We start from the raw sequence: 72089 nt of genomic DNA on the forward strand, positions 1-72089 counted from the left end.
AAATATAGAGTATTTCCATCACTTCAAAAAATTCTCTTGGGCCCTTTTATAAACAAAGTGCTTTGCCTAACCCCAACCCATGGTGACCACTGAACTTATTTCTAGCTCTGTAGATTTGCCTTTTTTAGAATGGCATATAAATGGAATCATGCAATATGTAGCTTTTTAATCCAGTTTCTTCACTTAGCATAATGTTTTTAAGAGCCATTTATGTTGCTGAATATATCAATAGTGCATTTCTTTTTGTTGCCATTGCATGAATACATCACAATGTATTTATCCATTCATCAGTTTAACACACTAAGCTTTTTAATTTTAAGAAAGAAAATAAGAAAACAAAACAGGGTCTGCAACATGGTGCTGATATAAATATATATGATATAGTATGTAGTCCTGATTTTCAGTTATTTTTTTTCTTCCCTGATATTTTTCTATACTTTCCAATTTCTATTCATTAAGATATTGCATTTTTAAAAATCAGGTCCTTGCTTTTTTTTTTTTTTTTTTTTAAGGAAAAGGACATATTTTTAAAATACAAAGAGAAAATTTTAAGGAAAAAAATTTCATAAGACTCCAACACAAATTCATGGAATAAAACCAATAATTCTAAAAGTTTGAAAAGCAGAAACCACTTTTTCAGAAAAAAATAGAGAAAAAATTGTTAAGAAAGGACTTTAATGGTGGCACTAAATCTTTTATTTTTGAGATTTGGATCTCTGGTGTAATTCAAATTAATAAGTGTAATTTAGCTTGGGAATTTTCGAAAGCTTTCTTTGGCTCTGCTTGCTGTACATTTACTCTGCATACCAGTTTCAATGTTTCTATTTACTTCAGCTCAGTGCAGGCCTTGTGACTTGGGAGAGGTTTTGCATCTGTGGGATCCACTCTCTTGGCTCCAACTTAAATCTACATAACACATGGGTTGCACAAGCAGCTATACAGCACCTCCCCCAACCCCAACTACAGGAAAACATAAAACTTGAGACCAAACAAAGACTGGACACAGTAGTTTACAGTATTTTCCAACAGAGTCTGCCCGGCTGACCCTCCTCTTACTTACATAGAAATAAATTTTGTGTATTTCTATCTGATGCATGAATTATTTCATGGCCCGTAAGCGAGCAAACACAACAAAATTTTGTAAACTGTAAAATAATTCAAATAATAATAATAGCAGAATAAAAATATGTCAAATCATAATTTAATTTAAATTATTTTTAAAGAACTGAGAGCTAATTTCATATGCAAAGCCTTACAATGTACATAGTTTCATAAACTATTTTGTTTCATCAGAATGACAGATGTCAATACAGTGCTTTAGCTATAAGAAAATTTTTACCTTATAATTTATCAATCATGATAGTAATAAAAACAGAGCTCTGATTTTTACCACCACTGTCTAGAAAGCTAAAATGTAACCTTCTGTAGCAGAAAGAAAAATATGACATCTGAAAGCAATTCAAGGATAATAACAACAAATGGGATGGATTTGCTAACAATTTATAAATAAGAGAACTGAAGAATCATTTATCACATTCCACTAAAATATATAAGGAAGGAAAGTAGCTTTTACTTAGACTTCATAAAATATCTTGATATATTATTATATGAAACTTCATTTGTAATAAACTTTTGTGTGTAAGACAAGATGAAAAGAAAATAATAAACAGCAATTATTCCAGCAGGACTGTATGCCAGACTAGCAATGTTTCATCCAGAGCTCTTGAAATTCTGGGAAGCAATTTCTGGGAAAGATAGATGAAAAATAATTTGGTCCAATACAAAGATGAAATAAACAGCTTGCTAATTGCTTATGAAATCAAAGCAGATCTGTGGGAAACAAAGAAGAATTTTTTAATAGCAATTATTTTTTGTTTCAGATTTTGTCCTGAGGTCATGCTATTTCCAATAATGTATTATGCTATTTACTAATGAGTGTATATTCCACTTGGTCAGGAAATTCATCCAGCCAGTTTTCAGGTGCAATTCACCTCAATGCACACAGTGTCTCTGTCAGATCCTCAGAGACAGCTTTTATTTCATTGCGTCAACATAGATAAGAAAATAGTACTTGGGAAGTTGAGCCAGACGTAATAAAGATAGTTTGCCCAGAACAAGAGATGTCTGTATATTTACAGACAATACAGAAAAGCTGTATGTGCAGCAATAATGTCAAAGAAATTTAAAATGAGAGAAAGAAATACGAAAGTTTGTTGGCATAAAGTAAGAAATGTTAGAGGACAAGTTTTGTTCTATTTACTCATTGCCCTACCCAAACATAAAGGAGAAAACATAATTTCAAGCACATGGAGACATGATACTAAGATGCAATCATGAATTTAGTCAAAATTCTGAGTGGAAAAAGAGATGCTAATTATTTATAAATCATAGTAGAAAAGAGAATGAGGGAATATATAAAAGGGAACTTCATGTCTTCTCCTAATATCTTGTTTTAAGTGCAAATTATGATAAGTGATTGGAAAGAGTGGCAGCTATTGTGGTTGTGTTGTTCAGTAGTTTCCAGTGTAATTGTAATGAAATCAAAATGTCAGCTCCTCCCCTGTAGGACGTTTATGTTTCCAAAAGAAATACTCTTTCTGTGATCAAGAGCTGAAACTTTTGACCATAATTGCCCATAAAAGTATTCTTTTGATGGTGTACATGGGCTAATTATCAACAATACCAGCAGAAAATTACACAATATTAAGGTCACAGGAGATTAAACATTGTTTTAAGCAACAAGATGAATAAGGCAGACAGGATTTTGCTAAAAATCCACTTGCAGGGCAAAAGCAAATACATCTCATTTTCATCAATGGGTAGAATCCATTGTCCACGTGTTCAAAGTGGTCTCAGAATCTGGGTACCCAAGGTTTATACAGAAAAAAAAATCTTCAGAGGAATTCGTGGGAGTCTGTTGAAGCACTTGCTCTGACACCCCATTGGGCTTCTGTTGCCTTGTAAACAAGGGCAACCTGGGTGTATTCATTCATCTAAAATATTCACATGATGCAGAGTGCTAGAAGGAGGGGATTTAACAGTAAAGAAGACAAACAAGTTTAGTCTGTCTTGGAACTCACAAAAAAATGTTAGAATTAATAAGTGCTATGAAGAATATAAAAGTCATAATGAGTGTCTTGTGCTCAGGTGGGAAGTGGAATTACTTAAATAAAATAGTCAAAGAAAATGTGACATTGAACTGCAACCTGAACGATGAATTAAAAGGTGTCACCCTTGATAACTGAGGACATGCCAAAGAAAGGAAAGCAAGTGCAGCCGTGGCATGTTACTTAACCTCTCAGGACATCATTTCTTAGTCTCTGAAGAAGGAACACAATGCCTGTCTTGTAGGGTTATTAGAGGCTTAGGGAAAACAATCCTGGCACACACTGCAGAGAGGGTGCTGTATGTACCACCTCATCATTCCTACCATCGGAGTTGTCATCTCTTTCCCTCTGATGGGAAAACCCCTCCCTGACACTCCCTCGGAGTCAATGTTACATATAACATATGGATGGGTGATATCAATATTGTTTGAGGACAAGTACAATTTTAATAGAAAAAATATCAAGAAAATAATGGACGCATTATAGATAATTGATAAAGAAGCTGTTTTATGTTTTAAAATAAAACAATGGAGACTACAAAGTTGAGTAAGAGTCCTAAGCAAGCCTGCTCTCAAGGTGCACATGAGCAAAGCAGCCTCACCAAGAGGATATGGGCTTCCCTCCAGACTGTCACCTACCTGAAGCCAATCCCAATTCTCTTCCAGGTCAGTTTTTCCCAAAATGATCACTACACAACTTCATCAGGTAAAAAAATTACTTTTACTATTATGCTTTTTTTCTTTCCTCCCAGAAAAACTAGTATCTTTTTTTTTCCTACCTGGGATCTCCTCACGCCCTTTTTTGAAATGACATGCTACAAAGATAGACAAGACAGGGTAGAAGGAACGTGAACAACATAGGTCTACAGAATCAATCTGAGGAACCGAGAAGGTCTTTTTCACACTTTCTTACTCCCCCATTCTCCCCTTGCCCCGCCACAGACAGTTTGGAAGAGACTAAAACTACTGAGATCCAACTTGGCGATTTATTTTTTTTTTAAATTAAAGTTTATTGGGGTGACAATGTTAGTAAAATTACATAGATTTCAGGTGTACAATTCTGTAATACATCATCTATACATCACATTGTGTGTTCACCACCTAGAGTCAGTCTCCTTCCATAACCATATATTTGACCCCATTTACCCTCATCTACCACCCCTTTTCCCCTCTTACCCTCTGGTAACCACTAAACTATTGTCTGTGTCTATGAGTTTTTGTTTCTTTGTTTGTCTTGTTCCTTCATTGCTTTCAGTTTTATACCATATAGCGAAACAAAGTAGAGGAGCTGATTTACTCACCCAGTAGGCAGTAAGATAAAAGGTAGGAAAAAGGAAGAGGAGTCACATTATCTTTTATAAAGAACTTGAACAATCTAGTAGGAGCCAGTGAACAGTGTGGTCTAATTATCAAGCAAATTGCCAAGAGATACATATTCCTGTAGAAGGAAATATGCTTCAAACATGATTCTTTAGGCTTTGTAATAGGAACTAAAACTAAGTACCTGAAAGTAAGTAACAGTGAAAGAAATACAGTTTTGAGAAGTACTACATGAAAAACTTATCATTTCCCTTTAACTGAACCTATATTTTAAAAATAGTATATTAAAGTAGAGATGATGAGAGTCTGAGTTTTTTCAGTAAAATGAGATTTTTACAAACACTTTAAAAATACAGATACATGATTTTCTTATAAAACATTAGCTAATCACTGTTGGTCTGAAAGCTATCCTTATTAAATTCCATTTGGACTCATTCTGGTTTACTTGCTTGACTTCCAGGAAAAGACAACTTGTGACATTAACAAGAAGCAGGCCTCTGTTTCCCAAGAACTGTTGGGAATGACTCATTTATGTGAGTAAACAAAAGAATTAAGAAAAGCTATTTCACAACTATAAATATATACTAAAGTTGCAGAACTCTTTCCATTGAAACCTATAAAGAAATTGGAAAAACATAAAATAAAAACAATATTTTCAGAAAATAAGCATAGAAGAAAACAGTAAAAGAAAGCTGAATAACTTTAATATAGATTGAAAACATTTTGCTTCCAAAGTCAGGAGTATACTGGGAATTTGTGCTTCCGTTTTGTTTTTTCACTTTCTCCCTTTATCCATTTGGTCTCTTTGTACTCAGTGTTAGAAAATAGCCATTAGCATCACCTACCATATTGATTTAACCAAAGACCTGAGACATTCAATTCTTAGCAAAAACATGGAGATATATATATATATATATATATATATATATATATATATATATATATATCATTAAGTTTACCTCTTCCTTGATAATGATATACATAACTATAATCTTTAAGTACAATGTACTATATTTTAATTAAGCAGCTCAGGAGTAAGGATTCTTCTGGCACAAGGACAATTCTTAGGCAAAAAACAAAAACTCTTATTTCGAAATGTTGCCTTTTTAATTTGGAAATAATGACAAACACACAGAATTGCAAGTATAGTAAAAATAACTTTGACATCCTCTTGACCTAATTCCCCAATGGTTAAGGTTTTACCACATTTGCTTCATTACCTTTTCATTCTCTCTCTGTATATATAGTCTTTTTTTTTTTTTTTTTGACAGGGTGCCCTACCACCCCTAAATACTCCAGTGCATACTCCAAAGACAAGAACACCCCTATACATTATCACCACACACCCTTCCCAATCAGTAAACTAGCATTAATAACAACACTGCTATCCAACACAAAGACCCCATTCAATGTTTAGCTCTTCAACCATTCTGGTCCAGCAACCACCCAAGAACTTGTACGGCATTTAACTGCCATGTCTCATCAGACTTCTTCAATCTCATCAGCCATTCCTCTTTTCTCATGTCCTTAACAGTATCAAAGAGTACAGCCCTTTCATACTTTGGGATGACCCTCAACATGTGTCTGTCTGGCATTCTATCATGACCAGCCTCAGGCCACGCATTCTTGGCATCACATCAAGAGGCACACGATGGCAATGTCCCACCACTGATGATGTTGAAATTGTCACCTAGTATCTCCCAGGTTTTTGCATTGTAAAACTATTTTTGGATGGGTGGCTGGACCAGAAAGGACAAAGAGATTTTGTTAGGGGATTTGATGCAATTGAATGAAGTCTGAGAGTTGTATGGTGGTGCTATTCTCAATGTTACTCACTGTAAAGCTTTCTCCCCTGGTTTTGATTACTATCTAATGGGGAAATATTCTGATTACATCAATAGTCTGTCCCTTATCAAATCCCCACCCACCTGCCTTTACATCAATTGATGATTGTCAGCTGTGTTGGCAACAATTATTGATGGCTGCCAAATGATGTTCATCTATCCCACCATTTCCTCTATATGTATTAGTCGGTGTTGTATCCTAAGGAAATGTTTTTCTCTTCTACCTTCTTTATTTATGTAAGTGTGGAGTGGTGGATTTCTATTTTACTCATTGAGTTGCAATCTAATTCTCTCACTATTTATTTTGATGCTCAAAATGTCATAGATTTGGTGAGTGGGAGCCACTTCAAATTTGGATCTACGTGATTTTGGCCATCATCCTTTAAGCATTTATTCATTTTCTGGCATAAGAATAAGTTACATATTAATCTTAATGCTCATATTATATGCTCACTTGCCCTAACTCTATAATCCAAGGAGCCTCATTTCTTTTTAGTGAAAGTTTGTTTCTGGAAATTAAATCTGAGTGCTCGGTGTGCATATTACTACTGGAATGTCATTGCTCATAGTCCTTCTCAGCAAAGAGAGAGCTAGGAAATATATGTAATCTATTTATAAAGATATATAGATGTAAGAACTATATTTATATATATGAATGCATTTATATAAATACACCCAATCACACACATGTATCTATAATCCTCAGTATCTATCTATGGATGCTTAGTTCTGATGATCTGAGCTTTTTAAGTTTAGAAATCCTGGTTCTTAAAAGGTTCACTGAGGATACAGCAAGAGGCCCACTGAACTTTAAGTTACATCTGCTTCCCTCGCATTTTGGGCTCTTTGTGCCAAGGGATTAGTGGGCACGTGATGTCACACTGGCAAGGGTATCTGACTCTGATCATCAGATGAGCTTCTGTCACCCAAATAGGGCAGGGAATACATTTTTGGTAACAGTGTGAACCATTTAAGAAACCCTTGGCACTCACTCCTTTGCTCAATTTTGAAGTGAGATGCGAAAGTTAAGGAGCCTGAGAAGGACAGGACTCAGAGCCCTCAGTGGAGAGGGTTGAGGTCACATCACCAAGTAAGCCACTTAGAACAGCCAAGTTCTGAAAGTGAAGACAGCCTAGAATAAATGGTAGCGGGAGATGATAAGTATCGGTCACAGGCCTAAGATCTATCCGCCTCAGTTGTAGGGATTATATTTTGTACCGCTAACCTCTCTCTTAGACATTTCCCCCGGGTAAGGAGGCCCACCGGAATCCTGGAGTAGCTGCTTAGGGAACTTATGTGAAGCGGTAGATGAACTATAAATTGACACTATGTTCTGCCATTCAGATCCCCTAGACAGGACCTAAGGGCCTAGTCCTACTTCTGTGAGCGCTATCTCCTGGCAGGACTTAGCTCTCGTTCCTGCCCAGGAATTGTCCTCAGCTGAAAAGAGCTACTTTGCCAAAGGTCATGGTGTCCCAGTGATCAATGAGGGAATATAAGGATCTGCTCCCTGCTCCCAAACTAAGGACAACTCTGCAGGAACACTCAAGTTTCAGACTTCTCTGGACAGTTCTCTGGGTCCTTAATTGTAATTTTCCCATTTCTCCCTTCATCTGATCTTGCTTCCTTCCTTTTCCCACAGGTGATAACCATGACAGCATTCCCTAACAAATACCTGCACACGTCAGAATCTACTTCCTAGGAATCTGACATGCAACAATTATCAATTTATAGTGTTCACAAAGTACTCCCCCCAAGGGAGCCAGCCCTTAAGTTTATCTTGTCCCAGGAAGGATTTTATTGCTGAGATAAAAACAGGAAATTAATTGCAGTTACTTCTCTCCCTGGTTTTGTTTTTCTATGGTCTAATTTCTCGGAGGAGCTTATACTACTTGGAAAAAAGACAGGCAGAAGCAAAGAGAGAAAAAAGACTAAGCCTGGCACTCGGAGAGAAGTTGGTAGTTCCTCAGAGCAATGGAGACCCTCTGTTCCCTCCCAAGTGGTACCCTAAGGAGGTAGAAGGCAGGGGCCATGCTGATGCACAACTCTGAAGTTGTTAGATGTGACGGCTCTCACATCTAGCAGCAGTTTCTGAAGAGAACAGGGGATTGTATGCTAAGCAACTGAATTCCCAGGCATCATATGTTCCAGTGCCCTAAATATATGAAAGAAAAAATAAAGCTGTGTGACATCAAGTGCTCCTTTACCCTTGATCACGGAGTGTCCAGCTGGTTACTAGTTGAGACAGAGAGCAGACAAGGGGGCTAACCTGATGTTTTAAAGCCATATAAGGAGGTCCTAATAATGACTGAACTTTAATTTTTTACCAATCAGACGGGATGGATGTTAGTCGTGTGTGATTTAAAAGAAAGAAATAATATATTTTTCCCACCATCCTCCACTTTCAACCAGTCACATAAAGATATCAGAAAGGCAAGCTACAATGGTAGTCTAATTAATAATTTTCATTGATAACTGATAGCAATATCAAGAAAATTACACACACACACATATATTTCTTTAAATTTTTTTGGCACTCATGTGTAATATATTAATGCACATAACCACTGTTTTTATGTCTTTTGATTAATATTCCAGAGTATGATAGACATGCCATAGGAATCAGGAACAGAAACAAAATATACATAAAAATCAATAACATATAGTTTTATTAGGAGATGTAACATACTGTCAAAAACTCAGGTTATGGTATAATGCGTACATTTGCATGCATGTTATTGGGAATAGTTATGCTTGACAAAGTGTTCAAAAAGTTGTCCTCCAAAGTTCTGGTTATTTTAAGCTTCTCTCTCTCTCTCTCTCTCTCTCTCTCTCTCTCTCTCTCTCTTTTTCTCTCTCTCGTTTTCCTAGTTTGAAATTTATTTCATGGAAAAGAGACCAATGTCTGAAAAATATATTAATGCATCTGACAAATACACAGAGGTAACAGCCCAATGTAAATGTGTAAGTATACGACTAGCACAGTGAGAGGGGCTTTACCCACTAATTTTTTTCAGGTGGAAACGGTTATTAGGATCCAGCTACAATTTAACTGCAACATTGTCATGTGGCATTGCACTCATTATCACTCAGAATTCCACTCACCCCTTGTAGCAGACACGGTGTACCACCCACCTACTCTTGGACCTTACCATTCCATGCTGGCCTGACTTCTAAGTACCAGCAACCGCCATTTCCGAGGACACACAACTATGGTCTTTCTTCTATATAAGGGGTACATGGGAAATCTTTGGATATAGTATCTGGTTTGGATTTACCCAGATAGCCATACTGGCACCCCGATCTTAGACTCCCAGGTTCCAGAATATTAAGAAATAGATTTCTGCTGTTTATAAGATACCCAGTCAATGGTAATTTGTTACAGCAGCCTGATTTTCTGTTACAGTTGTTAATGCCTCTGCTATCCAGAGGAAAACAGAGGAAAATGAGTATCCTGTTTGGTGCAGTCAAGTGGACTGCTAGGAAATAGAAGTCAATAATCAAAATATGGTAATCTTTTAATTAGTCAACGTGTTTTTATTTCTGAATTTCTCATGAAATTTAGTTCCCACAAGTTATACATAGGTTAGAATGTGAGATCACCTCATGCTGAGGCAAAAGATATTCACTAAAGAAATAGTCCCAAGTTTCTGTGCCATCAGGCCTGTTTTAACAGGATCAAAGGATATATTAAGGTAAACAGATTTTAATAGTTTATTCTTTATGACAATTTTATAGGAAAAAGCCCTAAGATTTAAAATACCACATGCTTATCGCATATTTTATGGTCTTCACTTAAAAAAAACACACATAGTCATATAACAAAACCATAATAAAGATATAAAACCATTATATCACCCTCAAAAACCTTTCAATTATTTAAAGATAATTTTTGAATTAATTTTATTTGAATTATTCAAATTCATATTGAATATACCCTTACTCCAGGCCCCTTCTCTCTCCACAAGGCACCACTATTCTCAGTTCAGGATTATGCTTCAAGATCTTATTCTATACATGTGCAGTTATTCTATTATCAGTGACCAACGTAAATTTATAAATACCAAAAGGGATTAGATATGAATCCATGAATACGAGGTATGATGATAAAGTTCACAAACTCATCCGAGATAAAGTGCTACATACCTATTGCTGAATATTACTATAGTCACCTTCAAAGCACTCCCCTTGGTAAGCTTTGCACTGATATCAACACCTACTCCTCCCTTCAAAGCAATTTTGAAACTCTTTCTGGAATGGCCCTCAGTGCTGTCGTCCTATTACCCTTGATGCCCTAAATGTCTTCCTTTAGATATTTCCTTTATCTTCAGGTAAAGAAAGAAGTTATTAGGGGCCAGATCAGATGAGTGGGGAGGGTGTTCCAGTACAGTTATTTGTTTACTGCCTGAAAATTCCCACACAGACAGTGCTGTGTGAGCTGGTGCATTGTTGTGATATAAGAGCCATGAATCATTGGCAAAAGTTCAGGTCATCTAGCTTTTTCACGTAAATTTTCAGCACTTCCAAATAGTAAACTTGGTTAACTGTTTGTCCAGTTCGTACAAATTCGTAATGAATAATCCCTCTGATATCAAAAAAGTTTAGCAACATCATGTTTACTCTTGATTTGGACTGATGAAACATTTTTGGTCGTAGAGAATTGGCTGACTTTCATTGTGTACTTTGACGCTTTATTTCAGGGTCATTATTGGTACACCCATGTTTCATCACCAGTAATAACACAGCCCAAAACATTGTTTTGCCTCTCCAGAAAGTCTTGGCAAACTTGGATTCTCCTTTGCTTTTGTTCATCGGGGAGCTCCTTCGGGACCATTTTTGCACATACCTTTCTCATGCTAAGATCTTCAGTTAAGATTTTCCTAACTGTTTCTATATCAATGTTTACTTGGTCTGCTATGCTTCCCACACTCAGCTGAAGATTTTGATGCACAATTTGATGAATTTTTGCAATGTTTTTGTCAGTTCTGCTCATTACTGGTTGCCCTGACCTCTCTTCATCAGTGATACCTTCTCTCCCCTCAGAAAAACGTTTAATCCATTTGTACTCTGCCCTTTTTTTTCATGGCATTATCTTCATAAACTTTGACTAGCATGTCGCTGATTTGACTTCTAATCTTGCCAAGTTTAACAAGAAATTTAATGTTTGTTCATTGGTCTAATTCAAGCTCAGACATTCTTGCGACGGCACACAAAACACACAAGAACAATAATGAACACCACTCAGCAAGGTATTGCCACACATCAACGTGGACACAGCTGTGAGTCACTGGTATACCAAAATTATGAAACCTTACTGAGCTGTGTGTACAGTGCATGGTGGCAAGTTTGCGAACTTAAATGTCAGACCTCATAAATGCACTATTATTCCAAAAGTTGATATTAAAAATGGTTAAACATTTTTACATATTTGATAGAAAAAAAAACTTGTTTTAATTCACATGTTAAAAGTTTATCTATTTTAACAAGATGAGTTTTAGTCATTACATTTAATCTGCAAACTTGGTCCTTTATTTGCTCTCCATTTTTCTCATAAGCTGTTGTTTTTCTTGTATATTTTGTTCACCTTTTTTTATATAGTGCAAGTGTTAAAACTTTTTCCGTTCAAATGGGTTCTAAAAACCTTTTTCTGTTCAAATGGGTTGTAAATGTTTCTTCCAGTTCTCTCTGCTCACTTTGTTAATAGTGTCTTTAACCATTCAATTTTTTTGTTGCTGTTTGTTTTTTAGTGCTTAGGTAATTAAATCTGTCTATCATACCCCTTATGTGGTTTCTGTGATTTATATCATGGCTAACAAACTTGCCCTACTGCAATATTTATAGTTTCTGTTTTGTGTCTGCTTTTCAGAATTTGTTTATTTTGGGTAATGTGAAATAGGGACAAGTTTATCTTCTTCCAAATGGATGGATACTGCTACCAATACAATTAACTGAAAAATGATTTCTCCCAATGATGTCAAATACTTATTTACCATACTCCTCCATATCTCATTCTTTATATACAAAACAGTAAGATAATGCCTCTGGAATTAAAAATGGTATGATGCTTAAAGCAAAAAAAGTTTAGACTAGAAACAATTTCATCACATTAGGTGTGTCACTTTAAGCAAGTAACTTGATGTAAATCTCAGTTTCCACATCCTTAAAATGAGTATAATGCCTTCCTCCCAGAGTTGTCTTGAAGAATTAATGACAAAATAAAATTAAAATTTTTGATGTATCCTAGGAATTAATATGGATCTCCTTTCCCCATCTTCTTCTAACCAACCTCAGAAACAGCTTTTATTAGGTTAGCCCAGGTAATGTATAATATTTCATATTGACTCATTCTAGTTTGCGAACTTAAATGTCAGACCTCATAAATGCACTATGGAAAAAAATGAGCTGAAAATAAGAGTTACAGAAGTTTGGAAATTCTGGGATTTAATACAGAGCCCCCCAAATTAATTTTCCTTTGTAGTTGCCTCTCTGAGATATTTATAGCATCTTATCTCTGGGGTTGTCAGAGAAGCACATAGTAATCAAATGAGAGAGTGGATGACTATTAATTCAGCTAGTCTGCCTTTTCATTTTGAAGTATAGTAGGCTTCCTTCCAAAACTTGAGGTATAATGACATAGCATTTCTGCTAAAGAAGTAAGTTTCCTTCAAACTATTCTTTCAAAGTAGAAAGAGATACAGAATTCAATGTTCAGGAAGGTGAAATAGAGTGGAAGGAAGTTGTCAGCGGAGTAAACAGTGGCAAATAGATGGCATTTCAATAAAACTAATGGTGTTCATGGTGGTATGAGTGTTTAAGGTAACTGGAAAATAGTTAATGTTATTACTTGTACTTTCAATAATGGAGGTAAGGTGGCTTGTAGTATTAAAATATATATATAAAACATGGTGTTACATATTAAACAGGGCAATTAACACAGAAGGAAAACCAATAGTAGACATATTTGTTTCATGTTTTAAAGGAAAGAAATTAAAGTCAACATAAATTTCATGAGTTACCTGATATTGCCAGAAACTGGGGCAGACACTAAAAGTTACGGTCTTACAAAATATACTTTCAACAGATTTTTCCATAAATACCAGAAATCATAAAAAATAACTTCATGTTAATTTTCAAGGCTTAGGAAGGCTTCCATGCAAGTCAAAATATATGCGATGTAAACAACTGGATATTTAATAACATTAAAAAACTTTTTCATTGTGATGATATTATAGTTATGTATATTTTAGAGATAATATTTTGGATCTCTTTAAAATAATCTATTTTTGAGAGTAATGGGTGAGAGCATAGTTCAAATAAGATTGAGCCTGTGTGGACTCTACTTTTATATGTATTTGAAAATTGCTGTAATAAAAAGTTTTTAAATGACATGAGACTTTAAATAAATCCACAAATATTGATGGATGGAGCTCCTATTATATATCCCATGTAAGAGTAAATACCTTTGTCTCGTTATATGAATTCATGTTAATTCAAATGCTTTGGGCTCAAATCTCAACTCTGTCTCTTACTAGCTGTATTATATTAGCCAAGTCAATTAACCACTTTGTGCCTCAGTGTTTTTACCTGTAAAATTGTTGTAAGGTTATTGTAAACATTAAATCACTTCACCCCATTTAAATGCAATATTTGTTTGCTATTTTGTGTGTGTGTGTGTAGTGGGAATAGTTATCTTTGGTCCCCAGGTGCATTATTCAGATAAGAAATGTCTTCAGATTACTCCCTGAATTTTAGGCTCCCATCTTTCCAGTCATAGTGAAGCACTTGCATTGCAATTTTCCTAATGTCTCAAGCTACTTAATACCCTGGTGCCTTGTACATTGTTCTTTTTCTCTCACCTACTTGGTCACTACCTACCTGTATTGAAGATCCAATGCAAGTGTCACATTACCTAAACCTTGTGTCTTGGTTGATATAGGAGTCCCTCATAAATGTTCTCATCATTCCCTATTTATAACTACTCCATGGCATTTATTATATTGTTCTGTCATTATTCCCTGGAGACTTCCAAGGAACAAGAACAAATCTTTCTGCTCATAGCTTCTGTGCACAATAGTGAGCACACAGCATGTACTCAATACGAGTATTTTTCTTGAATGGATGAATGAATTCATTAACAACCCAGAAAATGAAGCTAGTCTGCTCTATTCTGCATGCTTTTCTCTTTTGTTGAACTATGCTAAACACGTGGTATGGTTATAATTTTTACTTAAGCACATAGATTCCAGCTCCTAACCTAAGCAAGTATAAACCTACAAAGGAAGGAATTAATGATTCTACCTCATTGGAAATAAGACCACTAGTGACAAATTGAAAAATGATTGCCTGGATTTACAGTATATCAAATATAGAGAAAAAGGTTTGTATAAGGATTTTTACATGAAAACAATATTCTGGTTTAGATGTCTTCTAATTCAAAGAAAAGAAATCCTCTACAATAAAATCCACGAATTAATTTTTTTCATTGCAAAAAGCAATGACATATTGTCATTTCATGGGTGTCTTATTGCATTTTTATTTTCCCACAGTAAGCCCTGAACTTTGGTATTTCCAAGGAATTTCTTTCCCAAGGTTATTTTATATGCACCTTTCCATTATTATATTAAAAACCCAAATAGTTTTTTTTTTCAATTCCTCAGAAGATACAAAAATATGTGTTGAATTAAGTCACTCACTGTCATTTCAAGTTGAATTCAGAAGACTCTCAAGCTTATTTGGAATCAAAAAGGATGCAGAGTTGTCTATGCTTATGGATGTCAGCGTCCTCAGGGTCATCTCTATTTAGCTCACCTTTGTGTCACCTTGGAAACCAACTTTTTTTCTCCATTTCTAGAAAATGAATCATGGGGAACACTTATTGTTCTCCCTTGGAGATCTGGAGGCTCATATTAATCTCCTCCTTTGACTAATATCCAAATATGTTATTTCCCCCCTCTTAAATGGTAAATGAGTGCCCATGAATTTTGCAGACATTAAAAAATCACTGGGAACTTAAAAATGAAAAATAATGAACAGATAAATCAATTAAAGATGGGATTATATACTAGAAAATGTTCATGCTCAATGCAATTTTTTAAACAAATAAAAGTCACAGAGTATACTTAAAAATGATCTGGTTTAAAAAAAAAAATAGCACCCAGAATATCAAGTTGATATTGATAGGCTAGAAGGTAATAGAGTAGTTGTTAACATGTAAACTGGAATAAAGAAGCTTTAACCAGAATTTTCTTGAACAATTTGAAAGTGATAGTTTATTCCACATGAGATTAGTTCCACAAAAGAAATATTCCTTTAGGGAATAAGAGATCAAAGGGTTACTTTCTGGAAAGCACAAACTTTTTTTTTTGTTCTCTGACATGTTTAATATTCTAACACTCATCTTCAAAACCCTAAATGAGAGAGACATTGCATAATTACAAGTTACTTGTTTAAATGTCTCTTAATTAACATCTATATCTATCTATCTATCTGTACATATATTAAGCACAAACAATTTCAGGTAACAACAACAATATTTGGGTGTTAGAAAAAATAGATTCAGTAACTCATTTTATTATATATTGTAATTGATATGTGTTGATTGTCAACCACACATCTCCAACTTTTATTGATGGTACTCTAATTTTTAATTAAGGACCACCTCATTCCTATCTTCTGTTTCTGTAGTCAAGTGGAGGTGGCCCAACCCCAACATGAGTGGGCTTATGACTCAGTCATAGACAGTTAGAGTACTGCCTATGAATGTATATGTTAGTCTGTTCTAACATGATAACATTATCCAGGTAATAAAAATGAGAATCAGGCTCAAATGCTTTATGACAAATATTGGAAAAAGGTAACTGTGGAGGTAATCTATAAGGTTTGACTGTATTATTGGCATATTAGTGTTCATAGGGAAAATTAGAATGAAGGCAATGAATTCCTTCCTGTGTTCATTACATGTGTATTCCAAAAGTCACAGCTCAAGTCCTGATATTTTTTGATTGGACAAGCTCAGGCCATAATTTGGAGCTGTAGTGGAATTAACTTCTCTAGAATCACAGGGGCACCTGGTGTAAACAGGAACAATTGGAAAGCGGGAAATAAGCAGTGGATAATGAGGAAAAACCAGCACGTGTTATCTACACTCCCAGACTTACGCATTCTTTCCTGGTTCTGAAAGCACCCTGTGCTGATGTCCACAGTTGCAGAAACATTGTATTAAGATGCGCTGTTTCCTCCAGTAAATGAACCTCCTGCTGGGAGTGATTTTATCTTCCTACTCATATCTGTAACAACTAGCACAGTGGCAGACACAGAGCAGAAGGGGCATAAATATTTATTGCGATTGAATCATACATTATTAGAATAGGAAATGTCCTTGAAATTTATTTAGCTCCTTATTTTTATAGGTGTGGATATGGAGACATGAAAGATGAAATCTTAAATGTGAAGTCACAATTAGTCGCAGAGGGACATTTAGTAGCAAGTCATAGTATCCCTAATTCTGTACTCGTCAATCATTACTCCTTAAATGCCTCCTAATATTTCTCAATTTCCCAAATGAATGAATCATACAAAGGTTCACCACTAGGATTCACATACATTCCAGCATAATGGTGGGCTGGTGGATTAGGCAACTGAAAAATATGCTTCCATGCAGAGTCTTCTGCATAAGAACGCATCCTAAAGAATGAGTATTGTTGGCAAACTGAACCCAGTAATGAAACTGAATTACTTACTGAGGTGTCAATTAGATTTGTTAATGCCCTGGTCCCTCACGTCCTATTTTTAGATGAAACATTGAGAAAACTTTAAAAAACTGTTGCTTTTTTTTCAGTTTCTGGAAATTAACACATAATAAATTGCACACATGTATACTGTACACCACATACATTTTAACATGTAGACAACTGTGAAACCGTTGCTACTATCAAGATAATAAACATATCCCTCAGTACCCAAAGTTTCCTCATGTCGCATAATAATCATCCCTAGTGACTCTCTCCCATCTGCCCCAGGGAAACAGTGACGAGCATAAAATCACTATAAAATAGTTGGCATTTTTTTTGAAATTTTATTGTTTGCTGCTTTAGAATTTCATATAAACTGAAGCAGACAGCTTTTACTCTTTTATTTTCTGGCTTTTTTCACTCAACTAAATTATTTTTAGTTACCAGGTTGTTTTTTGTATCGATAGTTCATTTATTCCGCTGTAGTATTCCACCCAATTTTTTAAAAACCCATTCAGATGTCGATGAACATTTAAGTTGTTTCCAAGTTTTGACAATGAAAATAAAACCTCTATGAACATTTGTGTACAAATCTTGGTATAGACATATGTTTTCCATTCTCTTAGTTGAACACCTAAAGGTCAAATGGTTGCATCATATTAAAAATGTATGTTTAAAATTTTAAGAAACTACAAAACTCTTTTCCAAAGTGATTTATTATTTTATATTCCCAATATCAAGGTAAAAGTTATAATTCCTCCACATTCTTTTTTTAATATTAATTTTTTAATTTTCAATTACAATTGACATTCAATATTATTTATATTAGTTTTAGATGTACATCAGAGTGGTTAGACATTTACATAATTTACGAAGTAATCCCCCATCAGTCTAGTACCCACCTGACACTGTACATAGTTATCACAATATAATTGACTACATTCCCTATGCTTTACTTTACATCCCCATGAATATTTTGTATCTACCAATTTGCACTTCTTAATCCCTTTACCTTTTTCACTCATCCTTGCTGAATGCCCCTCCCATTCAGCAAACAACAGTCTGTTCTCTGTATCTATGAGTCTGTTTCTGTTTTGTTTGTTCGTTTATTTTGTTCTTTAGATTCCACATATAAGTGAGATCATGTGGTATTTGTCCTTTTCTATATGATTTATTTCACTTAGGATTAATAGCCTTCAGGGCCATCCATGTTATTACAAATGGTAAGATTTCATTCTTTTTATCCAAGTAATATTCCATTGTATATATGTACCACATCTTTTTTAACTATTTGTCTACTGATGGACACTTGGGTTGCTTCCATATCTTGGCTACTGTAAATAATGCTGCAGCGAACATACAGGTACATATATCTTTTTGAATTAGTGTTTTGGAGTTCTTTGGATACATACCCAGAAGTGATATTGCTGTGTCATAAGGTAGTTCTATTTTTAATATTTAGAGGAATCTCCATAATGTTTTTCACTGTGCCTGCACCAATTTGCAATCCCACCAACAGTGCATGAGGGTTTCCTTTTTTCAATAGCTCTTCAACATTTGTTATTTGTTGATTTATTGATGATGGCCATTCTGACAACTGTGAAGTGATATCTCACTGTGGTTTTAATTCGCATTTCTGTGATGACTAGTGACATTGAGCATCTTTTCATATATGTAATGGCCATGTGTATATCCACTTTGGAAAAATATCTGTTAAGGTCCTCTGCCTATTTTATAATTGGAGTGCTAGTTTTTTTGGTATTGAGCTATATGAGTTCTTTATAAATTTTGGATATTAACCCATTAGGAAATGTATCATTGGAGAATATTTCTTCCATTCTTTAGGTTATCTTTTCATTTCTTTGATGTTTTCCTTCACTGTGCAAAAAGTTTTTAGTTTGATGTAGTCCCATTTGTTTATTTTTGTTTCCCTTGCATGAGGAGATATATCCAAAAAACAAAATTACTAAGAGCAATGTCAGCTTATGGCTATGTTTTCTTCTCGGAGTTTGGTGGTTTCAGGTCTCACATTTAAGTCTCTAATCCATTTATGAGTTTATTCTTGTATATGGTGTAAGAAGGTGGTCTAGGTGTTTTTCTGTGTGTGTTTTTTTTTGGCATGTATCTGTCCAGTTTTCCCAACACCATTTATTGATTAGACTGCCTTTGCCCCATTGTATATTCTTTACTCCTTTGTTATAGACTAATTTACCATATAGTCATGGGTTCCATTGATCTATATGTTGTTATGCAAGTACCGTGCTGTTTTGATTGCTATAGCATCATAGTATAATTTGATATCAAGTATTATGATACCATACATCCAACTTTGTTCTTCTTTCTTGCAGTGGCTATTTAGTCTTTTCTGGTATTATAACAATTTTAGAATTATTTGTTCTACATATGTGAAAAATGCCATTGGTATTTTTATAGGGATCACATTGCATCTACAGATTGCTTCAGTTTATATGGACATTTTAATTACGTTAATTCTTCCTATCCATGAGCACGGTATATGCTTCCATTTATTTGTATCTTCTTCCATTTCTTTCTTCAATGTTTTACAATTTTCCAAGTAGAGGTCTTTTATCTCCTTGGTTAAATTTCTTCCTAGGCATTTTATCTTTTTGATGCAATTGTAATTGGGAATTTTTTTTCTTAATTTCTCTTTCTAATAATTTATTATTGGTGTATAAAAATGCAACCAATTTCTGAATATTAGTTTTGCATCTTGCTCTTTTACTGAATTAACTTATTAGGTCTAATAGCTTTTTTGGTGAAATCTTAAGGAAAATGCTGTTAGCTTTTCACTTTTGAGTATGATGTTAGCTGTGAGTTTGTCATATGCGGCATTTATTATGTTGAGATATGTTCCTTCCAGTCCCACTTTGCTGATAGTTTTTATCATAGATGTTGGATTTTTTCAAATGCTTTATCTGTACTTATTGATATGATCATATGATTTTTAGTCTTCATTTTGTTTATGTGATATTTCACATCAATTAGTTTGTGGATACTGAAATAAAATTGCATCCCAGAAATAAATCCCACTTAATCATGGTGTATGATCTTTTTTATTTATTGCTGAATTTGGTTCACTAATATTTTGTTGACAATTTTTGCATCTATGTTCATCAAAGATATTGGCATATATATATATATATATATATATATATATATATTTTTTTTTTTTTTTTTTTTTTTTTAATGTCTTTGTCTGGTTTTAGAATCAGGGTAATGGAGGCCTCATAAAATGATATTGGGAGCCTTCCATCTTCTTGAATTTTTTGGAATACCTTGAAAAAGATGTGTGTTAATTATTCTTGAATATTTGGTAAAATTTACCAGTGAAGCCATCTGGTCCAGGATTTTTGTTTGTTGGGTGTTTTTTGATTACTGATTTAGTATCGTTAGCAGTAATCAATCAGTTCAGATTTTCTGTTTCTTCTTAATTCAATCTTGCAATATTGTATGTTTCTAGGAATTTATCCATTTGTCCCAGATTGTCCAATTTGTTGGCATATAATTGCTCATATTATTTTCTTATAACCCTTTTCATTTCTGTACTTTCCTTTGTCAATTCTCCTATTTTCATTTCAGATTTTATTTTATTGGATCCCTTTTTTTTTTTTCTTTTTCTTGATGACTCTAGTTAAATGTTTATCGATTTTGGTATATCTTTTCAAAGCTCTTTGTTTTGTTTTGTTTTGTTTTGTTTTTTAGGTTCCATTTTGTTTATTTCTGCTCTGACCTTATTTTCTTCTTTCTACTCACTTTGGGTTTTGTTTGCTATTCTTTTTCAGTTCCTTTAGGTATAAGTCAGATTGTTTGAGATATTTCATGTTTCTTGAGGTAGGCCTGTATTACTATTAATTTCCTACTCAGGAGCACGTTTGCTGTGACCCATAGATTTTGGGTCATTGTGCTTTCATTTTCATTTGTGCCAAGATATCTTTTGATTTCTTCCTTGACCTCATTGTTAACCCATTCATTGTTTAGTAGCATATTATTTAGCCTCCATGTGTTTGTGTGTTTTCTGTTTGTTTGTTTTTTCTTGTAATTGATTTCTAGTTCTAAACCATTGATGTGGAAGAAGATACTTAATATCATTTCAATCTTCTTAAATTTATTGAGCCTTGTTTGGTGGCCTAACATTGACTATCTTGGAAAATGTTCCATGTGCATTTGAAAAGAATGCACATTCTGCTCCTTTGAGGTGAAATGCTTCAAAAATATCAATTAAATCCATCTGACCTACTGTGCCATTTAAGGCTGCTGTTTTCTTGTTGATTTTCTGTCTGGAAGATCTATCTGTTGATGTCAATGAGTTGTTAAAGTCCCCTAGTATGACTGTACTACTGTCAGTCTCTCCCTGTATGTTGTTTAGTATTTGCTTTATGTACTTAGGTGCTCTTATGTTGGTGCATAAATGTTTGCAAGAGTTATATCTTCTTGTTGGATTGATCCCTTTTCATTATGAAATGTTCTTCTTTGTCTTTTAATATAAGTTTTGTTTGAAGGTGTATTTTGTCTGATATAAGTATTAGTACCCCAAATGTTTTTTCATTTGCATTTCCATGAAATATATTTCTCCATCCCTTTACTTTCAGTCTGTGTCTTTTGATCTGAAGTGAGTCTCTTGTAGGTAGCATATGTATGGGTCTTATTTTCGTATCCATTAAGCTATCCTACCATGTTTCCCCCAAAATAAGACTGGGTCTTTTATTAAAAGATGTTTTCTCCAAAAAGATGCCTTAAGGCTTATGTTCAGGAGATGTCATCCTGAAATACATGCTGGGCTTATTTTCTGGTTAGGTCTTATTTTCGGGGAAACACGGTATATACTATATTCAAGCATTTAATCAATTTAAAGTGATTATTGATAGGTATACAATTACTGCATATTAGTATTCATATTTATGTATTGCTGGTTTCTTTGTCTCCCCTTTTCTTCTTAAAGAAGTCCCTTTAACATTTCTTATAATACTGCTGTGGTGATGAGTTCCTTTAGCTTTTTGATGAATTGAAGCTCTGTATCTTTGCTTCAATCATAAATGATAGCCTTGCTGGGTAGAGTAATCTTGGTTGTAGGTTCTTCCTTTTCATCACTTTGAATATTTTGTGACAATCCCTCTGGCCAGCAAAGTTTCCGTTGAGGAATCAGCTGGCAGTCTTATTGGAGCCCCCTTGCAGGTAACTACTCTGTTTCCCCGAATGTAAGATCTAGCCAGACAATCAGCTCAAATGCGTTTTTTGGAGCAAAATTAATATAAGACACGGTTTTATTTTACTATAATATAAGACTCGGCATTATATAATATATTATAACGTAAGACTGGGTCTTATATTAATTTTTGCTCCAAAAGACGCATTACCGCTGATTGTCTGTGTAGGTCTTATTTTCGGGGAAACACAGTAACTGCTTTTCACTTGCTGCTTTTAAGATTCTCTCTTTATCTTTAAGCTTTCGCATTATAATTATCATGTGTTTTGGTGTGGGCCTCTTTAGGTTCATCTTGTTTGGGACTCTGCTTCCTTAACGTGTATATCTAAACTTCACCAGGTTACAGAAGTTTTCAGTCATTATTTATTCAAATAGGTCCTCAATTCCTTATTCTCTCTCTTCTCCTTCTATTACCCTCATGGTGCAAAGGTTGTTATGCTTGGTGTCGGACCTGAGGTCCCTTAAACTATCCTCAATTTCTTTTTTTCTGTTTTCTGTTCTGATTGTTTTCTGCTACCTTGCCTTCCAAATAACTGATTTGATCCTCTGCTTCATCTAACCTGCTGTTGATTCTTTCTAGTGCATTCTTCATTTCAATCACTGTAGTCTTCATTTCTGAGTGGTTCTTTTTTAATGGTTTCTATGTCCTTTCTTATGCTATTTCTTAACTGAAGGTCTCACTAAGTTCCTTGAGCATCCTTATAACCAGTGTTTTGAACTCTGTAACTGGTAGATTGCATGCTTCCATTTTGTTTGGCTTTTTTTTTTTCTGGGATTTTTTCATATTCTTTCATTTGGGACATGTTTCTTTGTTTCCTCATTCTTGCTGCTTTGCTGTGTTGTTGTTTCTTTTCTGTTTGTTTGTTTTTTGTATGAATTTGATAGACCTGCTATGTCTCTCAGTCTTGGCTGGGTGGTCTTATGTAGTAGGTGTTCTATGGGGCCCAGTGGCACAATCTTCCTGGTTGCTTGAACTGGATACTCTTGGAGTGTCTCTTGTGTGGGTTGTGTGTGCCCTCCTGTTGTGGTTGAGCCTTGACTGCTGTTGGAACATCAGTGGGTAGGATTGACCTTCAGGCTTACTGACTGTAAGTACTGACCATGACTAGAGCTTATGAGCTGCTGTGCATGGTGTTACCCGACAGAGTGGGATTTGCCCCAGCAGGCTCTGGTATCTGCTCAGACTAGCCTTTGGGTGTGCCTCTTGTGGGGTTAATCAGCTAATGCTCTGTTGTGGTCTGAAGCTGGACACCATGTGTACTGGTTTTGGGGCCTCTTGGTAGGGGCTCCTGTGCAGGCCAAGTTTGGCACTGCCTGTCACCAGCCGGGGCTACCTGGTAGGGGCTACAAAGCGATCCATAGTTGGTTGCTGCCTGTGCTGGTCCTAAAGGATCATAAGAGAGGCCACGCTGCAAACTGAGACCAGCCATCACAAGTATCAGGACTGGGGCATCTCAGAAAGAGGCCCAGGGAACCCCAAGGCCTGCCACTGCCTGCTGGATGCCTGTATGGCTCAGCCACTGAAAGAATCTCAGGCGGTAACTGAGTTAAATTATATGGCATCTCAGGCAGTCACCAGGGTGGGGGGAATGACATTCGCCAGGTTAGTGAAGCTTCAGATTTGGAACCAATGCTAAGCCTGGGTCTACTCAAAAAGCTCAGAGCACACCAAGGCCAGCAGCCACCTGCTTGGTACCCACAGACTCTTGAGAGTTGTCCAAGTAAGTCTGCAGTGTGGGCCAACACTTGGTGCTTGTCAGCTGCTGACTACCAAAAATGTCTCTGGTGGTGTGTGAGAGTTGGGTGAGGCGAGGTCCCAGGGAGTCACCAGGGTGGAGCCAGAAATTTCACCAGGCCAATGCAAGTTCAGATTGAACCATGTGGGGGTAGGGCTCAAAGCAGAAAAGACTGCACCCACCCACCAGTTCCACGGTAGGAGGACTCAACACAGGGTCACTGAAGTTGTTCCTCTAGTCCTCATCCTGTAACCACTCAACTCAATCTCTCCCTGTATGTCCCTGGCACTTCCCAAGCCACTGTCCCTCCACTGGAGCCCAGGCTGCATGCCTGGGAGTAAGAGAGTCTGTGTGCGGGCCCTTTAAGAGGAACAACCGGCTTTCTTATAGTCTTCCATCACATGCAGGTGGACAGAGTCCTCCGCTGATTTTTATAGCCAGATTTGTGGGGGCTCCTCTTCCTAACCCTGGTACTCTGAGCTGGGTTGCCCAGCATGGGGATGGAACCCCTCACTCTTCAGGGGAGACCTCTGCAGCTGAGATATCCCTCCCAGTTCTCACGTGGGTTTGACCTGTTTTGATTCTCTGCCCCTCCTACCAGTCTCCACATGACTTCTTTATAAGTGTTCTGTTCAACTGTTCTTCAGATGGTTTTCCAGGTTGATTATTCTATAATTTCATTGTAATTTTAATGTGGTCATGGTAGAAGGCGTGATTAGTGTTTCTTTTTGTTTTTAGGAATTCTAATAGGTATGAAATGGTATCTCGTTATTTATTTATTTTTTGGTCTGTTTTATGTTTTAAAACTAATGTTTGGTGCCTGCATATTTAGAATTGTCGTATCTTCTTGGAGAATGGATTCCATCATCATAATTTAATGTCCCTCATTATCTCTGATAATGTTCCTTTTCTTGAAAGTTACACTGTCTGATATAAATATAGTTACCATAGTTTTATTTTGTTTTCATGTGATATGTGTTTTTTAATCTTTATTCCTGTAAATTATGTATATTTTTATATTTAAAGTATAAAAGTTTCCTATAGGTAACATATAATTGGTCTATTCTTTTTTAAAATCCAGTTTGACAATCTCTGTCTTTAAATTGGTATGTATAGATCCTGTGTATTTAATATGAATATGAATATGGTTGATTAAAAATTTCCATCTTCCTAATGTTTCATTTTCCATTTCTTCTTTTTCCTTCCTTTTTTAAAAAATAAATTGAACATTTTTTTTAAGATACAATTTTATTTCCTCTATTAATTTTTACTCATATCACTTTAAAAATTGTTTGGTGATTGTCCTGGGGTTTACAATACATATCTTTAATTAATCAGAGTCTACTTTCAAATATTATACCACTTCACAGAGTGTAAAGATGCAACAATACATTTCCAACTCCTTCTTCTCAAACTTTGTGCTATTGTTGTTGTACATATTATGCCTGCATATGCAATAAATGCACAACAAACTGCTACTATCTTTCTTTAGAGTGTCAGTGAAATTTCAGAGCAGTTAATACTGTAGCTCATCTCTCCCTACCTCTGAAAAGAACCCAACATAGCTTTGGATTACTGAGTAGTCCCTGCACTCTTAGAAAACTCATTTCCTCACCCATACCTGAAACATAGTAAGCACACAAATGAATACTTGGTAAATGAATAATGTTTTTTTCTGAAAAAAAGAACTTAGTTTTTATAGAACTAAGAAAATCCAGAAAATAATTTACGTGGCTATACATTAACTTTAATTAAGATAATGTTCATTCTAAAAAGGAAGTGTGTTTACCCAAACCTCTAAGAGAAACATAAATGGAGACTAAAAGATAGAGATGGGCCATTTTAACACTTATACTAAATGATACAGCACAGTTAACGTCTATCTAAGTAGGAGGTTCATATTCAAATAAATGAGATTAGCAGGAAAAGCTTACTTTCAATTTTATTTATGTATGTTTATTCCTAATAAATTTGAATTTTAATTCCTCTGGAGTAGAGCTAACTGAAGGAGGGAGAGTAATCCAATAATCATTTATCCTTGGTTTTTTACTACCCATTTTGCATTTTAAGATTAATATAATACTGATTATTATTCTACCTGGTTACTCCTATGAAATATTGCATTTCATTTAGCACAAAATATTGCTAAATATTTTATATACATTACGTCATGGGCTCCTAGAAGACAACACTGCTTCTCATATTTCATAGCATTGAATATAATATATGGTATTCATTGTCTTCTTTGATCCTGTCAACAACCCTGTGAAATAAGTATTATCATTCCCATTACATAGATTTGTAAATCTGAGACTCAGTGATATTACTAGGGAGATATTACCCAGTGACATTGCTCAGGGACATGTATTACTCAAGTCATCTTTGATGTCCCATTGCCACATTGCATTTGACTCCTCCCATCCAGAATCATCCAATATCAATCACGTAGCCACTCAAGCTCAACCAATTCCTACTATAAAAAAGATAGCAGCCTATCTTCATATATTTAAAGAGATCTCTGATTAGGTCTATTTGCCTTACTGTATAACAATATTCTTTTAATTCATGGGAAATTAAAAATTCTACAAAAAAGGGGCCATTTATCTCCAAAATTATGTAATAATGCTCTAACTGAATACAATCACTTGGATATGATTTATTACAGAGATTTTAGACCACACTATCACCTGCTTAGTGACTGTAAGCAAAACGTGTTGCAAATACAATGAATATTTCATTTAATTAAATGATTGCATCAAACATTAAACTGAGGATTATTTTGGTGCATGCTCATAGAGCAAATACTCTAAATAAAGTATGTAAATTGTTAGACATGGCCCATCTCAGTAGCGTTTCAAATAAAGATACATTATCACTAGAAAATAAAGCATATGAATGACCTTGAATGATACCTATAGTGAATTATTCAGAAAGTATTAGTGTTGCCAGATATTTAAATTTTTGATAGAGAGGAACAAAGACTCATAACTCAAAATTTGTATAATATTGTACTTAGCTACATGTGACTGACAACCAATAATGCCAAGTTTAGAAGAATTGTTTCTCATGGTACTAAAATTATTTAGCAGACAGCAAAATATTGCCACTTTTAGAGCAGTATGAACTCAGTTTGCATGTTAAAATATAGCTTGTTTTTCAAAGAATATTAAAATAAAAGCTTTCCTAGTAAAATTCTTTTCTACTGATTATTTTTATCAAATTATTCTTAAAAATAAATATTTGACTTATTCTCATTTGTATGTTTACAAACAAAAACATAAACAAAATCTTTGAATGAACATCTCAATAGACTATGAGAAGACGCTTTCTTTGTCATGCCCAAAAGCTATCAGTGGCTTTGCAAATCGGATACTGTATTTTTCTGCTTTAAAAGTCTTAACTATCCAGAAAATATTTCCAAAAATCCAAATGATGAGTAGATATCATTAAGGAAGCAACAGCACCACTCACTTATGTACCCTCTAATTAAAAACTTGATCCAATAAGAGAATGATTACAGAAAGGAACTTAGATAAAGTGAGTTTTTAATGGATGCAGAACTCTTAAAAACTGCCCATAATATTTATTTTCTAAAGCCTAAAGGAATTAGTAATGATTTTATTTTGAACGAGTGAAAAAGCTCTGGTTATCCATCTTATAAGGCACAGGACTCTGCCTTTAATCAATTGCCTAAATGAGAGGAGGGTGAAAAAAGTAGAAGAGCACAAAGAAGGAGGAAAAATAGAGAATGTAAATAGAGAAAGGGGATAGAGAGAAAATGATGGAGAAAAACAGAATGAGAGAAATTTTTAAGAACTTGGGCTCTAGGCAATTATCTGTGATGCTTTGTCCCCCAAATACTAAACATCAAATGTATTCACATTCTCATTAAATACTGTTTCTATGCAACCATGTAAAAGTGGAGTGTATTGCAACTGATTAGATAAAATTGTGATATTTTATGTATGTTTAATATTAATCCATTTTAAATGTACAATTGTCTTTCTGTATTTTGGAGCAAATAATTTTTAGGTCTCCAATATTTTCACAGGCTCTTGAAAAGCTAGTAGGTCCAAAAAATTGTGTCTGTAGGAGTCCGTGAATAATGCAGCCCTGCTAAGGTATAATTTGGCTAAAGGTCATGAAGCTACCTACTCATGTTGGGAAATGTTCAGTGTTTTCTACTACTTGTCTTTAAAAGCCTTTAGTGGAACTGAATGCAGATCTTGGAATACCATCAAGGTATACATTTCTTAGGACCTGCTTTAAGATACATACTAGGTAATATGAGTTTGAGTTTAATTGTGACATTTTATTCAATTCTTTATAAGATAATGAAAGTGTCTTTATTTATCTTAGCTACCTAATAAGGCTACCTTGACTTGCAGAGCCATCCTTACACAATTTGTTTATTTCCGTATAATTCTTTCCATCATCCAAGTGAAATAAAAAAGCATTGCCAAAGGATTAAACAAGAGAGAAAGAGGAAAAAATAGGAATAAATGTGGAAAATTATATAGTCATCATTAATATACAAATAATATGGCAAGAACCATAGTGTGGTCCTCAGAGTATATAATTACCTTTGTTTTAAACACCAATAAGTTATGTTAAATTTTAATTTCCCCTCCCAAATAAATAAATGACAATTCTTTCATGTCTTTTACCAAAGCTGCCAATGGTTTACCAAAATTAAAAAAAAAAAAAAAATGGCACTTAAATGTTTAGGATTGATTTCATCTTTCACCTTCCCTGACCCCACCACCAGCTTCCCAAGATACGCAGAATGCCCCTCATCTTAGCTGCTCCTGCTCCTAACAGCCATACTCCTTTCACACCTTTGTTTGGAGGATCAGCTTCACTTCCTGATAAAGACTAACAAAATTAATTCTTAATAATATGCCACTTTTTGACCTTAAGATAGGGTTCCAATAATGTCCCATGCCTTCCGGGGTCAGGCAAGTATCACAACCATATGAAATAGCCTGGCATAATATGGAGATCCAAAGAATCCAAATTCCAAATTACACTTATAACATGTAAAAGCATTCTTATAGCCAAACAAAATTGCTGCACTCACCAATTTTCAGACTCTACAGTAAACTTAGCATGCAGTCATTATGGAATTTTATTATATTTAGTAATTATTCAGTAAATAGATGGATGGATAGACTAATGGAGCAACAGAGGGATGGTGGGATAAAAGGGTGAATGATTTTTGATTAGAAGAGTTGTCTTGGAGTACAGCCACTCAACGTTAAATAGGTACATAATACTTGTTTTGCTTGTGAGTGAGACTAATTCTGACTAAAGGCTTATTTCATGCAAAGGTTATTGATAGCAAAATTAGCATTTCACAGTAAAGCAAATGAATATCAGAAAGTACTCCTTCCCAATACTACTGCCTGAGGAAGACTGTAAAACATTTTAAAACACCTTATGTATTCCTACTAAGACTAAATAACACATGAAAATATGGAGGTGGAAATACTCATTGTGACCATAAGTCCAAATGTCTAATTGTATATAAGAGAAAACTGAGACCCTGAAAATAAATATTTTACATAAACCAGATAAATTTCATAAGACCAATACTAGAATTCTGTATCTAGGATCTAGGATTCTTTCTAGAGTACCTCACTCTTTAATGAAAGAGAAACAGTTTATGAAATATGCTTAATTTTTTCCATTAAAAAATGTGTTTCCTCAAAAGTTGAAGGAGCACATCATGTTCTAATTAGTACAATGAATAATATTACTGTTTCTTAAACTGCTGCCGTGGGATCTTTGGATGTCTTTGGAGTTAAGCTCAGTAATTTGAGAGTTACTCAATTATATCATAAGAGATATTTATGAAAACGAACAACTTTCATACTATTTAATTCCCATCATAGATACAGTGCAAACAATTTCATTATTGGCCTCCAATGAACCATAGCTCCTGGTACTCATGCCCTTAAAAGCCACTCCAGACACTGACTGTGAGCCTGACCATATACGAGTATATGAGTTGCATTGCCCAGTGGTACAGTAGCAAGCATCATGCAAGCAGAGGGTTGATAATCACTCGTGCACTGGGGTAGGTTATTAGATCTGAGTCCACCCATGTTCCAAGGAAGTCAAGGTTAGACCACAGTAGAACGAGAGAGAGTCCATATGGCAGAGCCCTGAGACACCAGTGAGGGAAATGACTTCAGATTCCCGATTCCTCAGTTGAGCCCTGTTCAAATATCTGATGCACAATATTGTGGGAAATAGTAACTGTTGTAGCTTTAAGCCACTAAGTCCTAAAGTGATTTGTTATACAGCAAAAAATATACACCTAATCAAAAACTGGGTAGAGGTGTTCACCAGGAAAGAGTTTAAGACATGAGAGCTGAGAGTGGGTAAGAGGACAACATAAATACGAGGTCTGACAATTAAGTTTGAGAACTTGTTGCAATGATGTTGCTAACCTTTTTTTTGGATATTGAGGGATTATTCATTATGAATTTGTACCAACTGGACAAATAGTTAACCATGTTTACTATTTGGAATTGCTGAAAAGGCTGCATGAAAAAGTTAGACGACCTGAACTTTTTGCCAACAATTCATGGCTCTTGCATCACGACAATGCACCAGCTCACACGGCACTGTCTGTGAGGGAGTTTTTAGACAATAAACAAATGACTGTATTGGAACACCCTTCTACTCACCTGACCTGGCCTCCAATGACTTCTTTCTTTAGCTGAAGATACAGGAAATATTGAAAGGAAGACATTTTGATGACATTCAGGACATCAAGGGTAATACAACAACAGCTCTGATGGTCATTCCAGAAAAAAGTTCCAAAATTGGTAGACTAGGGACTGGTGCATAGCTTCCCAAGGAGAGTACTTCAAAGGTATGTAGCACTTTTCTGGGATGAATTTGCGAACTTAATTGTCAGACCTCATATATGCCAAAACACTATTGGTAGATATATGTTAGCATCTTTTGAAAAACCTGTATCATCCAATCATTATCAGACAGAATAGAGAAAAACAGAAATTGTAATTGCCTTAAAACCACATGACTTTAAATGACTTTAATGTTAAATAGAATAAAGATTAAATATAACAAAATCTTCCAGCAACCTTATAGTAAATTATTGTACAGATGAGGAAACAGAGATTAGAGGGACTAAGCAACTTGCTCAGGTCTCTTGGGTGTTAAGGGAATGGGACCTCAAAACAATAGTTGATTGTATAAAAATTGTGTTTCCTACTACTTACTGGATAGATGAATGAGCCAACATCCTCTAAATTAGTACCATTCATAATAAATGGTATTCAACTTTTGTGAAGGGTCAATATACCATCTGAAAGAAATACTGGGTTTGGGGGATCCAATTACTTCTGCTGATGCTATTATCTTTCCTATTGGAACATTAGTAAGCATAGCTTTTTTCTTTAAAATGTTAAAGGTGTTTTTTTTTTAAATATTTTTTTAATTAAGATTATATTTATTTTTTAGAACAGTTAAAGGTTAACAGAAAAATTGAGAGGCAGGTATGGAGATTTCCTATTATACCCTCTATCCCATACAGGCATAGCCTTCCCCATTATCAACCTCACTCAACAGAGTGGTGCCTGTGTAACAATTAATGAACCTATATTGACACATCATAATCACCTGAAGTCCACAGGTTACATTACACTTCACTGTTAGTGGTTTACATCCTATGAGTTCGGAACAAATGTTTAATGACACATATCCATTATTATGGTATGCCCTAAAATCTTCTGTGCTCTAGCTACTCATCACCCCCTGCCAAACTGTGGGAATCACTGATATTTTTATTGTCTCCATAGTTTTGCTTTTTCCACAATTGTCATGTAGTTGGAATCATACAACATATAGCCTTTTCAGATTGGCTTCTTTCACTTGGTTATGTGCATTTAAGGTTTCTCCATGTCTTTTCGCAGCTAGATAGCTCATTTTATTTTATTGCTGAGTAGTATTCTATTCTCTAGATCAGGGGTGTCCAAACTGCAGCCAGCAGGCCAACTGCGGCCCATGATCCATTGTTAATTGGCCCGCAGCTAATTCCAAAAATATATTTAGTTTACTTAAATAAACCAGGTGAGGCAATACGTACCTCACCTCAAGTGAGTGGCCCGGCTGTTTGTGTATCTTACCGCATATGGCCCTTGGTGAAAAACGTTGAAAAAAGTTTGGACACACCTGGTCTAGATGTACCATAGTTTATTTATCCATTCACATACTTAAAAACATCTTGGTTGCTTCCAAATTTTGGTAATTATGAACAAAGTTGCTATTAACATCCTGTGCAGGTGTTTGTATAGATATAAGTTTTCAGCTCCTTTGGGTAATACCAAGGAGCATAATTGCTGGATTGTACGGCAAGACTACTGTAAGAAACTGCCAAAGTCTTTCAAAGTGGATGAGACTATCAATGTATGAGAGTTCCTATTGTTCCACATCCTCACAAGCATTTGATCTTGGCCATTCTAAAAGGTGTATGATAATATGTCACTGTTGGTTAAATTTGTACTTCCCTTATGACATATGATGTGGAACATCTTTTCATATGTTTTTTTTGTTATCTGTATACCTTCTTTGGTAAGATGTCTGTTAAGGTCTTTGGCCTCTTTTTTAATTGGGTTGTTTTGTTTCGTCTTGTTAAGTTTAAGAATTCTTTATATGTTTTGGATAACTACCTTTTATCAGATATGTCTTTCGCCAATAATTTCTCCTAGTCTGTATCTTGTTATATAATTCTCTTGAAATTGTCTTTTGCAGGGCAGAAAAGGTTAATTTTAATGAAGTCCAGCTTATCAATTATTTCTTTCATGGATTTTGTCTTTGGTGATGTATCTATAAAAGCATCACACCATAACCATGGTCATATAGGTTTCTTTTACGTTATCTTCCAGGAGATTTATAGTTGTCTTTTATATTGCAGTTAAGTTCTGTGATCCATTTTGAGTTCATTTTTGTGAATGCTATAATGTCTGTGTCCAGATTCTTTTTTTTTTTTTTTTTGCATTGTGGATTTCCAGTTGTTCCAGCACCATTTGATGAAAAGACCATCTTTGTTCCATTATATTGCCTTTTGTCAAAAATCAGTTGACTATATATTATGTGGATCTATTCTTGGGTTCTCTATTCTGTTCCATTTATTGATTTGTCTATTCTTATACCAATAACCACACTGTCCTGATTACTGTAGCTTTATAATAAATCTTTGAAGTTGGATAGCATCAGACCTCCAACTTTGTTGTTATCCTTCGATATTGCGTTGGCTATTCTTGGTCTTTTGATCTTTTATATAAACTCTATGATCATTATGTTGCTATCCATAAAATAAGTTTCTGTGATTTTGATTGGGATCACATTGAATCTATAGATCAATTTGTGAAGAACTGAGACCTTGACAAAATTGAGTCTCTCTACCTGTGAACATGGAATATTTGCCCATTAATTTAGTTCTTTGATTTAATTCATCAGAATGTTATAGTTTTCTTCACATAGATCTTGTGAAAATTTTGTTAGATTTATACCAAAGTATTTCATTTTGGGAGTGCTAATGTAAATGCTATTGTGTTTTAATTTCAAATGTCACCTGTTCATTGCCAGTATATAGGAAAACAATTGAATTTTGTATATTAACGTTTTATCCTACAACCTTGCTATAATTGCTTATTAATTCCAGATGTCTTTTTCTCTTTCTTTCTCTCTTTCTTCTCTCTTTCCTTCCTTCCTTCATTCCTTTCTTTGTCAGTTCTTTTAGATTTTCTACATAGATGAACATGTCATCTGTGAACAAAGACAATATTCTTTCTTCCTTCCCAACCTGTATAACTTTTATTTCCTTTTCATGTTTTATTGCATTAGAACTGCCAGTATAATGTTGAAAAGTTGTGATGAGAGGGGACATTCTTGCCTTGTATCTGATCTTAGTGTGAAAGCTTCAAGTTGCTCACCAGTAAGTATGATTCTTGTATGTTTTAACTTCAGCTTTAATTTGGATAGTCATTCTTTTCATTTATGTTTCACTCTGAATTGCAAACTAATGAAGAAGATGAAGGATGCCAAAAAAATATTATAGCCATAAATGACTTTATTATGTGATAGAAAAAATTCCTTTGGAGAAAGAAACACAACCTTGTTCAAAGCTTATGTTCCATTCATTGCTTTTTTATATGTAAGTTAGAGCATAGTAAAAATCTTATAGGTAATGAATAATCAGGAGCGTATTATCATAATGACCAAGGGAAACAACCTCACAAACAGTTTTCACTTGCTTGGACTATTGGCAAAATTACGCACATGTAAGGGCTTGATTGATGACTACCTAGAAAGCTGGAACTAAGGAGCTCAAAGCAGAGAATGGGGCCTTCTGCTCCCACAACAGAGGTTATCTCCCAATAAGCAGAGATATATTTAAAACTCTCAATGTTGTCATTTTATCTTTCAGTTAAACACACACATACATACACACACAATCAGTTTTAATATCGAAAGAAAAATGAATTAGCCTATTAATTATTAGGGCTAAAACTGAAAAAGGCTATTACACACTTTTAAACTACACTGTTATTTTCATCTAAATTATTTATATTTAAAGTGCAATAGTAACATGAGTACGTAGTTAAAGGAAAATGAATAGGAAAATATTTATATAACAATATACTTCCAATTTTGATCATAAAGGGATAACTGGTGTTGAAGAAGTCCTCCTGCCATAAATACCTATAAACATCAGCAAAATCTATGTCATAACTTGCTTCAGGGGTTGTACAAGAGGCAGCACAGAAGTGAGGCTCTTGAGAGATCCTTGACCTCCATGATTGTTTTGGCTTTCTGCCTAGAGACGCTTTCTAGATGTGGTACAGGAAGAGAGAGCCTAAGCAGAACACAGCAGTGTTACTGTACTGAGGAGACTGATTGAGGCTTAAGGTTAGTCAGTCAGATGGCTGAAATGCAACTGGTCGGTTACTGGAAGGAAGGGAGTTGTGCAGTGTAAGACTTCCACAAGTCTGTATAGAGAGTCTACTTGAGTTTGTCTGAATATTTAGCTGCATTTCTTCAGGGCAAGACTCTAAAGGACTAAGCAAAGAACAAATAGTGGAAAAATAATAATTACTAGAGCATGCAAAGTGTTCTGTATAAGCTACTACAGCATGAAGGAAAGACCCTGAGGAATACTCAAGGCATTTAATAGAGACCTTGAAAGAACTATACCTTATATGTAAATCTAATAGAGTTCCAAATTAAAGGGTATTTTATATCCTTCATACAAAAGGTTTAAAACAATCCTTCATACAAAAGGAAAACTGATACACAAGTAAATTAACTGCTCGCAGAAATAACGTCTAAAAAAATCATTCATAAAAAAAAAAAAATCATTCATAAGAGAAAATAACAAAAACTAGATACTCATCAATGTAAGATTAACAGTGTTCAGCATAAAATAAAAATTACCAGAACAAAAAAGATAAAAAACAATGTATTTAACCAGAAGGTAAAGCCATCAATGGAAGTAGACCTAGAAATCAGACATGAAATCTGTTAATTCTCCCTTTGAGTTCCTTTAGTTATTATATATATATATATATATATATATATATATATATATATTTAATTTTTTGTATTTTTTAGTATTTTTATATTTTTATAGTTATCTGCCAATCTTGTCTTTAAATCCTTATAAATTTTAATCATAATTATTTTAGCATTTCACCTGATGATTTGATTATCTGGATTTTGTTTATCTGTTTCTATCGTCAGCTTTTCCTCTTGGTTTTTGACCATCTTAGTTTCTAAATACCCGATTATTTTTGACAGAGTAATAAAGAGTATATATAAAAATTATAGAGATTTTTTTTGAGGCATTGAAAATTTTTCTTTTTTCTAGAGATTTACATTGTTTTCTATTATGCAGGATAGAGACGGGTAATCTTACACCAATCAAGAATTATATTTGAAGCTGGGCTTCAGTTTTGAAGACTAATGTTACAGTGTTTGATTACACTTAATTCTAGGGAATAGCTTTATGGAATTTCCCCTCAGAAAACTGTGGGATTTACCAGAACAACTTTCCTTGGCTCTTTCTCAATTCAAACTTTTGTCTTCTAAACACCTTGTAGCTGTTCGGCTTCTGAGCTGCTCACCTACTGATGATTACGGAACTAGCCATTTATTGCCTTATGATAGGAATCAGAAAACTTTACCTGTAATTTGCTGGATAAACATTTTAGACTTTGCTAACCAAGAGGCAAAATTGAGTATATCATATAGGTGATTATACATCAAAAGAGAAATCCCCTATCCTGTCCTGATCCATTTTCATGGGGAAACCATCCTGGGTGGTCAGCATACTTTGTGCTCAACTGCCATACAAAAGAAATATTTTCCAGAGTTAGAGTGACCAGTCCAAAGGGAGAGGCCTCATGGACTTAGCACACAGGAAGAATAGGGATAAGAATTCCTACAGTCACTTTTACTCTCTGCCTCATTGAAACTGAGATGTCTATGTACCCTTCTCTTCCCTTTGAGAGTCCAGCCATCTCCACTTTGGAAGCTGGCTGAAGCAGAGTCAACTGATTGAACTAACAAATCACAGACTAAGATGCTAGGGCCCTGGCAGTTGTAAAGAACAAAGTCCTCAACTTGTAGGTGGAGACCAGCATGGACCATGGTCAGCAGCAACCCACAGCCTTTGGCTGGGGAGGCAGGGTGAAAGTAGAGGGAGGAAAGGCCTGGAGACTTTAGTTCTAATCTGCTCAAAGGTGCATGAGGGCCATACAAAAGCGCAGCAAGTTAGAGTTGATGTATGGGCTATATTTTACCAACCCTTGCCTTAAAGTAAACAATGACTCCTGATGTCAGACTATTCACCTCATTTCCTTTTTTAAGATACTGATCCAGAAAATTCTCACTGCCTAGATACCTTTCTGTATCTGTATACTTTAAATATATTTTAAAATGTTTCTTCGAATTTCTTTTTCTCAGTGGGAAGTTTAGTCTCAAAACCTCAGTTTAGCTTCTCAATATCAGCACTACTGACATTTTGGGCTAGGTAGATTTTGTTGCAGAGACTGTCTTTTGCACTGTCAATGTGTAGAAGCTTGCCTGACCTCTACCCTCTGTAAGCCAGTATCATGTCCCCAGTTGTGATAACCAAAAATATCTCTAGACATTGCCAGATATCTCCTGAGGAAAGGGGAGTGCGGGTGGGGGGCAAAATTGCCCCAGTTGAGAACTACTGGTATAAAACAACTATTTCATCATTACCAGAAGAAGAAGACACTAACCATATTTTTAAATGCCTTGAAATCTGGTTCTTTTTCTGCAACAATTAATATTATACTATGCAGTATTATAAAGATTATATAACAACAACAAAAAATGCCTGGCTTTGTGTTTTCTATATAAGAAATTATTTTGGAGAGCTAGAAAGGTGCCTAAAAATACAGACAGGTATAACACTACCCAACAGTATGTTTAGGTTATGTTAGCAAATAATAAAGTTATTAAAATTTGATAATTAAATTACCCATGCTTATTAATAAAAATCTAAAGTCATTACATGTTTATGAAGTAACAGGCATTTTTCTAAACCTATTTTATATTTATTATCATATTTCATCCTAAGAATAAGCCTAGGTTACAGGTACATTATTGTCCTCAAATATGCAGAAAATGAGATGCAGAGAGGCTGTAAACTGCCCAGTACTGACAGGAGGTAAGTGACAGAGTCAGGATTCAAACTGAAACTGTCAGTCTATAGACTCTCAGCCTTCATTGACTGCTATTTAAAGAATAAAATTAATAATAAAAATGTATTTTGAATTCCTGGTTGCAAGAGTTTCTAGATGTGATAGATTTTATTGAATTAGTCACTATGTTTTTCTTCAGGGTTCTTTTAATGCTTGTTAATATCTCTTTTTAAAAGGATGAAGACAGATTTAAGCTTAAAACCATCTTGTTCAGTACTTTAAAAAGCTGAATAATGCCCATAATAATGAGATTTTGGATTATACATTCATGTACTTAAAATGTCCCAGGAGGAATTTAGTAAGAAATTCGTAAAATATTTCCTGACAGCAATGGTTCTCAATTATATAATACATTGCCAAAAAGGAGAATTTCCAAAACTGGAAAAATAATAAAACAGACATCAATCAATATTCCTGCTATAATTTACCAATGTAACTTCCTAATGACATTTGGGTCATAAATGTGACTTCTACGTGAAAGTCCTTATTCAAAGTTGTTGAAAACAAAGGATAGATTACTAAATCATATGGAGTAGGTAGAAATTAATGAGCAGAGCAGACATTTTTAATTAATATTCTCTGACCTAAAAACCAACTATTAGTTATAAATTAAAATATTAAAACATATAAGGTATACATATTGCTACAAAATTTAGTGCTCAAAATTTCAAATAAGTGATCATGTGCCTGAGTTGAGGTAGGGTGGTTATGATGCAAAAATGAGAACTATCTCACCGGGAGTGAGAGAGGACATGTGCATATTTAAATTCAGTAAGCAAAAACAGAAACAGAAATTTTTATTGATATTTATACAATTAGAAATGTGTATGTACAGGTACACATGCACAGGTATTTACATATGTGTTCATGTACTTTTTTCATCTGACCTACTTTACTACCATCTGTTTATTATGACCTAAAAAATCCAATGATCAATGCCAGAAAAATTTGTCTTCCTAAATATGTAGTATAGTTATGGTTTTAACATAATCTGTTCTCCCAAATTACACACTGAAACCTTTAGCTTAATTCCAAATAGAGGGATTACCCAGAGCCCAAAACTACATTCATGTTTAATTTGAAAAGGCCATATGTCATATTCAAACATCACATGGGATTCTATTGGTTTTCTCATTACCAAATTATCATTTTGTTCCATATCTGTAAAACACACAGAGAAAACTAATTAAGGGGAGGAGTCTAGATTATAAGAAACAGACTATTTAGTGTTTTCCTAAGCTTTGTAGCCTCTGTGGGATTACTGAAAATAAAATTTGCCACTGGTACTAGAAATGGAGGTGTGACTGATATTAACCTAGCCCTCCAAAAATATTATAGAAAATTATGAGACACCTGTTTGCAAACACTGGACATCAGGGACACAGGATTGCAACCCTTGGGAGATTGGAAATAGATGGAATAAACCACACAACGGCCCTGGAATTCTGCCTGGAGGCACATTCCAGAACACGAGAAAGCAAAGGAAAAGCAGAACACAGTAGTCTTACTAAACTGAGGAAGTAGTCTTACTAAACTGGGCTACTAAGCTGGCTGGAAGTTATAAAGTAGGATACCAGACAGGAAAGAGCTGAACAGAGAAAGAACCCCAGAAATCTCCATGGAGGTCCCTTTAATTTGCTTGTCAAATACCAAGTTGTATATATTATGAGTGATACTTTGCAAGGCCAAGAAGACAACAGCTGCTGGGAGCTGGCAGGCTAAATGGAGATTTCAGCATCTGTGTGTGCTGAGAGACACGGAAAATCAGCCAGAATAAAATACCCTTGACACTCAGCTGATACCCAGAAAGTCCTGTCTAGCCCTGGAAGATGGCAAATAAAGACTCACCCTAACAAAGCTTTTTAAAAAGCCTCAAAAAGATCAAGCTTATTCACCAGCAAATTAATGCCTACAAGAATAAAACTCAATATTCCTCCAAAAAGGCAATAGAAACAAACTACATGAAGGCCTAGATATTGGAATTAGTAGATAAGAAGTGTGTGTGTGTGTGTGTGTGTGTGTGTGTATGTGTGTGTGTAATCTCCAGAGACTTAAAATTAATATATGGTCATAATAAATTAATAGATTGACCTGAAAAGTATAATATTTGATTTTTCTATAGGTAATCCAGTTTAAAGAATACAGACACACACACACACACAGCCTCAAACTTCTATGAAACAAAATCAAGTGGTATAACGTAAAAATGGTGCCACAGAGGTAGAGAAAGAATGAGAATGGGACAAAAAAAGGTATTTGAAGAAATAATGGCTCAAACTGGCCAAAATTTGGTAAAAAACAAACTTCAAGATCCAGAAAGATCAGCAAATCTCAAATAGAATGAATAGAAATATAACATATCTGGATACATCATATTCTAACATTTGAGTATGATAAATCAATGTAAAATATTGAAATAAATGACTATTGATTGACTTCTATTCAGAAACAATGCATATGTGACTACAACAACAACAGCAAAAAACCAAACAATATTAAAAGTGCTGAAGAAAAAAAATGTTTAACTCAGAATTTTATATCAACTGATATATTCTTCAAATGTGAAGATGAAATTAAAACATTTAAATTTAAAAAAAAAGTAAGCAAACTCATGATATTCAGACTAAAGGAAATTGACTAATATGGGAACTTCAATATATAGGAAAAATCAGAAAAACTACATTTTTTTCTTCTATCGTGAGACATAATATAGGTCGATATATATGACAACAATAGCAAAAACTCAGTGGGAAATAAATGAGGTATAGTGTCACAAGGGTCTTATATTTTATATGAAGTAATGTAATAAACAATGATACATATTGAAAACCAAGAAGAACCACTAATCAAGAGAGAGAGAGAGAGAGAGAGAGAGAGAGAGAGAGAGGAAAGAGAGGAGAGGCGAGGAGAGGGAGAGAGAAGAACATAGCTTAAAAAGCCAATAGGGCAATTGAGATGGAATTCTACAATATATTTAATTAATTCAAAATAAGTCACAGTAATTGAACAGAGGATCAAAGAAATAATAAAAACAATGTATGGTGCATACAAAAACAAATGACAAAACAGTAGACTAACCAAATCAATACATATATTAAATGAAATGGCTGAAACACTCTAATTAAAAGGTAGACTTAATAAAATATTAAAAATAATGATGCAATTAAAAACCACAATGTGACACCAATACATACCAATCAGCCCAACTAAAATTTTTTAAAAATTGAGTAACAGCATCAAATAGTTGCAAAGGTATGGATCAACAAGATATCTTGTATGGTTAACAGATGTAAAAAGTTGTACAACCACTTTGGAGAAGCAATTTCTTATAAAATTAAATATGTATTTACCCTTTAACACAAGACTTTCTCTCCTCAGTATTTACCCAAGGAATCTAAAAGAGGGTAAATGGGGTCAAATATATGGTGGTGGGAGGAAAACTGACTTTGGGTGGTGAACACACAATGTGATATACAGATGATGTATCACAGAATTGTATGCTTGAAACCTCTGTAATTTTACTATTCATTGTCACCCCAACAAATTTTAAACAAAAAAAAACGAAAGTACATGTTCATAAAAATGTACATGGACACTCAAAATGGCTATCTATTCATAATAGCTAAACACATGAAACAATCCAAATTTCCATCAACAAGAAAATAAGTTATAGTATATTCTTAAAATGGAATATCTCTCATCAGTGATAAGAAATAAACTCCTGATACATGTAAAAACATAGATAAATATCAAACATATTATGCTAACACCAAGATGTTGGTCACAAAAGACTTTTGTTGTACAATCCCACTTATATGAAATTCTATAACAGAAGAGGTAAAATTATATTATCATGAAAAAAAATCAAAATAACATTTTCCCTTTGACAGGGAAGGAGGTAGGATTGGCTGGGTAGATAAAATAAGAAAAAATTCAGAAGTGATGGAAATATATCTTCAAAGAGGTAGAGGTTACATGGGTGTCACATTTGTCAAAATTCATCTATTAGTATACTTGAAGTTTGTACATCTTGCTATATGTAAACTTTATCTAAAAAAAACTGTACATAGGAAAAACATTCCCACATCCAGCACCAAACTCCATAGGGAAAGACAGAGTTTTTTTCTCTAAGATCAGAAGCAAGGTAAAGATGCCTGCTTTTGCTACTTCTATTCAACATAGTACTAGAGTCCTAGCCAGAGCAATTAGGCAAGAAAAGAAATAAAAAGCATTCAAATTAGAAAGATAGTAGTATAATTAATCTCTTTTCACAGAACACATGATCTTATGTAGAAACCCTAAACAGAGTCCACACCCCAAAACTGTTAGAATCAATACTAAATTCAGCAAAGTTATAAGATTCAAATCAACACACAAAAATCAGCTGTAGTGATGGGACGGCCAGATGGCTCAGTTGGTTAGAGTGCGAGCTCTTAACATCAAGTTTGCTGGTTCAATTCCTGCATGGGATGGTGGGCTGTGCCCCCTGCAACTAAAGATTCAAAACAGCAACTGGACTTAGAGATGAGCTGTGCCCTCCACAACCAGCTTTAATGACAATGACTTGGAACTGATGGGCCCTGGAGAAACATACTGTTGCCCAATATTCCCTAATTAAAAAACGAAACAAAACAAAAAATTAAAAAAATAAAATAAAAAAAAACAACCCTCTTCCTCATTCCCTCTTAAAAAAAAAATCAGCTGCATTGATATATATATATATATATATATATATATATATATATATACACATATATATATATATATATATATATATACATATATATATATATATATATATATATATATATATATATATATATAGAACAATTCAAAAAGGAAGCTAAGAAAACAATTTCATTTAAAATAGCATCAAACAGAAAAAATACTTAAGAATAAACTTAAGCAAGGAGACAAAAGACTTGTACTAAAAACTACAAAACTTTGCTGGAAGAAATTAAAACACCCCATTTCATGGACTAGGAGATTCAATATTCTAAGATGTCAATACTACTCAAATCGATTTATAGATTCAAAGCAATGCTATCAAAATCCCAATGATATTTTACAGAAATAGAAAAATCTATCCTAAAAATCATATGGAATCTCAAAGGACCCCAAATAGTCAAAACAATCTTGAAAAACAAGAAAGCTGGCGGTTTCACACATCCTGAATTTAAAACTTACTACAAAACTATGGTAATAAAAACAGTGTGATACTGGCATAAAGACAAACATGTAGATCATAAGAATAGATTAGAATGCCCAGAATTAAAGCCTCATAAATATGGTCAAATGATTGTTAAGGTCATTCAATGGTGAAAGAACAGTCTTTTCAACAAATGATGATGAGAATACAGGATACACACACACACACACACACACGCACGCACGCACGCACGCACACGAACACCACAAATGAAGTGAGACCGTCACCTTACACCATAAACTAAAATTAACTGAAAGTTGATCAAACACCTAATGTAAGAGCTCAAACTATAAACTCTTAGAAGAATATGAGAAATGATTTAGGTTTCAGGTTTACAATGAAATGGTGAGAAAGGTACCTCTTTCTCCCATACATGCAGAGCCCCCACATTATCAACATCACTCACCAAAGTGATATATATTTATATTTATTTTTATTGAGGATGAACCTACACTGACATATCACAATCATCCAGAGGCTTTACTCTTGGTGCCATACATTTCATGAGCTTGGAAAACAGTAAAATGACATGTATCCAACATTATAATATCATAGAGAGTATTATGACTGCCCTAAAAATCCTGTATACTTTCTATTCATCTCTCACCCCACCTACCACTAGCAACCATTGATCTATTACTATTTTCATAGTTTTGCCTTTTCCAGCTTGTCATATAGTTGAAATCATACAATATATAGCATTTTCAGATTGGCTTCTTTCACTTAGTATGAATGAAAGCTTCTTCCATGTCTTTTCATGGCTTGAAAGCTCACTTCTTTTTATTTTTTTATGTTATTAAATTTATTGGGGTGACACTGGTTAATAAAATTATATAGGTTTCAAGTGTACAATTATATATAATACATCATCTGTATGTTGTATTGTGTATTCACCATCCAAAGTCAAATCTCCTTCCATCACCATATATTTGACCCCCTTTACCCCTTTCTACCTCTCCTCAACCCCCCTTTCCCTCTGGTAACCACCATACTGTTGTCTGCATCTTTGAGTTTTTGTTTGGTGCTTTCAATTTTACATCCCACATATGAATGAAATCATGTTTTTTTACTTTTTCCGTCTGACTTATTTTGCTTAGCATGCTATTCTCAAGATCCATCCGTGCTGCTGCAAACAGCAGTGTTTCATTTTTTTCTTACTGCCAAGTAATATTCTATTGTATATATGTACCACATCTTCTTTACCCAATCACTTATTGAAGGATACTTTGGTTGTTTCCACGTCTTAGCCACCATGAATAGTGCTGCAAGGAACGTAGAGGTACATGTATATTTACAAATGAATGTTTTCAAATTTGGGGGGTAGATACCCAAAAGAGGGATTGCTGGGTCATACGGTACCCTAGTCTTAATTTTTCGAGGAACCTCCCTGTTGTTTTCCATAGTGGTTGTACCAGTTTACATTCCCACCAGTAGTGCATGAGGGTTCCTATTTCTCCACAACCTCTCCAGCGCTTGTTATTACTTGTCTTGCTGATAATAGTCATTCTAATAGGTGTGAAGTGGTATTTTATTTTGGTTTTGATTCACATTTCTCTAATAGCTAGTGAAGTTGAGCATTTTTTCATGTCTGTTGGATATTTGTATGATGTGAGATGTGTCTGTTCAGGTACTCTGTTCACTTTTTAACTGGATTGTGTTTCGTTGTTGAGTTGTACGAGTTCTTTATATATTTTGGATATTAACCCCTTGTCAGACCTGTTGTTTACAAATATCTTCTCCCATTGGCTTGGTTGCCTCTTTGTTTTGCTGATGGTTTCTTTTACTGTGCAGAAGATTTTTAGTTTGATATAGTCCCTTTCACTTAGTTTTGCTTTTATTTCCCTCGCCTTTGAGGTCAAAGTAATAAAATCCTGTCTAAGACCAAGGTCCATAAAGTACCTATGTTTTCTTCTATGCAATTTATTGTTTCAGGTTTTACATGTAGGTCTTTGATCTTTACTTTTTAGTATGAATCATATTCCATTGTCTGGATGTACCACAATTTATCCTTTCACCTACTGAACGATATCATGGCTGCTTCCAAGTTTTGACAATTATGAATAAAGCTGCTATTAACATCCATATGCAGTTTTTTGTGTGGACTATGAGAACTTTTTATGACATTAAAAGTACAAACAACAGAATAAAAAATAGAAAAGTTGGACATTATCAAAATTTAAACTTCTGTACATTAAGGGACACTATCAGCAGAGAAATAAGATAACCCACTGGATTGGAGAAAATATTTACAAATGATACATCTGACATAGTACTGACATCTAGAATATATAAAGAACTTTTACAACTCAACAACAAAAAAAAGCAAAAAAGCCAATTTTTAAAAAAATGGGCAAACAACTTAATAAACATTTTTTTTTTCAAAAAAGTTTCACAAATGGCCAATAAGCATATAAAAATATGCTTAAGATCACTAATCATCAGGGCAGTGCAAACCAAACCCTGACATACCACTTCACACCCATTTTGATGGCTATTAAAAAACAAACAAACAAATAAACAAAAAGAAAATAACAACTGTTGGTGAAGATGTAGAGAAATTGGAACACTTCTACATTGTTGGTGGGAATGTAAATGATGCAGCCACTATAGTATGGCAATTCCTCAAAAATTTAAATATAAAATTACCATATGATACAGAAATTCCACTTATAGGTATACATCCAAAAGACATGAAAGTAGGAGCTCAAAAAGATATTTGTACACTCATGCTCACAGCAGCATTATTTACAATCAGCAAAAAGTGGAAGCAACAAAAGTTGCTCTGAATACGCAAGTATCCATTGACAGACAAATGGGTAAACAAAATAATATATATATTCACACACACAATAGAATATTATTCAGTCTTAAAATGGAAGGAAATGCTGATATATGCTATAACATGAATGAAACTTGAAGACATTATGCTAAATGAAATAAGCAAGTCACTGAAGGACAAACACTCTGTGATTGCACTTACATGAGCTACCTACAGTAAACCAATTCATAGATACAGAAAGTAGGATGGTATTGTCAGGGACTAGGAAGAGGGGGGAAATGGGGAGTTAGTATTTAATGGACACAGAGTTTTGGTTAGAGAACATGAAAAAGTTCCGGAGCTGAATGGTGGTGATACTTGCACAACAATATGAATGTACTTAGTGAGTCTGAACTCTATACTCAAAAATAATTAAAACATTTTGGGTTATGTATAAGTTACCATAATAAAAAATATTTAAAATTTATTGTTTTTTTTAAAAATGACATGAAATATATTTTTTTAAAAAGGAAAAGTATACTGTAGCCTAGAATTTTTGATAAGGAAATTTTGTGTTGTATGTAGAAAAGTGAATATGAAATGAAAATGCTTGCCTGATAAAGATGAAGAAACAGAAGAAGTTTCTCCAGGTGAGGCATCAGCATTTCATATTGAGAATTTAACTCATTAATTGTTTGAACTGAAATAAGATCAAATGTATTTGACAATAAAGACTATGTGGAATACGAAAGTACAGTTTCAAACATCTAAAACCATTGTTCGGTGTGTGCAACATTGTAAAAGATGAATATTAGAAACAGTTTTTAAATGAAGTCATAAATTTTAGATTTCATGCATTCTTTCTTTAAACAAATATATATTAAAGCCCACTTTGTGTCATGCATCATTTTGTGGACTAGGAACACAGAAATGGAGATGAGAAAGAGAAGAGGGTATGGAGGGAGTGGGTGAGAGAAAGAGATAGTTTCTGGTAGCAAATACTCTGGAGATAAGGGAGCAAAATGGTGAGAGAGTGGTCAGAGTGAATTATCATGTTCAATGTCAGAACAAACCACTCCTGGAGAGTGACATTTAGGCAAAGATCTGAAGATGGTGAGGGAAGAAGCCACATAAAAAATATTCCAGGTAGAGGTAAAACCAAATGAACAACCTCCTTAGGCAGGAACTTCTCTGCTGTATTCTATAAACACCAAATAAACCAGAGTAATTGGAGAGTAGTTTGTAAGAGGCCAAAAGGTTAGAGAAGAAACCAAATCGCTAGTGGGAGGGCCAGGGCTTTTTAAACCATTGGAAGGACTTTGACTTTTATTATCTTTACTATCAATTTTTCGGGGGGCACATTTTTATCAAATTAGGGTAAAATAAGGTGAGAACTTAAGGAGTTATACGAAAAATTCCCTGAATGGTTAGTGCACATAGTCACGGTGAGTTTGAGCTAATTTGATGTTTACACTTTTTTTTAAATTACTATTTCGTCAAGAGGAGCACATGATGGAAGGGGGTGGGCAATGGATACCAGTCAGGAGAAAATTATAACAATATAGGTGAGAGATAATGGTGATTTGGATAATGATGGCACAAGTGATAAACAGGATTACCTTCAAGATATATTAATATTTGTAAGGTGGAACCTACAGGATATGTAAATGGATTTGTGGTGGAATATGAGGGAAAAAAGGAATCAAGGATAATTTCAAGGTTTTAATCTATGCAAATAGAAGTATACATTCACCATCGAATGGGTTGAGTAAGAATGGGAGAGAAATTGCTTTGTGGGGGTAAGATGAAGAATATTTTTTTGACTTACAAGTTTGATGTACAGAGTACACAATTTTATTTATATGTCTTGAATTTGTGGGAGGGGTCTGAACTAGAGACACAAATTTGGAAGTTGTCAGCATATAAATGGTTTTCCAAGTAATAAGACTGTATGAGATCACTAAGCAATGGCTGGGGATGGAGGAGAGAGAGAATGAGAAAAAAATGGAAAAAAAAGTTAAAAACTGACCAGTTTAAATTTTCAGACCAGTCAAAAAAGGAAGAACTTATTAGCTTTTAAATAAATCAAGAGAATAAAATTTAGGATGAATTATGGTAAGAAAGGGAAGAAGTTACACACAAAAATTTCCTGAAGAGTTATGAAGCACAGACATATGACAAAAACGAATTGCACTTTGACAATATGATGCTGTGATTCCAAGGAAATTCTTTGAAAATCTCAAATTGGCTGTCATCCCAAAATATACAGAATTTCAGAGTTTACATCAATCCAGCAGATGTTTATGATGTGTCTACTAAATAAAAGGCAGAGAAATGTGCTGAGCGAAATATCAGGTGCACGGTCACTATACCTAGGAAGTTTACACATTAGTAAAGGAAATAATAGATACACCCAGATATACTGTTAATTCAGTATGTGAAAAGTGACCAACAAATAAATTGTTAGAGGGAGGTTGAATATCTTTTAATTCAACACGATTTAAGTCTACCTAAGATTTTTAAAAAAAAGTATGGACTTATTTAACTGAAAAAGATTCCATGGTGCCACTCCAGTCTCCACATTGTCATAAGAATCTGGTCTCCATTATAGTCTGTTTCTTTCTGTTCAGGCTTCCCTTCGAGATAGAATGGTTACTTTTGGTGGCTCCCAGCAACTTGAGGTTTCTCTCTTCTTTGATTAAATTCCAGCAGAAAAAAAGAGAAACTTTTCCCAAAAAGTTCTAACTAGCATTCTGGGCCTGAGTCTCATGGATTTCAATTGAGTTATATGTTAGCTATGAAGACGTCCTTATAACTGGGTCAAGGGTGGGGCAGAAGGGAGTGTGTTGCTTGGCTTAGCCATACGTTACATGTACATGAGCTAAGAGGAGGTAGAAGAATGGTTTCAAAAGAATGTCAGAATACCGTTTGGCGGCCAGATGGCTCAGTTGGTTAGAGTGCGAGCTCTCAACAACAAAGTTGCCGTTCAATTCCCACATGGGATGGTGGGCTGCACTCCCTGCAACTGAGATTGAAGGACAATGACTGATAGGTCTTGGAAAAACACACTGTTTCCCAATATTCCCGAATAAAAAATTAAAAAAAAAAAAAAAAGAACACTTCTTTCCAAAAAGAAAAAAAAAAAATTGTCAGAATACTGTTATGAGCAAAAAAGGGAGAATAAATGCTAAACAGGGCAAAAAATATATCTACACACATATATGTACATATAAAATATATAAGTGTATATATTATGTGTGAGTTAGTGTAGATGCATATAGAGATATATATAGACGTAGATATATAGACATATACATATATCCAGTAGGAGCAATTTAAAAAGACATCAGGAAAGCTGTAGAATTTGAGATGAGATCTTCAGAATTTCGGTAGATGAAGTCACCAGGGAAAAAGAACATATTCCAGGTGGAAGGAATTAAGAATTATAAAGAAAAGGGATGGTGGCAAAAAGATGGAAAGGATGCTCAAAAACAATCCAGAGGAAAATTTGACTGGAGAATTGAGGAGATAGATATAGATGATACAGATATATATATATATATATATATATATATATATATATATATATATATATATATATATATACAGAGAGAGAGAGAGAGAGAGAGAACTCATGTAAAATGATGATAAAAAAAGCCTCAAAGGTCAGGGTAAAGGGTTGACAGTTCATTTATTAATGGGAATGCATGGACATTTGGGGAGAAGTAACATGATACAACATTTAGAATGCATTTGCAATCAATAACAAGATACCTCATTAACAGCAGCTTATGTCAAAGATCAGAGGGGCACATTTTCCAACTTTGTTCACTACTGTATCATCCTGTATATGGTGAATTTTGAGGATATGGCTTCATATCCTCACACATCAGAAAAATAAACTCCTCTTTATGCAGCTTTGTCTCCCTCAGGGAGGAAAATATATTCCAAAAGTTCCCATTATAAATCTAATGACATCTCTTTGGCCAAAACTGGGCCATATGCCCAACCCTAGCCCAATCACTGGCAAGGAAGAATGAGTCGCCATTATTAGACTAGACTCTGCACTGGGCATTTTGCTCCTCTAACTCAATCACAGTTCTATTAGCAAAAAAAAAAAAAAGAGAGAAAAGAGGCAATGGCTACTGAATAGGCAATTAATAGATTGTACCACATGTTTGCAAAGATAAAACTAATCTGGACTTTGTATGCAGAATAGATGAGGTGAGTTATAAAGGGCAATGACTGACAGCATATGGAGGCAGGCATCAGCCAGATCATTGGCAGTGAGTAAATTGTACGTTAGTATAACATTGGAGGACATAAACCACCATCTAATATGAAGTTATAAAAGAGAGAGAGAGAGATTGAGAGAGAAAAATCCTCTTTGGTTTGTACTATGCACTACCAAGTTGTTTAATTGCTTTAATTTTCTCATATCCACAGGAGATCACTTACAATTGTCTACTGTGTCTCCCAATTTAATTTCTATTGAATACTTTTAAACCTCCCTCCTATACTGTTCACTTTCCTTCTCTGGCAAAGGTAGTATAAATGCAGTCTTGTTTCCATCTTTTACATATTCAAATTTCTTCCCTTCTACCAACTTAATGTAACATTCAGCATTTGGCTTTTTGCCTCTTCGGTTATTACTTTCTACTTGAGATTTCAATTATTTATTTAAAAGAAAGTATTACCTATGAGGCAATGTGGAGATCTGAAGCAGCAAATGACTTGACATGGACAAAAATACTCTTATGAACAATACTAATATTTCTCTACGGGTATAAGTAGCCAGCAAAGTAAATACAGATAAACACTCTACTCCATTCTGCTTTCTATTGTCAAAATTGTCATAATTCTTTTTAATCAATGATCATAACTGTGCCCAGATCCTACCTGCCTGTTTTCAATTCATAGAGTTGCAATATGTAGAACATCAGTCAAATATGACCCATGTGGTTTTTCTAATCAAATGGGAATAAGGCTTCCCCATCAGTGCTTACTGACTTACCAATAATTTGGATCATATGTCTACACTGCACAATCAATCCATTTCCACTGCAAACACTTCCACATTGCTCAAATATAACTTCTTGAAACAAACACAACTTTGACCAAAACTTGATTCATAGAAGCAATCAGATTTCACCATTAAGTTTACTGAGCATGTAATTTATGGCTACCAACTGCAGCCAGCATTGTAGGATGTGGCAAATGGCTTCATGATCAAAGATTAATGATTAGAGGTTAAAACATGCAATGGGTAGCAATCAAATTAGCATAAATTATAGCATACATTTCTCAGTTGATATTAAAAATATAGGAGTGTTCACAGATTTCTTTAAAGTAATACCTGCTATTCTTTTTTGTAATTGAAAAGTTTCTTCTTAATTTCATGATAAAAATGAGACCGACCAAAGCCCTTGTAGCTAGTCTACAATGTTAACTTCAAAGGAAGGCAATAAATTCTCCCCAGCAAATCCTCAGTTCTTCAACTTCCTCATGCTTTACATACTGTGTTTCCCCGAAAATAAGACCTAGCTGGACAATCAGCTGTAATGCGTCTTTTGGAGCAAAAATTAATATATTACCCGGTATTATATTATATTATACTATATAAGACCAGGTATTATATTTTATATATTATATTATATTATTATATTATATTATATTATATTATATTATATTATATTATATTATATTATATTATACCTGGCCTTATATTATATTACATAATATAAGATCTGGTCTAATATTAAAATAAGACACCGGATCTTATATTAATTTTTGCTCCAAAAGATGCATTAGAGCTAATGGTCTTATTTTCGGGGAAACATGGTGATACAGTAATGCCAAAACAAAAAACAAACAAATAAAACTCAGACTAATCGTTCAAACCTCTTTATATTATTTTAAAAAACAGTGCTCTCCTCAGTTTCTGTTTCATTTTTTTTTCTGAGAACACGAAATAAGCTTTGAAAAAAATGGATAACAAATACTAATTTTAAATATGAATTCTCTCATAAAGATAAACTAATATACTTAATATAATCATTTCCTTTGCTATATGACTTAGTATATGTTAAATATGTACTTTATATAACTTCAATATATTTTACTTAATATTCTACTTCTAGGAATTGAAAAGATAAACATTGATGAATTTTTATGCCAACAAATGGAAAAGAGAAGATGAAGAGTCAAGTATGTCTTATGTAGCAACTTTTAGCTACATCTTGAGTTCACATACTTGTCATATATTTTTAAAGCAATATGAATGTGACTAATACAGGGCTTTGTAAATTGTCAACAAGTTGGTAAACCAAAGCTTTTGTCAAGTTACTTTTTCCTGATGCCAATTAAAATGTAGAAAATTATACATATGTTTTTTTCATAATATGCAAATTAAAATTATTTTTCATGAAAAAAAAGGAATACCTGTTTCTAGATACACAGCACCAAGACTAACTAACTTTTACTTACTGAAGGTTAAAGAGATCTTTTGTTTTATTTTTTTTTCCTGTTGACAAAATACTGTCTGCTAGTTTATATTATGAAAAGAGCTTAAAGACAATTCATCAGAAAAACTAAAAAGTGAAATCCCCTTTCCATACTACAACTGGTACGCAATAGAACCCCCCAATTAATTGGAAAATGTATCTTCAAATACATTGTTTATAATTTTGTTTTTATTCATTTTACTCAATCAAATTCTATTTGTAAAAGTGAATACAATAAAAATAAATCAATAGAAGGGTAATCTTAATGGAACGAAAGTACTATTGGCAACCTACATTTTCAAGCAGGCCTGATTCTCAGATGGTAGTAGCTACTATATGTGTTTTAGATACAGTTCATCAGTTAAAAATTTGTTGGGTTTTTTGGTTTGTTTTTTGTTTTGTTAAGTTACTTCAAAACAACTCAGGGCTCAGCATAGATAATGCAAGGGATGCACATCTATTCACATTGCTTATTCATTCAATAGATATTTACTGTGTAGAAAATACAGAAAATACTAGAGGCCTAAGAAGAATGTACTGATGAATAGGCATGCTATATTCTCTCAAAGAACTTTTCATCTTACCCTCAACTTTATACAAGCCCCTTTAGCACACTTTTAAAGTGTTGTGCAGTTTAAAGTCCTTAAAGTAATAGCCAAAAATTATCTTTATTAGTATCAAACAAATATTTTCTAATGATAAAAAGTAACAATAATTTTTTTTAATTAACTGTGTCCTCTTTTTGGGTGACCAGAGACTAAGGAATCAATTATGTTATTGCTTTATTTTATGGTTCCCTCAAACCTACAAAATCATCCTTTCAGTTCTCGTCCCATGTTGGTGATAGTTCTTTTTAAACTCCTACCTCAGCTTCTGGACACCAAACCCACTCCTCAAATGTTGCTGTTTCAGTGTCTCAAGATCGAATTTCCTCAGTTTTCCTTTGAACTTGTTCTTGAAATTCAAAGGGTCAATGATCTTAAACCAAATTATGATCCACACACCTGCTGTGCTGAGATGCATGACAATTACTTTCTAGAAACGTGGCTTTTGACACTTTAAAAGTAATGTGATATTTATTTTAAGACCTATAGGTCTCAGTTTCAAATAAGTTGAGGGACCGCAGGTACATGAATATCAGATATGTGATCTTTTTACACTGAAAATAAAACTGTTGCAGTAGAATGATAATCTATATAGAAAATAAGCAAAGTTCTTGCAGCAACTGAGTGAGCTTTCTCTGGTAAATAAAAATGTTTTTAACTGTTCAAATTTATTTTGAGTTGGCTTTGGAATCATTTAAAAATCATAAAATATGCAAGTCCTGTGCTAGTCCAGCTGCTTAATTTTTCAGGATTATTTATAAATCACTTTGTTCAATAAGTAAAATTACCTTCTCTGCTAAATTTAAATTACCAGACACTACCAAAATAGTTCTGAAACAAGCAACTGTTTCTCTCATTTGCTACTTGGCATATCTTCAAAAACTTATCTAACACTTGTAGCGATGTCTCAGTGGTTTGATCCAGCATGTTTCAGTGCTGTTTTCCCACTACAGCAGCATCTGACTTCCAGCAGAAAATGTCTGCAAATAAGCTTCACAAATTTGAAGTGCCTAGTTATGCACAAATGTGCCTGAACCCAAGAGGCATGAAATGGTTAAATGGCAAAGCCTTGAGCAGCTGCAGCCAACAGTGATATATGATATGGCAGAAGAAATAACTTTGGAGGCATTTCTTTGATTAATGGGCTGAGAGATATTGAAGTAGTTGTTCTCTTTCTGCCAAAAGTCACAGTGGTCTAACACTGGTGGTCAAGCCTAGGTAATCATCAGAATCACCTGGGCATTTTAAATCTAGACATTCCTCAACTTGTGACCAGCAATTTGTTCAGTAAGCATTGGGACTAGAAAGCTGTATTTTTTTGTAAAGTTACCGCGTTAGGAAAGTTTCTCTAATTTCCTGTTAAAGCAGGATTAGCATACATCATACACGATACATATAATCAAAGGTGCCAAAAAAAGTATACACATTTTAAGAAAGAAAAAAAACTGTATTAAAATTGTAATACTCAATATATACTGATAACAAAAGATGAATACAAGCCATGTGTATACTACATTTTTTTGGCTCCCCCAGTATATTCGATATATTTACTATCACATATTCATACACACACACACACACACACACACACACACACACTAGTTTAGTGACCTTGACTATAGTTCATTATTTAATTTTGTGTCTAGAAGTAATTTTTTTTCTTTTTCAATTTTATTATTATTTTCTAATTTTTATTTCCTATTTTGTTTTTTATCTTTATTAAATTTATTGACGTGACATTGGTTAGTAAAATTATATAGGTTTCAGGTGTACATTTCTATAATACATCATCTATATACTGCATTGTGTGTTCACCACCAAGAGTCAGTTCTCCTTCCATCACCATATATTGGATCCTGTCTACCCTCTTCTACCGCCTCCCTCCCCCCAAGCCTCTGGTAACCACTAAACTATTGTCCACGTCTATGAGTTTTTGTTTCTTCGTTTGTTTGTTTTGTTTGTTTGTTCCTTTCAGTTTTATATCTCACATATCTGTGAAATCATATGGCTCTCGACTTTTTCCGTCTAACTTATTTCTCTTAGCATGATAATCTCAAGATCCATCCATGTTGTCGCAAATGGCAATATTTCATCTTTTCTTATGGCTGAGTTATATTCCATTGTGTGTGTGTATATATATATATATATATATATTTACCACCATATATATATATATATATATATATATATATATATATATATATATATATATATATATATATATATATATATATATATATATATATATATTTACCATATCTTCTTTATCCAATCATCTATTGAAGGACATTTTGGTTATTTCCATGTCTTGGCCACTGTGAATCACGCTGCAATGAACGTAGAGGTACATATATCTTTATGAATAAATGTTTTCAAATTTTGGGTGTATATACCCAAAAGAGGGTTTGCTGTTCATATGGTACTCAATTCTTAATTTTTTGAGGAATCTCCATACTGTTTCCCACAATGGTTGTACCAATTTACAGTTCCATTAACAGCGTACAAGGGTTCCTTTTTCCCCACGTCCTCTCCAACACTTGTTATTACTTGTCTTGTTGATGATCGCCATTCTAAAAGGTTTGAGGGATATTTCATTGTGGGTTTGATTTGCATTTCCTAATAGCTAGTGAAGTTGTGCATCTTTTCATACATCTCTTGAACGTTTGTATGTCTTCTTGGGAGACATATCTGTTCAGATCCTCTGCCCATTTTTTAATCGTATTGTTTGGTTTTGTTTGTTTGCTTGCAATTTTTTTAAAACAAGTTTGGTTGTCGTTATAATGTCCACAGAATATCCATATAAACAAGTAATTCAGATGTTCTTATGCAGAAGTAGCTAAATTCAGTGGACCCAACTGATCAGTATTCTAACCCAAGAGTAAGTGGATCTTATAGAAAAGGGTGCAAACAAGGATTGTTTGTATTTTTTTCTTTTTTTAATGTGAAATGTAATGAAAGAAGAATCTAAGTTATGACAATATTGAAACACTGACCTAAACCTTCTCTCCTTCCCTCTGCCTTTCACCACTCCTTCTAAGGAAAGAAAAACTGCCATTGGCCATTTTGCAAAGAGGACAGAGCCAGCACTTCCTTGCCTTCCAAATACATGTGGTTAAGTAACACAGCATCTAAGAACAGTAAATGGGCGGTAAACCTACATACAGAGTCATGGTTAAGAGCCCACACTCTGGATCCTCAGTACCTAGATCCCATCCTGGTGATGGCACATAAGAACTTGTGACTTTGGTGTATGTATTTAATCTCTTTTATTTCAGTTTCCTTGTCTGGAAGAAAATGGGATTAATTTTAATATCTATCTCATTAGGTTATTTTGAGTATTCAGTGATTAATGGACAACTAAGAAGAAGAAAATGTAGGAAGAACCACAACAGAAAACTGTCTCTGGCAAGTTGTCTTTTGGTGAGGGAGATAGAAAAGCCAAAAAATGATCACACCATAGTAAAAATGCAATAATGCACGCACACAGACAGAGGAAGGGCAAGAGAAAAGGCGATGAACTCTGCCTGGAGAGGTCGTAGAATGCTTCTTCAAAGCACCCACATCTGAGCTGGGTTTTAAAGAAGGCATGTAAACAAGGAAGAGAACACTCTGAGCTTTGAGAATCCCATTGCAAATGCGTGAGGTCTTGAGGGAAGTACAAGTAGTATGTTATGTGATTGCTGAATTTCAAGCTGGCTGCACTTTACTTTGTGTGTGGAAGGAGCAGCTCTCAGTTCGTAAAGGGTAAAACCAGTAGAGTCTGTTAAAATACTGCTCACATCTGGGTCTGTCTCTCTGAGACCCAGTTCTGTTGTTTGGGGTGAGCCCAGAGGTCTGCCTTTATAGAGAGCTGCACCATTCTGATATGCTTGACAGGACATGATGCTGGCCGGTGGCTTGATTGTGAAATGTTTTGTATTCCTTTCTAAGAATCATAAACTGTGTCCTGGACAGAATGAGTTGCGACTGAAAGGTTTTACTCTTGGAGTGAAGTGATCCCAGCATTTTTTTTTTTTCTAAGTGGATAACTCTGGAGAAATTGTGGTGAACGGATGTTATGAATTTAATTATAAAGGGACAGCCTGTGCCCAGATGTACGATGCAGTTTTGTAAAAGTTACTTTAATGTTCTGTGCCTCAGTGTCCTCATCCCTGAAATGGCTCACATAATGGAGCAGCTGTGCGGATTGTAAAACACTTAGAACATTCCTTCACATCCAGCACACATACAGTAACCATAAATGTTTAATCCTCATCAGCATCACCATTATTATGCCACGCCAGACTTCACACAACAGAACTCTAAGAACAATGCACCTGTCCTAAGGACCTATTATATGAAACATAAAGATATATTAAAAATCATGTTACCAGTCTATGACTTATGCATACATGAGTTCGTATTTATTTTAAAATCTCTCAGGACCCTGTAATAGAGTGGAAATATTTACTGGTACAGGGTCTTCTTTTACATTATGAGGCATATAGTGGGTCAAGCATAGAGCATCTAATCAGAAAGATGAATGCTTTGCCTCTATAAAGCAGCGATACTTGAAAAATCTCTTGGGGCCAAATGTGCTCTTACTCAAAGCAGTCATTGAACTAGTGCGTAGACTCCTGACATGGACTAAGCGATGAGCACAGGAGTTTGAAACACTTTAGTACAGTTACTACAGCACGTGGAATTTAATCCCTCTCTTTAAAAAAAGATAATCTAATACAAGAATAGGTTAGACAAGACCTGCCTCACTATAATGAGAGATGCATAATCTGGGAATTCACAATCTATTTATACATTCACTCTTTTTTGGCAACCCACACTTAACATAATACTAATCAATGAAAGACATTCAACTTTGGCGTATTTTACATACTTCAGTGATGGACATGCCTATTTTTTAGTTAGAAGCACTATGAATCATCTTGACCATTAAAAATTGACATATTATCAAAAATATTTTTTCAGTAATTTATTTTTCAGTAATTATATATCTCAAATTAAAACACATTAATAGATCAGTATACCTTTCTGTTGATAGCTCTGCATTTGGATGCAGTATATCACATAATACGAATATCTAGAACTAGGACTATATTAACATATAAGTGAAGCTCAAGTTTATTGATTTAACTCAGACCTTTGCAAGGACACAATTGATCCTGGATTTACTGCTTTTTCTAGGGACTGAACAAAAGTTCAGTATATGTATATTCTAGTAACTAGAAACTTAGAACAAATACAAAATGATGTTGTTTGGATACCATACAGGTTGAAAATTCAATGATTTTAGGTTTTATTCAGTGTTGATGGCCATCTACAGAAGTTGCTGTATACTCCTTTCAAACTACAAAGTTTTAAAACAGTCATTGAATAAATTCAATACGATCACGGTGTGTTCCATTCTGCAGTACCTCCGTGTGCCCTCCCCACTCATCCTCACGTAGCTGTTACCTCCGCTTCCCCCACCACAGATTATCTCCACCTTTTCCTGCAAAGCCCAACTCTATGATCGCTTTCTCCAGTGAGCCCTCCGTGACCTCCAGAACTAAGTTAAATCCTCTACTGTAGACTCTCCTCACATCAAGCACCTCTCCTTTCTAGCATTTGTTAACTTGCCATTGTACAGTGTGTGTGTGTGTGTGTGTGTGTGTGTGTGTGCGTGTGTATGCATGTGTGGTTAATGACTGTCTCTCCTCCTGGCTCCATGAAGGTAAAAACTAGACTTACCAATACTAGCATCAGTGCCTATCACATACAAAACATTTAAATGCTTGTTAAATAAATGAATTCATTTTTTAAAGTAACAATTGCCAAGCTTCTTTATAGTCCAATAATGAATGGGAAGAAGTTCTCTGAAGCCAAATATCATGAACTGAATTATTTCAACTCCAACCCTCCAACTTGAGAGCCTTTCACCAGCCTGTTACTACTCTTCTTATTACCATTTTATAATAACTAATATTTACACGAGTATACCCTGTTCCAGGCATAGTACAAATGTCTTAGATTCACTATTTTATTAAACCTGACTATATTCCTTCAGGCTAGGTACAGTCACCTCCCCATCTTACAGGTGAGGAAACTGATACTCCAACAGGCTAAATAACTTGCCTTGTAGGAAAGTCTGCATTTTTAACCTATTGTCTCTTGTCCCAAACCTGCCATTTTGTACTTTATAATGTTAGACTAGGAGATAGCAAACTATACTTCTGGATTTCTATAGGTTCTACCAGAACCAGTTCAATAAAGTATTTATTTTGAATTAAGCCATGGAAAGAGCATACAGCCTGTGCTGTGACAGGATATTATCCGTACCTTTGTCAACAATATCATGTTGAAGTATCAAAACACAGATGCAGAGCTATCACTACTTATGTGCACTGACTTTTCTTGGGATATGTTTGTGCAAATGCCCTATTAAGTACCTAATGTAATTTAAAATAAAATATGTGCTTATAGAGAATTCAAATTAACAACACTTCTCCAGTATATGATTTAGACTGATTATGCCCAAATCATTTGGAGCTTTTGACACTGTTTCTATTTCTGGAAGCAGAATCTGGCATCAGTTTAGCCATACCAAAAATGAATTCCTAATATAGAAGATAAAAATACATTACTATGAATGTCAATTGATACAATGAAAGTTAAGATTCCATAATGCAGATGTTGGAAATAAGTGATTCAGAAATGCATTTCTCTGAAAATAAGTAACGTGACATTAAGACATCAAAATCTGGATTTCTCTAGAACTGTTTCCCACTCGGGACTTTCATGAAGAATTTTGAAAAAAGGAATTTAACTTGTAGAGACTGATTATTAGAAAGAAGGCACTATGGAGGTTACTTGACCCTACTCCTTCGGTATGGATATGAGGAATTTTGTTGCAGAGAAATGAAATGATTATACCCTTTGATTAAACAGCAAACTAAATCAGTCTTTACATATTTGATCATACAAATAATTTAAAAGCCTAAGTATTTTCTCTAACCTGACGTATGTTTGATACTATCAATTAGACAGTAGTTTACCTTTCCTTGAAAAGCAGCAAAAATTAATGGGTTCCTTAAATATTGCTGCATGTGTCGACCAAAAGAAACAAATGCACACTCTTTTCTGGACACTCAGTTTAGAGAAAGAGCAAGTCTTTATATTACTGGCTGTCTGAATTTTTCCAAAGCTAATATGACAATGAGAAATGATGAGTGATTCTCCAGATAACATCTCATTTCCATTTCATTGTAGCATCATATGATAAATGGCACAAAGGAAGCCACCTATCATTTCAAATGTTGTGTATCTTTGAAAATGGAAGAAGAAATAATTTCATAGGTTCACAAGGACATTACCAATGTTCTTTTTTCTGGTGTTACATTGTGTAAAACTAAATTCAATTTGGCTCTGAGTTTAAGAGAAATGTAATCACTCTCAACTCCTATTGTCCAATATTCTACAACTGCGCCTTTGACATCAGCCAGCTTATCAAAGGAGAATAGCACGCTAGCGCTCCTGAAATGAAAAACAAGCAAGAGGGACTGTACCTCTATAATATCAAAAAATAAATTGGCTCAGTTGGAACCCTGAAATCACAGCTATGTTCATGCTTATGCATACAAAATTAAAGACAATAGCATAGTCATGTAGGAAACAGTTGTCAACTTAGTCAAAACTGTTGGGTGGTATCCCTGGGTACACACTAGAGAAAATAAATTTCTACAGAGTACAGGCTCTTTGGTTGACCTTCAGATAGCCAATAATCTGAGATAAGAATGATATTTTCATTTCCCTAAACCTGAAAATAAACCAAGACATGGATAATGTGCATTAGTGGAGTCACACAGTGTGCTTTTTTTTTTTTTTAAATCAATGATCGGCATATTTTAGGCAAGAAAGTAAAAGTTTTGGGGGGTGTTGGCATCTCAATTTAGTTTCATAATTTGAATCAAATGCCTTCAAGTTCACCTCCAAAATGGTTAAATTAGAACTATGATAGTTGGCATACTCAAAAGTGTTTAAATAATTTGTTTTAAGTAACTGGAGTTACATTGTTTCTACTGAACAGGGATTAAAAAACACTGTGTGTTCTGCCAGACAACAGAAAATTAAGTTGTCAATTTGAAAGAATATTTTCAGGCTTATATCCATTGGCTCAAACTTTTGACAATTGATCAAATAAAAAACAAGTTTTATTATAGTTGTAGCTAAAAAGCTTTGAAAGAATCATTTTCTTCCTAGCATTTCTTTACTCCTTTACATATGCTGATTTTCATCTTTAAGAGAAAGCAAAAGCTAAGCATTGCAAGCAGGTTCCCCACCATGGTGTCAGGATTTCACCTGACTCCTTCCTTTGTCATTTCACATAAGCAGGCTTTTCCAATCACCTGTATAAAATCTTTAAAGGGGACGTTGAATGTTTAGAACAACAACAACAACAACAACAACAACAACAACACACACACACACACTCACACACCACATATCACTTTTAGCTTACAGGAGGCAGCAGATCAGGTAAAACCAAGGAGTGAAAGTCCTGACAACTGAGTTTTTGCAGCATGCTGGTCTGCTACTTCCAGCTTGGGATGAAGCCTCCATGAGCTGAAAGTCTTCAGAGACAGATGTGAGTAGCCAGAACTCAAGACTTTTTGAAGCTATATGCTCAGCTTTCCCACGCACTTGTCTTTTTCAAGAGGCTTATGACCAAAGTCTAATTATTTAGGGACAAATCCTGTACCTCAGGCTCCAGAGAATGGCAATTGGTTTGGATTATTTTAAGTGTACTATCTTACAACAAATATAATTCAGATAAACATCTAAATCCCTTAGGATCCATACTTAAAACTAAAATTTAACATTGGCAGTTGTTACATTATCTGAAACGAAAAACCTCCTTAATGTACAAGGTGTGATCTAAAAATATGGTGAATGTTGAAAAACAAAGTCTTACAGTAAAAGACACATTGCCATTCATTCCCCTCAAAATACTCCCCCTTGTTTCGAACACACGTATCCCTTCATTCTCGCCACTTTCTGAAGCAGTTCTGAAAGTGAGTGTCTAGTTGTGCTGCCATGGCTGCCTCTATGTCCTGAATCTATTCAAAATGTTTTCCTTCCATGGTCATTTTGACTTTGGAGAAGAGCCAGAAGTTGCACGGTGCCAGATCTGGTGAATAAGGCAAATGAGGACACACCATAATGTTTTCAGTTGACAGAAATTGCCGTACCAGAAGCAATGTGTGACATGGAGCGTTTTCATGATGGAGGATGAAGTAAAGACACTCACGAAACAAGACTTCCAGAACTGCTTCAGAAAGTGGCAAGAACGATGGGATAAGTGTGTTTGAAGAGAGGGGGGGGGAGGGGTATTTTAAAGGAAATTAATGGCAATGTGTCTTTTATTATAATAATTTTTTAAATTTAAACATTCATCATATGTTTTTGATCACACCTCATAATCAATTAGAGTAAATTCCTTCAAAACACAATTTTAACCATCTCATCAAAAGATGTTTTGGTTAATTATGTCTGATAATGATTCTCAGACACTAAAATCTGTAGGAAAGCACCTCAAAGTCTCCCAGGACAATGTACAAGGGATTTCCTAATATTGTCTAACTACATGCACCCAGAATTTAAAGTCAAAGTCCTCCCGGCACTGGGTACTAAAGAATCAGATTGGGGATAAACTCTAAAACTCCTCAGATCATAAGGAACAATCGATGCACTTGAGAGACAAAATGCCAGTGTTGAGAATCTTTTTCTGGGCGTCCTAGCTCAGCTCTTGCCACTTATTTACCTTGTAGCTTTAGGTAAATCTCTTAAGCTCTCCGAGCTTCAATTTCCTCAGGTGTAAAATAATAACAAGGTGTAACTTACAAAGTTATAAAAATTGAAACAAATTACATACTTTAAAGGTCTTTAAAAATGTTAAATCCCCATTTTATTGTGAGATATTGCCTATTAAATGGGATAGGAAAAAGGAAATTTAAATGATCATGAAATGCTCTATAATTTGTCACAAGGTAGCCAAAAATGCTCCCATGAAAAGCATAAATCCATTCTCTATATCAATTAAGCTAACCGTCTCCAGAATATCCTATACCAGAGAGAAGAAATCAGGTTTATTATGTGGATAAATATAAACTCTGTTTTAAAAAAGTATAAATGCCACACAGATAGTATTATGAAATAAATACTCATGAGAATCAAATTTAAGATAATATTGATAAGGATTGGACATAGATATTTGGTTCTTTCTAGATTTGTTTCTTGCCTTAAGCCCTCATAGATAATGTCAGTCAAAACACTTATTTATAAACCTAAAGCTCTTATATTCATATATCTCAGTGTATTTTTTATTTATATATTGCAATAGGAACTCAGCCTTATGTAACCTAAATTTTAAACAATAAATATACAGACCTGAAGTTTATATGCAGATTGAATGGTAAACAAATGTGTTTCCTGCTTATCTAAATAAACTTTATCTAAATAAGGTTTTTTCTTTAAACCCAAAGCTCTTTTATAAAATGAAAGCAGTATAATGTTACTCAACTAAATGGAAATATCTTTCTGTCATCAAATTTAATACTCCAAAGTTATATTCAGGAGAAGTAATGATTTAACTTTGAAATAGTTTCATCTACATATGTAGAACAATTTTTTTTAATCACAATGTTTATACAAGTTTAGTTTACTGGTTTAAAAATGTAGTGAAGTCTAGTCTCTGTGGTCTGTCATAAGTAATACATGGTTAAAGCTCTGATATTTGTATATAAAAGACAGTATCAAGTCCACCACATGCAAATGAGTCCTGTGTTATCTCCTGGCTCTTTTGACCCAGACAGCACCTATTGCCATCCTTCCACAAAGGTCTTCGGGTGTCAGTGGCACTTGCTCCTCAGTCTCCTAATTACAGGATTTTTCTGGGACAGAGCTAATTCCCTCCCTCTGCCTGCAAATGTTCTCTTGAAGTCCACTAAGGCTCGTCCTTCACACAGCAGGTCAACTTTTTGAGGTATCCAAACAGCTAATGCTTATACCTCCTTCTTTTGCCTCATTACAATTGTGGGAAACCCAGGTATGCTGCCTCCCCAGCTTTTGCTCCACAGGAAATTTGGGAGAAGGGAAAGATGTTGTTATGTCATTTTGCAATCTCTTGACATTTCTTTCTCTGGTGGGACAAAGATGGAGCCAGAGATTCTGGACCTCAACAAATACCTATCCTGTAAGGAAATAAAATTCTTGTTTCTGTATTTGCAGAAAACATAACATAATTTGGGAAAAGGGGAAATAACAAAGAAATGTCTTTTAAAAAGTACTTCATTTTTAAAATATTTTTCCATAAAATTAAATTATCTCCTCATTTCTGTTTTGTCCCTCCTAACGAAGTGGGTGAAAAAATCAGACAGCCTCCTTCAACGCTTGATGCAATTTGAAGGGTCTAAAATTGTGAGTCATACTCATTTCGATTTTTGCCTTTTTTCATCCATTAGCTGTCTCCAAACTATTCCCTATCAGATGCAGACAAAAATACCCAATTATTTTGATTCCATATAAATGTTCACAAAATAATTAAATAATTAATGAGAAATGGTAAAACTCTTATTAGCCTACTTGGTGCAAAATAAAGCCAAAAGAAAAAAGTGTTCTGGGATTTTGAGTGTTAATGAAATGCCTAATCTTATAGAAACAAACCTCTACAATTCTAAAATTAATTTTGGTCTTGAATTATTGAAATTACTTATTATGGATGGCTCAGATGGACGTTAGAGGGCCAATCTTTTGGGGCATATTGTGGGTCATATTGTGGGCGCTGATAACATATTTTAGGTAACCAGAAAATGAGGTACAAATGGAGAGGGGAAAGCCCCAGCATTGGTGAGTACCACAGCTCAACATGGAGAGATAATGAGATTCTGAGGAAAGAAACCAGGAGATAAGGGTTAACTTGCCCTAGTGCATTTCCTGCAGGCTGGCCTTCTGCAAAATTCCTTGGAAACCAGCCACTGCCAAATTCTTGAGACAATCGATCCAATCATTGTAAAAGCTGAGGTAGCATCCCAGGCCACAGGTTCTATAGAGCTGCAACCACAAGTCTCAAGCCCTATTCTCTTAATCACGCAAGCAGAAGGGTCTTAATCAATAAATGTCATGGCAGCAGGAAAGATAGAGGACAAGCTCTGGCCCATCACACTGCTGCTATGACACAGGGCTTGGACCAAAAGCCTTGAATGTGGCTGAAGAAGGCCTGGCACTTCTTTAATTATTTTGCTTAAAAACTCCACAGCTCAAAGGCCAGATTTCTGTATCAGAATCTGATGCCTAGCCTTGCTAAACTCTTGCTACCGATTTTGATGGGCACTGAGTATCTGTAGCTCCAGTAAACGTTCTTCCAGATCACCTGGTCTTGCTATCCAGTTATATGCCCTTTTGTGCTCAGTATGGACACAATTTGTTCATTGTTGATAGAAGTATAAATGGATACAAAGCAAACTTTATGTAAGGTAATTTAGCATTACATATCAAAATTATAAGTATATATTTTGCTCCAGAACTTCAACTTCTACAAATTTATCGTATATAACTATTTGCCCATTATGCAAAATGATGTTGTTGGTACAAAGTATTCAGAGTAGCACTTTTTTGAAAAATAGCAACAAATTATATAAAATCTAAATGTTCATCAAGAATGGATTCGTTAAGTACATAACGCTACACACACACACACACACAGTGGAATACCCTGCAGCTGTAAAGACGAAATAAGAAAGCTCTCTTTATATTAATATAAAAATATCTCAAAATATGTTGTTCAGGGTGTATGTGGTCAGAGATGGACTATTCACTTTTTCCCTTTATTTGAGTGATAGGAACATAATGCAAACTATTAAATATATAAAAGCTAAAGTGATCTAGGGTAAATCTCTAAGAGCATAATATTCATTAAGGATCTGACCACCACAAATTAAGCAAGAAAATTCAGTATCATTTGTGATTCTGGGACATTTCAAAATGAAGTTAAAGTGGTGCCTTCTGTTATTTATGTATGAAAAAGTCAATTGACTGCATTTGAGAATGTACTCAGTTTATGAAAAAAATGAGAAATGAAGTAAGAAAAGTGAATACATAAACTGATTCACAAAGACGTTTCAGATTATATCCCAGGTTTAACCATATTCAGATTATTCTTTAAACTTTTTGAAAATTTTTATCTATAGTTATAAAGTGGAAACTGATGCTCAGAAACATGGGTTTATAGTGTTGTAGCAAAATAAAAGGATGACAACTAGAGTCTCAGGTTTAAATCATAGCTGATTTTGGACTAATCATTTGATTTCTGTGGAACCCAGTTTCCTAATAAGCTATAAAATAAAAAGTAGGCATAATTATCACCAGGATTCCATCCAGCTTTAATTGTCTATGATTCTATTCTCTATTACAACATAGTACAAATTCTACAAGATTGTGAAAATTCACTGCAGAATCATGATACAAACTGTAGAGTAAAGTAAGCATTTATACAGTAAAGAAGAACATGCAGACAAAATATAGTGGTCAAGAGTCTCAGTTGTGCCATCTTGATGAGAATTTGATTATTAACAGGTCTGGGTGATGAAGAAATTAAACCTGGTATTTTTCCAGAGCTGTTCAACAGTTTAGAGTGAATATTACAATCTTCAAAGACAGACTAGAAGACTAGTGTCTCAAGACTCACAGTCACAATTTTGAAGGTTCTCTCTAGGTGCCACAGTGTTCCATTTTGCAGATTGAAACATTATTCAGGAAGCTCTAATGATATATGTGGCATTAGAACTCAAATCTTTGAAGAGAAAAAGAGTGAGATCAACATCATTTTGCTTTGACCTGATTTTTTAAAAGACCTGATGCTATATTACAACTGTATCCGGGATAATTTTCACCAAAGATACAAGGTCTGACAATTTAAGTTCACGAACTTGTTGCAACGATGTTGCTCACCTTTTATGATATCAGAGGTATCATTCATTATAAATTTGTACCAACTGGACAAACAGTTAATGAAGTTTACTATTTGGAAGTGCTGAAAAGCCTGCATGAAAAATTCAGACGACCTGAACTTCTTGCCAACAATTCATGGCTCTTGCATCACGACAATATACCAGCTCACACGACACTGTCTGTGAGGGAGTTTTTAGCCAGCAAACAAATAACAGTATTGGAACACCCTCTCTACTCACCTGATCTGGCCCCTGATGACTTCTTTCTTTACCTGATGATAAAGAAAATATTGAATGGAAGACATTTTGATGACATTCAGGACATCAAGGGCAATAAAACAACAGCTCTGATGGCCGTTCCAGAAAGAGAGTTCCAAATTGCTTTGAAGGGTGGACTAGGCACTGACATCAGTACATAGCTTCCCAAGGCGAGTACTTCAAAGGTGACCATAGTGATATTCAGCAATGAGGTATGTAGTACTTTTTCTAGGATAAATTCGCGAACTTAATTGTCTGACCTCGTATGTTTTACTACAATGCTAAACAAATGAGAATGCCAAAATATCCCCCAAAATCAAGCAAGAAAACAAACAAACAAACAAATAAAAACCACAATGGAAAAGTGAACTGAAACTTGAATGGTAAGTAAACATGTAGCCTTGGGGCAAATGTCCTGTTAGGATAAGGAACCAGAAACTAAGCCTTGGACCAATGCAAAGCTGGGTAGCTGATTTTCAGTCTTTCTTATTAAGACAGGATCATTTTAAATTTTAAATTTAAATGAACAAATTCCTAGAAAAATATACCTTACCAAAAATGATTCAAGAATAAAAATGTTAATGAGATCTACAACCATTAAAGGAATTTGATCAACAATTAAAATATTTCCATAACAACATTAGACTAAAAATAGTATATACTCAATGAACTATCAAATAATACTATATATTCAAAGAAGAAATTATTTCAATACTTTATAACCCCTTTCAGAGACTAGGAAAACTAATCTGTAAGAGAAAGAAAAACATGCAACATGTTCACACGGCCCAAATTTTCTCTAGTGAATATACCTAACAGAGGAGTTTTGGGAGCATGGGCTATGCACATCTTTGCTTATGTAAGAGAATGCTGAATTGTTTTCCAAAATGCTTGTGCCTATTTATATTCCATTGAGTAGTATGGAAGAGTTCCAGTTGCCTTATCTTCTTGGCAAAATGTGATATCATTACATCTCCTAATTTTGTTAGTCTACTGCATTTAAATTATTCATTTTGAACCTTCTTTTCTTTGGTTTTCCAGGCTCCAAATTTAGAGTTATGTGAAAAGCTTTAGTATTTAATTCAGCACCACCTGCACTCACATCAGCTCTGCTTCAGCCTTTTGTCCCCTCTTCCTTTCTAACAAAATCCTACCACCCTTCAATTTTAAGCTTTTTGAAAATAATATACAGAAATGTGTAATTGCCAGGACCTTAATTTTTGGTGTTATCGGTCACTAAGTAATTTATTTGCTATCAGATAAGATAAGCCTGGAAACTCCAATGTTATCTATTGAAATCAAGCATCAGAGACCATATGATAAAATTGTACAATTATTTCTCCCATAATGCTTATTTTTAAAATGTAGATTTGTTCCAACGTGATTGATACGTTAGGGAACAATTTGAGAATAACAAATTTTGCATTTGCTTATGCACAAATTCATTTGTGAGAAACACTAATTGAACACAGAAAAATATACTAAGCTGAACTGAGTCATGTAGGAATACACAAATACTAATCTCAACCCTAGACTTCAAGCCAGTATTGCCCACTCATTCACTACACAGTCTATTTTAAGAACAGATTTAACAAATGATTACTGTGTTCTCACTTTGTACCAGGCACTGTGGTAGGCACTAGTGATCAAGGGGCCTTCTGTACTCCTGAAACTCACAAACTAATGCAAAATCTAATAACTGTTTTTACAGGAATAATTACTAATTTATAATAGTATTAAGTTCTATGAAGGAAAAAATACATGACACTATGAGGGTGTGTTACATGAAACTCTAACTTGGGCAGGGGGATACACTTTAAGGATGGTCAGAGAAATCTGCCTTGAGGAAGTAACCTTTAAGCTGAGATAGCAAAGGTGAATAAAAGCTTGACAAAGGATAAGAACTACATAAAAGGAACAGTGTATGTAAAAGCTCTGAGGCAAAAAAGATATTCGGCCCTTCTAAAGAATAGAGAGAAGGCCAGTGTGGCAGAGGTATAGAGAGTGAGAGTCATTGCACAGTAATAGGATAGAATGGCTGGAATGGTGCTCCCCAAAAGATATGTCATTTGGAATTTGTAAATGTGAGCTTATTTAGAAAAAGGGTCTTTGCAGATTTAATCACGCAAAAAGTCTCAAAATGAGATCATCTAGATTAACCCAGTAGGCCCTGAATTCAGTGACATGTGTCCTTATAAGACACAGAAGAGAAAGCAAAGAGACACACAAAGAAGAAGGTGATGTGAAAATGGAGTCGCAGATGAAATGATATAGGCACATGCCAAGGATTTCCAGAAATCACCAAAAACTAGGAAAGAGGCTTGAACAGGTTTTATCTTCAGAGCCTGCAGAAGGAACCAACACTGTTGACACCATGATTTTGAACTTCTCTCCAGAACAGTGAGAGAATAGATTTTTGTTGTTTCAAGTAACCCAATTAATGACAATTTGTTGTGGCAGCCCTAGGAAATAACACAGAGGCCAAATCATTCAAGGAAGTTATAAATAAGGTAGTTATAGCAGGCAGCTTCTAAGAGGGCTCCCAATAAATCTGTTTCTAGGTTTTCACACCCATGTGGAATCTGATGTCCTTGACTGTGCCTTCAGGTCAGGTGTATATCTAGTGTTTAGGGCTTTTTGTCTTGTATTTTTTATTATATTATTCCTAGGACTTAGCACAATGCCTGACACAAATAAATACCCAAGAAGTATTTAAGGAATGACTAATTAACCACTTTGGTTAAAAAACTGAAGCATTCAACAGTTATACAATTGAAGAGGGTCTAACAAAAGAATCATTACAATCGCCAATTTTCTAAAAAGAGGGAAAAAAATTTAAAAGAGTGTACAAAATAGAATAGCCAAAATTTTCAACAAAATGCTAGAAAACTGAATTCAACAGCACCTTAAAAGAATCATACACCATTATCTAGAGAGATTTATCACTGGGATGCAAGGATGGTTCAACATATTCAAACCAATAAGTGTGATACACACATTAACAGAATGATGGAGAAAAATCATGATAATCTCAATAGATACAGAAAAAAGGCATTTGAAAAATTCATCATCCTTTCATAATTTCTTCTAAAAACTCAACACATTGAATATACAAGGAATTTACTTCAACATAAAAAAATAGCTATATATGATAAGCCCATAGATAACATCATACTCTAAAGTAAAAAACTGAAAGTTTCTCCTCAAAGATCAAAAACAAGACAAAAGTGCCTGCTCTCACCACTTCTATCAAAGTACGAGAAATTCTAACAAGAGAAATTAAGCAAGAAAAAGAAACAGAAGAAATCCAAATCAGAAAGAAAGAAGTAAAATTTCCCATTTGCAGATAACATGATATATATTGAAAATCCTAAAGATGCCAATAAAAAACTGTTAGAACTAATATAAATTCAGTCAAGTTTCAGGATCAAAAAACCAACATAGAGAAAATCAGTTGCATTTCTATATATTATAAATGATCTCTTTGAAAAAGAAATTAAGGTTACAATCCCATTTACAATTGCAACAAAAATAATAAAATACTTAAGAATAAATTTAACCAAGGAGGTAAAAGATCTATACTGAAAAGTATAAGCACTTATGAAACACATTTAAGAAAGAAGAAAGAAAAGGAAAGATATTCCAAGTTCATGGATTAAATATTTAATATTGTTAAAATGTCTACACTACTCAAATGATCTTCAGATTCTACACAATTCCTACCAAAATGTCAATGATACATTTTATAGAAATAGGAAAAACAATCCTAAAATTTATATGGAACCACAAAAGACCTGGAATAGCCAAAGCAATCCGGAGCAAGAAGAACAAAGCTGGAGGCATCACACTTCCTAATTCAAACTATTTTACACAGGTACAGTAATCAAACAGTATGGTACTGGAATACACAGACACTTAGACCAATGGAATAGAACAGAGAGACCATAAATGAACCCTGGTGTATATGGTCAACTAATCTTTGACAAGGGTATCTAAAACACACAGTGAATAAAAGTTTGTCCTCTTCTATAAATGGTGGATATTCACATGCAAAAGAATGAATCTTGACCCCTATTTTATACCATTCAAAAAAACTAACTCAAAATGGATTAATGACTTGAAAGTAAAACCTGAAACTGTAAAACTTCTAGGGGGAAAAAAGCTCCTTGGCATTGGTCTTGACAATAATTTTTTGATATGACACCAAAAACAGAGGTAACAAAAGCTAGAGAGAGAGAGAGAGAGAGAGAGAGAGAGAGAGAGAGATCACATCAAACTAAAAATCTTCTGCACAGCAAAGAAAATCAACAACATGAAAAAGAAATCTATGAAATGGAGGAAGATATTTTCAAACGATATATCTAATAAGAGGTTAAATATTCAAAATATATAAGGAATTCACACAACTCAATAGCAAAAAACAAACAAACTACTGATTTAAAAAATGGGCAAAGGACCTAAATAGACATTTTTCTAAAGAAGACAGACAAATGGGTAACAGGTACATGAAAGGTCCTCTATATCACTAATCTGGGAAATGCAAATCAAAACCACAATGAGATATCACATCACATCTGTGATGATGGTTACTACCATATTTCCCAGAAAATATGACCTTGCCAGCCATCAGCTCTACTGCGTCTTTGGGAGCAAAAATTAATATAAGACCCAGTTTTATTTTACTATAAGACTGGGTCTTATATAATATAATGTGATATAATGTAATACCAGGTCTTATATTAATTTTTGCTCCAAAAGATGCATTAGAGCTGATTGTCCATGGTCTTATTTTCGGGGAAACAGGGTATCAAAAAGACAAGAGATAAGTGTTGGTGAGGATGCAGAGAAAAAGAAACCCTTGTGCACTTTTGGTGGGAATGTAAATTTGTGCAGCCATTATGAAAAACAGTGTGGAGGTGTCTCAAAAAATTAAAAACAGTACTACCATATGATCCAGCAATCCCACTTCTGGGTATATATCCAAAGGAAATGAAAACAGTATCCCTGAGAGATATTGGTTGGTAGTCCAATGCTTATTGCAATGTTTTCAC

Source organism: Rhinolophus sinicus, linkage group LG03 (genome assembly GCF_036562045.2).
Source record: "Rhinolophus sinicus isolate RSC01 linkage group LG03, ASM3656204v1, whole genome shotgun sequence".
Taxonomy (NCBI): Eukaryota; Metazoa; Chordata; class Mammalia; order Chiroptera; family Rhinolophidae; genus Rhinolophus; species Rhinolophus sinicus.